Source organism: Polyodon spathula, chromosome 39 (genome assembly GCF_017654505.1).
Source record: "Polyodon spathula isolate WHYD16114869_AA chromosome 39, ASM1765450v1, whole genome shotgun sequence".
In the NCBI taxonomy this organism is placed as follows: Eukaryota; Metazoa; Chordata; class Actinopteri; order Acipenseriformes; family Polyodontidae; genus Polyodon; species Polyodon spathula.
In genome coordinates, this window is record NC_054572.1 from 548,980 (window position 1) to 609,927 (window position 60,948).

A 60,948-nucleotide genomic window follows, 5' to 3' on the forward strand; every position below is an offset into this window, starting at 1 on the left:
CCTTTAACCCAGTGGTAATCCACTTGCTTTTCTATACTGTAACAATGCATTCAGGGTTTAATAACATTTTAATATCTCTTGTGTGTTTAGCTGAGTATTGTAGTGAATGCACTATTTAGGCATGCATTATTTATAACCCCATAATACTCTTAGTGATTGGAGGTGTTGTGTGGGTGTTGTAACAATCTGCCAATAGCATTTCACATGCAACCCTTTTCCAACTGACATGAGTGCATGTGTAGGAGGACCAAGCTTTTGTGTTCATGCATAAGCAGGCTGCTATTGTATACTGTATACTGTGTAATAACCTATTAATCGCCAATGTCTATTGGGAAATCCATCGAAGAGTAGCCTGGCTGGGAGAGCTGGTAGATGTTCTGATTGAAAAGCTTTTCATGCTGGTTCAAGATAAACAAACACTCAACTTTACCATTAAAATTCAAAGTCAGGTGATCTATGCCTGCGCTCTTAAATAAAGACAATTAAACATGTGCTCGGGTTTTAACCCTCTCAGTCCCGTTGTCATGTATACTCACTAAAATCATTTTTTCATTATATAGCTGAATTTCGCATGCTTCATCTCGACAAAAATAATTCAGGACTGAAAGGGTTAAATAGCATCATAGTCTCAACTGCAAACCAGTAAATGTGCATTCCCATTATTGACTCCTGCAGGTTACCAGCTCACCAGCAGGGCTTTCCCATAATCGATTCCTGCAGGTGACCAGCGCACCAGCAGGGCTTGTCACTGTATCTCAGAAGTCCTCAAGAAAGTGCACAATAACCTTGGCTAAATTTACCTAGAAGAAAGCTGTTATTGTTTCACTACTAGAAGTTAGTTAAAGTGATTCTAGTTTACCTTCACGGAGGGACACAGCTCACACCCCCCTTCTGTGCTTCTGTTTTCTTTCTGCACAGTACAACCTTTTACCAAAATAAACAGTCCTGCATGAGCAGCCAAAATAGCTGTGTCCTTTCTTAGCTGTTGTGATATCTGACCTAACCCCGCCCCCTTCCAAAGGAATCCTATTGGCTGCTTGAAAAGCCGTTTCTAAGCCAGTGGCCAGTGTAATTGGAATTTCAATGGACACATCTTGTCCTTGATAACCATTCTGTTTATACCTGCAGAGGAGAGGAATGTTTAACTGAGTAGGGCAGTGCAACTCTCCTGAAGACATCCATTACAATAAAAAAAAAGCACACTAGCAACTTTGAGCAGCTGTAAATCAGGGCTGACTGGTGCAATGCTTTCTCATATAAGAATACAGAACATAAACATGCAGACATGTGATCCACAAAAACACATTGACACAGAACCACTGACAAGAGCCACCTGTTAGCAATATGTTCCAGCTCACTGCCACGTGGGGCTCATGTTCTCACCTTAACATGTTTTCAGGACTTTCTATTTCAGAATGCCAGTCAGTGGAAACGTGTGCGTTGGAGCCAAGCCCGGGCTGTGCCGTCTCAGTAAACTAACTGACTCTGAAACAGAACCCGAGCGGCACAAAGAGCTCTTCTTCATCTTCTTCAAAATACTAGCAGCCAGCCTGCGTGATTAAGGATTGCTTCCAAAGAAATTGCAAAAGCTTTCTGTTGGGAGCGATGGGCTGCACAGAAGCATCAGGGGCACACACCTTGCTGAAAAGATACATACCATTTAAAACTGGCAGATCAAGGCCAAATGTGAACGACTTCCATGTAGCCATTTTAAATACAAAAAGATAGATAAAAAAAGAAAACACGCCAGCGGCTATAATGAAAAGGTACATCATAAGATATTGCATATAGCAGTAATGCTGCTTTGCCCTCTGGAGCCCAGGGGTGTGTCACAGAACTACAGCAAAGCACAACTCTGAAAATGGGTTCAACATTCCTGCTTAAGCGATTTTTAAACATACTGCTCCCGTTATGGCAATGCGCACAGCCCCAGGCAATCTGCGTCCTTCTGGGAGTCACCTTGTTTCATCTCAGCGATTCACTGGAAATTATCTGCGTGTCTGAAGAGACTATGTCACTTGAGTCTGAGCATGTTCAGCACTGACAGACAGGGAAGAAAGAAAGAAAGAAAGAAAGAAAGAAAGAAAGAAAGAAAGAAAGAAAGAAAGAAAATTATAATTGATTCATAAAAAAAGATGTCTAACCACAAGACTGTGTACAAAATTCAGTGAGCCAGAAGTATATGAACTGGGATTTAAACCCTGGTTCTCCTAGTCATCTGCTCTAACCACTAAGCCACTCTGCCTCCAGGCTACAGTCTATGAGACAGAAAAGGATGAGCTGGGATTCAAAGCCTGCACCTCCTGCACACTGGACTTGAAATTTCAAAACAAAAGAAAACTACCAATATATATGCTGGCCTTGGGTTAGTGAAGGTCTCTTCAGCCAGTCAAGGTCTGGAAGTCAGTCCACAGGCTCTTTTAATAAACAGGACATCTTCACACCTGAATAAGTGGCGTTGTGACAGTTTGCAGTATTTATGGTCTTTGCTGATCGTGTTTCACTGGGCTGTCACGGGACCTTCACTGTGGTTTATCTTCCTTCAGATTCACCAGCAATGAGCTATCAATGAGACAGAATGAACCCCTTCACTTCCAACAGTTTTTTACAGCAAAAACCGGGTGCTCTTCTTTTAAACAGGGCACCTCTCGTCCCTTATATTTTAAATCCTGTTTTTAACACAACAAGCACAGCGCAGAACCTTTCTTTTTCTGTTCGCTGGAGGCTGGGGGCAAGCGAAGGAGACAAATCCGGACGTAATTCAACTGAATAAATCAAAACGTTATTGGTTTTGAAGGTTAAAAAAGCAAAAAAAAAGACTCAGAAAAGGTTTTCCAGGGTGATTTTTCTTCTCTAATGTGCCCATTAGTAATGGTTGACTAGGGTGGTTGAGCGAGAGGGGATGAGGAGAACTCCCGGCTCAAATGAAGTGACCTCCAGCTCCTTGTCTCATCAGAGGTGTAGATCACTGTCATAAACCAGGCAGATGGACAGTGCTGGATACCATTTCCCGGCTGGGTGCGCAAATAGCATTTTCCAAAATAGCTTTGTGTGCCAAGTGAAATATACTTCTAAACAAAACCCATACAGTGGGGTAACACTGTTTTAAAGTGACATTGGGAGGATTTTCACATGACTGGAATTATCCTTTCTGGGCTACACTGGAAGGCAATGGGTTGTAAATAGCACAGTGATTAGAGAAGGTGCTGGGCTGCTGTGTGAAGGGCTGTGGTTATAGAAAAAAAAGCAGGTAATTTGACACAGGCTTATGAATTTTTTTTTTCACATAAAAATACAATAAGTTATCATTTTTTGTCACTCAAAATGACGGCTGCATTTGTAGTTAAGTATATACAGGACAGCGTGCTTTAATAAGCAGGCTATAGATGCAATATCATGGGGTGAACAGAAAGCAATGCAGCAAAGGGAAGAGATGGCTCTCTGCCTAAGAAAGTCACTCATGAGAAACAAACGCAATCTCTTTACATTTATTATTACTGCCAGGAGTGGGTCTGATGACTCTGTTCGTGCCATTTTTCAGAAGGCCTGAATATTAATAAGAAAAGATAATAACGCAGTTGCAAGCTGAGAAAAGGCCAACCAGCCGATAAAAACCAGCATCTCGCTGGAGGAAATGACATGCGGAGAATATTGAAACCATAAAGCGCACGCACGCACGCACGCACGCACGCACGCACGCACGCACACACACACACACACACACACACACGCGGTTGCAGATGCTCATTAGACTACCTATCAAAGTCAGAGCACCGCAGTTAAACAGTTTTAGCCGTTCTTAAGCATGTGGGAGGTGTTAATTGTATGCACCTCTGTATTTGTAGTTGAAGTATTCCCTTCCCAGCAGGGGGTAGTAATTAGCAGTCTTGGGTAGAAGGTACAGTACTGTAAAAAAACACACACAAAAAAAAATTGTGCAGAACAAAAGAAGTAAAGCAGGCAGTTAGTTTTCTCTTTTGAATCTTGTTTTGCATCCTACTTTGCTGCTACTGATATCAGAAACTTCTGAATGTGTGGTACGGTGAATGCACTGGTACTCGCATTTAATTAGTTATATGCAATACAGTATTGACGGCTATTGGCGTCTGTATAGTTGATATGAATTTAACGAGGTGGCATTTGCAAACTGTACCTGGTTCTGATTTTTTAAAATTATTATTATTTTTTGACTGCCGGGTGTAATGGTGAAAAAAACTCTCTAGTAGGACAGAGAGCAAAAACTTAGAGGCCATCAATTCTGATTTACCTGCAGTACGACTGCAGGCCTGCTAGATGGCAGTCTTACCCAAGTCAGATTAACTCCAACAATCAGTCACGCGGCATTTTTCTGGGTTAGCATTTAAAACTGGTGTGTGCGTAGGTTTTACTCAAGATACTGTTTTCTTTTTGCTTACCCGGCAAATATCAATTTTTTATTTTTTATTTTTTTTAATTCCAGCGCTATCACTATGCCAGGTATAGTGGTGCTGGGCTACATTACCATTAGCAAGGCTGCGCCCAATAAAGTTACCTGGAAATTCTGCTAATAACAATTACAATAAATAAATAAATAAATAAATAAATCTGGGCCAGTATCTCTGTCGTAGGAAATGTTTTGTTCCAGCAGCGTCTCGTTGCTGAAGCAGTTCGTTCAAAGCTTTCTAGCAGCACTGCCTCCCTCTCATCCCAGCACTAACAGCGCAGCAGGAGTTGTTTAAAACGATCAGGTACGTTACCAAGTTGTTTTTTGTAGTATTTCTTTGCCAAGAGAATGTAAAATCAATGTGGTCAAGGACAGGAAAAAAAAAAAAAATCTGAGTGCTTAAAAAATAAATATAATCTGTTCCTGGGGTTTCTGTCTTCAAAGGGCTTTCCTTGTGTCGCCAGCACTGCTTTTCAAAACGAATTCAAGTGCAGGAGAGAAACAGCATTCCTCCTGTTCAGTGTTGCCATGGAAACCCCTCAGCAGAAATGCTCTACTGTCAGGTTTCAAACAATCCGGGTCCGCTACAGCGTGCTAAACACGGTGGTGTCTCTGAAACGATAACCGTTTCCCTTGCAAACACACGCATCCGATTTTAATAAGGAAGGCAACGCACCGCTTTGTGTGAGACCGTCTTTACCCGCTGAATTAATAGGGTCTTGCAATGGTGACCGCCAAAACGACTCTCAAAACAAGTATTATTGCACCATTCTGAATCACCCTTAGAGATATAGACCAGTATCTATGTTGTTCACAGTAACATCGGCAGCCCCCCCCCCCCCCCCCCCCCCCCCCCCCCCCCCCCCAAAAAAAAAGATACATTTAAACTGGATAGGAAATCGATGTTGAAAGGATGATTTTCAAACAACATACGCAAATGATCTTGAATCAATGTTTACACACTTCATTTTATTGAATTGGCTGTGAATGAGTATTCTTTAGTGGAGCAACACTTTGGCCCTATCCCCCAAGAGACAGGGCTCTTTCAACCTTTCTTAAGAACCATCGAGATTCGCTTTCCTCATTTATACCCCTCCCCCTCCAAAAAAAACCCAAAACACACAAAACACACACACACACACACACACACACACACACACACACACACACACATATATATATATATATATATATATATATATATATATATATATATATATATATATATATATATATATATTATGCATGCATAAAAGGGCCTTTGTAGAAAGTGACTATATTTGCAGAAAGCAAGTCCCTCGACGATTAAAGAAAGTTACAGTACATAAAGTGGAATAAATTTCCATTTCATCTTGGGATATATAGAGACATCTCTTAGTCAATTCCCTCTCCTCTGCTTCATAGCTTTTGGTATTGCGAGATACTAACCTGCATTGATTACTGTTGACATGCTGTGGATGAAAGCACAGTCCTGGGTTTCTGCAGGCTTTACAATGCAGCCCTCCATCACACTGTGTATATAATAAACCCAGAGCTATGACATTCAGAGAATGCAAATTCTGCTCAAACATCTTTTCATTGTTGGGCTCAATGCAGTTAGGCTTGTAACTCAGCCACTTTCAATATAATGACTGTCCTTTGATTGGGTTTGTAATCTGCACTAATTAATCACGGTTTTGCATGCAGCATGGCGTGTTTATTCAGTCTTTGTCATTCCTTTTGGAAATCCAACAGCAGCATTTTTCAAACTGAGTTTTGATTTAAAAAGTAACTCCCTTATGAATTCATTATTTATTTATTTGTTTATTTATTTATATATTTACACGCGGTTAAGCTTATTAAAATGAGTCGCCATGCTGTTAATCTTCCACACATACAGCGATCAATAAAGTGACACAGCGAGCAATGAAAAGCACAACAAAAGAAAAAGAAAACTGGAGCGATGACCTCCTGCGAAACAGAGCACAAACAAAATCAAAGTTTAACCGTCGTTATTCAGCTCCAGCGGCTACATAGCAAGCCAGCACACATGCACACACACACACACACACACACACACACACACACACACACACACACACACACACACACCACACACGCACACACGCACGCACGCACGCACATACACACGCACGCACTTACACACACCTGCACGCACACACGCACACACACACACACACACGCACGCACGCACGCACGCACGCACGCACGCACACACACACACAGTGAATACAGTTTAGTCCCAAGGTAGATGCTGTACAAACTTACATTCTACTGCTTTATTATTCTTAATGTGAAATAAAATCATCTAAAAAAGACCTTCTCCCCTGCAGTGATTTCAAGTCAATCAAAAATCGAATCAGTGAAGGCACCTGAAACCAGTTACCAGTATTAAAGTGTGAGCAGTACTTTACAAGCAACCGTTTCATCTGCCTACATTTGTACTAAAAAAAGCCTTTTTTGCCTGTTGATGTTTTCCACAGCTTCTGATTATTCTGTTTATGATTGTTTATTTATTTAGCAGATGCCTTTATCCAAGGCGACTTACAGAGACCAGGGTGTGTGAACTAGGCATCAGCTGCAGAATCACTTACAACACTGTCTCACCTGAAAGAGCACAGGGAGGTTAAGTGACTTGCTCAGGGTCACACAGTAAGTGAGCCAGGATTTGAAGTGGGGACGTCCTAGTTACAAGCCCTTTTCTTTAATCACTGGACCACACAGCCTAAATGGCTACTGTGAATTACCTGGTTCTCGGGATGTTGATTTGTATTACGTTTCTCTTTCCTCTGAACAGAATTGTCAAACCAAAAAAAAAACCCAAAACAACCCTGAAACATTAAAGAGTTTTTTTACCTGAGTTCTGATCCCCCTCCTCCCTCCTCTGTGCATCTCGCTCACTCTGCTGTTTGCTCTTCTTTGTATTCCTCCACGTCACTTCTCTCGTCTCCTGAAGCTTTGCAGAATGTCTTTGTTAAAAAAAAAAAATCAAACAACAAATAAAACAGCGACTTAATTGCAGCTGAATGTCAAAACATATCTTGTCAGCAGAGCTGTGCCGCTGGCCGTCACACCTTCTTCACAAAACACAAGCCTTGCCTGACAATCAAGAAAGGTGCTCTGTATCCAAATAAATACATCAATAAAACAAACGTGTCTTTATCCCAAGGCTGTTTGCAATCTGCAAAACCCAGCTTCTGACATTGCTTTGTCTTAGTGCTCAGCACCTGTAGAGAAAGTACTGTATTATGAAATTAATAATTCACAACTATGTCTTTATTAGCTTTGTATTGTTGCAACAACTAGCTACACAGTAAGACTCCCTGACTGCATTGCAATAGCACTGTAATAACACATTAATCACACTTATGGTAGTGTAGTAACAGCACATCATGTTAAATTATAGAAAAATGTTGGCTGTTGCTGATGTTTATTAGTAATTACACACATTGGTGTGCAGTTACAAAGTAATTACTATGCACCACCACATGTAATGACATTGTCACCAAGCTATTGCTAAATGGCCAGTGCCACTGGTGTACTACTGCTGATAAAGCCTTCTTCTTGTAGTGCCAGGCAGTGTTGTGTGATACAGTGTTGTGTCCTGCCCCCTCTCAGTGAGATGAGGTTAAAAGCTCTAAAACTACAAATGCAGAGGAAACCAGTTCAGACGCTCGCTTGCAGTGCACTGGGTGGTTGATTTGCGTTCAGCCTCTGCCCTGTTTCATTGGTGCCATGATCCAGATAGATTGGCTGCAGCTGGTTGCCAAAGTTAAATGGAGGAAGAATGTAATGGGCAGTGTTTTGCGATACTAGGTTTCAGTGAATGCAGAGGAGCCTAGCTCTTTAGCAAGGTGATTAAGACGCTCGCTTGCAGTAGTACATATTCAAAGACGACAAGACCATGATTGTCAATGCCTTTTGTGCTAAGTGCAGTGGCACTGGAACAGTTTTTAAAGTGGGGGTGCTGAAAACCATTGAACAAAACTGTAACCCTTGTATATGATGGAAGCCAGTTTTAGGATCCAATATATATATATACGATGAATAATGAATGGGCTCAGAGGATTGACAGTGGGGTATCCCAAGAAGCCCATCCTTAAGCACTCGCTGTGTATGTAAGGAGGAGATACGACATGTAGGGGCTGCCGTGTGACTATCCAGAGAGCCAGGCAAACAAAGAGCAAGTACGCTGGTTGTTACATTAGTATGCAGGGATCAAAACTGTCGCGGGAAAGTTTTACTTTTCCTTGAATAAATATATTATGTTCAGCTTCAGCCCTACAAAAAAGCACAAACAATGCAATATATTGGACGCTGAAGTACTGCGAAATACTCATCTCCATTATGCAGTTACTGTATCCAAAATACAAACGTTTATTTGAAATGAATCACAGTTTTGGTTTTGGTTGACATGCTTAATGTGCTCTGGACTTCATCCATTGCGGAGTTTGGCATCCCACTCAGATTGTGTTCGGTTCAGCGATCGGTACAAAACTGTGTCGGCACAGCACTATATATAGCGTGCATGTAGAAATGATCAGGTTGGTAGCCTGCAGTGAAACGCATTGTACTTTACTTGACCTCTGCTTCATACATTTGTGAATACGAATAGGGTCATTATTTTTAAATGGAAGTCAACACACAACACTGTTTGGCGCTGATATTTTTAGCGAAATTAATTTAACATTGTACAGCATACATGTGAATCAAATCTCAATGTGGTGGTTTTTTTTATTTTTTTTGTATGGATAATTTAGTATTTAATATGCAAGAAAAAAAAAAATTCACATTCCTACAATGCCTTTCAACACGAGGATCCCAAAGAGCTTCACACACATGCACACATGCACACATACACACACACACACACACACACACACACACACACACACACACACACACACACACACACACACACATAAACTAAAAAAGAGATAAACTAAACTAAGTTAGACTAAATAAACTAACTAAGATAAATACTAAATACAAAGAATAAATTAAAAAAAAAAACAGATTCATTGTAAAATTAGAAAGTCTAAAAATAAAATAATTTAAAACAGTCTATTAAAAAAAGTCAGTAAAATTGGAGAAAAAAAAAAACATTTACAAAAAAGTAAATGCAGTTTTCATTGTAAAATATGACAACTAAGATTTTTTTTAAAAAAGCTATGAAGTTATTTTGTAAAAATATGTTTTCAATCTTGATTTAAAAACAGCCACAGCTTCCCTCACAAAAGTAGAAATAAACAAATCCTCTGTCAAGTCTGGTGGGTTTAGTTGTCTCAGTCTATCACATAAGCACCAAACAGTTCCACAATGTTCTGTGCACTTGGCAGCTTGCTCGAGAAAGGCAAAGCTAAGGTCGGAAACGAGGAACTCAGTGCTGTTTCTGCTACATTTCATCAACACTGTCATCACAACAAATAAATACATACAAATCATAACACTAAAACAAGATTGCTTATAACCTTTTGTTTTTAATTTAAAGCCTTGTCGAAAAACAATCAATAAATGATTAGACCTCAGTGAAAAGACCTGGACTGTGGCACAGCTAGCGCGATTCCTCTCACCAATTCAAATGAAGTGCGCTCTTGAAAAAAAAAAATGTGGAAAGGTTTAATGTAAGAACAGAGAGACACTAAAACACAAAGGAAGTAGCACTTAACGCAAATAAATAATTGATTGTTAATATCTCATTTGCGAGACGCTTCCTGGTGAGAGAGAGAGCTAAAGGATGTATTTTTTCCCCCCTCTTCAAACAAACGACAATTAAAGGCATCGCTCGGAACCATATAAAAAAAAAAAAACCTGTTCAGAGTGAGGGGAGAAGCTGAAGCGGGAGAAGAAAAGTGACACGCAAGGCTGGGTGAGATCTGAGGGAGCGAGGCGTTGGGGAAATTGTGCTGCAGGGATGATGTTTGCATGTATTTTAAGTTTTTTGCAGCAGGGTCTCTATAAATAATATTAAGTATTAGATTGTATTTCTTTATGTAAAGCTGCTGTAGTGTGATAGAGTGTTATTGAAATTCTATAAAAAGGTTCCGGAAAGAGATCATTCCAGGTGTAACAGATTGCTGATTTTGGTGTCATGGTAAATCAGACCTAAATTACTCATTCTTTTCCAGCGAGAAGTGACGAGACATGCGGTTTGGGAGTAAGGCTGGTTTCAGAACAGATTGCAGGGAGGGTGTCTCGTTGTAGGAAGCGAGCGTGTGGGACTGCCCTGTACGGTTCAATAGGAATGAAAGCTGTGTCAATGGCATCCTTTGAGCCCTTCATCCTGACTCTCTGTAATCAGAGCTGGTTGGGAGCTCTGATAATTGCCTGCAAATAACAAACACTGCTATCTGTGGTGTGCTGCTCAGGTTCGACACACAGTAACCTAGCAACAATTAAGGGGGCTAGAGAGAGAGAGAGAGAGAAAGAGAGAAAGTGAGAGGTGCAGAGGAGGAGAATGAGAGAGAGAGAGAGAGAGAGAGAGAGAGAGAGAGAGAGAGAGAGAGAGAGAGAGAGAGAGAGAGACACTCCTTTCTCTAGGCAGAAGAAGAGACTGAACCCTGAACTTTAATTAAGTCTCTTTAAATGTACAGAAGATGTTATATAAGGGTTTTTAATGTGCTCATTACTTTGTGTAAGGCTCTGTGACTAGAAAGTTAAAATCCAAGGGATTTCAGATCACTTTGTTAATACCATTCTATCTGACTAGAACAGCTTCTCATTAGTTTAAGTATGCCATAGCCACAGGGTCCTGCTGTTGAGTATGGTATGGTACTGTTGTAGCCTTTAGTCATACCACGTTGGGTTATGGTCCTGTCAGTTTGTAATAGCAAGGCTAGGCTTGGTCACTACTTGGATGGGAAACCTTCAATGACAATCAGATGTTGCAGTGACATTGTGCCACTAATAGGGGGCGCTCACTTGTTCCTCAAGTCATCCAAAGCCTCAGCATGTGGCACTGTTGGACACACTTTCTTTCAGAAGAGATTTTTTTGTATGAAGTCTGCTTTATTAGTCATGGAAATACAAAATTCCACGGTACTAATGAAACTGTGAATTTCCACACACTTCCCGTCTGCCAATGGACTGAGTCCTGTCTGTCTCATGGGAGGTGAGAGGTTAGTTGTATCAAGCATTCCTAACCAAGCCTTGCAGTTTCCCAGACATCTGTAAGGTAGCCTTATTAGTGTCACTGTATCGCTGCATGTTTTTGTAATCTAGGCATCTGTCCAACTGCAGAATTTAGTTCACACAGGCCCCCCCAACAGACACCATTACAAAGAAAGGAGAAGATAGACTTTAACGTTTACCCTATCCCTAATTCCAACCATAACCTTGGCCCTAACCCCAACCATGTTTCTTATTAAGAGACAAACAAGTTGCACAGTCGGTTCACTTTCAGAGAAATGTGTTTCAATCCAGATTAGGTCAGAAGTGAAAAAAGGTTTACAGGTCTCAGCTTAGCCCCAAGCAGACACTAAACCACCTTGCAAAAGCTGCAACACAATTTGGTATTGGGAGTGGGGCAACTGTGCTAGCAAGAATGGCAGACTGTAAGATTGGACAGGCATGGTAACTGTGTCCTACACAGGCAGGCTTGCTTTGGGGTAGTGAGGGTTGCCAGGTGTCTGCCATGTCCTTTCCCTGCTTTGCGACTGTGGGAATGATTTTGTTCTCTAGGGCTGCCAGCCCAACACCTTTCACAAGCGCAAAGCACAAAGAAGCAAATAAATGGAAGGTGTGTGTGTGTGTGGGGGGGGGGGGGGGGGGGGGTTGCAGGTGTACATCAGCCTGGAGTTCATGTTTGTCTGGATTATTGGGAGGCAGTGTCGCGTGAGGCTCTATCGATTAGCCCCAGGAAAACAAGGAGAAAAACAAGATTCCTTCCATCCCCTGGCTGCTCCTGGCTGTGCCTGCACATCGTTGTGTCCTAATTGAAGTTGATATGCTTCGGCTTTATTTACACTGATAATATCAACCTCAAATTGCCCTCCTGAATAATGCAGACAGATTTGTCATCATTTACAGTAATGAGAGGGACACAGATAACTTGTGTAGCTAATAATCAACTGCAGAGGGAGTGGAGGAAGGAGACAGGAATCAGGAGACATGTCCTTGATAAAGACACCAATAATAATAGATTACCATAATACCTTTTGCATGAAAGGCAGTTGTTTGAGTGGCTTAGTGGTTATAAATAGTGCTGGGCTGGTTTGATTATAAAAAGTGGTGGGCTTCGGCGTGTAAGGTAATGGGTTAGAGTAATGGAGAATGTGCTGGGCTGCAGTACGAAAGGTAGTGGGTTTGAGTAGCTCAGTACACTGTATTGCTATAGCCTGTTAATATTAACAATAACTGTCTAATAACAGCGGTCTCCTCCCCTCCCATCCCCTCACTCTCTCCTCTGTGCATTATTCCTCAATTAGTATTCGGTCTTTCTCGGTTTGCTAGTATGTCTCCGGGCAGCCCCAGCTTACCTGGCATTATGGGAATAGATTCCTGATTCAGTAAAAACATTACTGAAGTGGGGGTGGGGTTAATGCCCTAGCCCAGGGGTGGCCAAAGCTGTCCCTTTCACTCCAGGTCTTTATTCCAACTCGATCAATTGAACCAACTAAACTTGCATCTAGATCCTGAGGTGGTTCATTATATAATTTCACCTGTTAAACGTGGAGTGGAATGGCCCTCCAGGACTGGGATTGGACAGCCCTGCCCTAGCCTTTTTGGGTGGAATGAGTCGAACTTCGTGTTCATTAGAGTCACACGTCGCACAGACCTGGTTATGTTTTGGTCACCCACTGTGCCATTTCATTTTGTGAATTAAATTACAGTAGTCCAATAATTCAGAAAACACTGTGTTCATTTCAGCAGTGAATTGGACTGGATTCAAACCCATGTCTTAGACCATTGTCCTGTGTACCCCATGCACCTGCACATCCTGTAATGTCTGGTAAGGCAGGCTGCCAAGATAGGCACAGCATTTGCAGCCAGTCTGGTTTCTTTAGCCTCTCGGTGGCAGTAACAAAATAATAATAATAAAGATGGATCTAATGGCAACCTTGTAAAACTGCAAAAGATGTAAGCTGTGAATGAAAAGCTCACTTATTCACGTCCATTGTTGCGCTACATAAACTTTTATAGGACCATAAACCGTGACTGGCTATATTTCACCGTCTATTATGTAGCCTGCCCAGGGGACAGTCTGGGCTTAAAGGGAATGTGGATTATCTTAAAGGGGTGGGCGCTATCGGATATTATCCCTATATTATCTTAATATATCCCCATATACTATATATATATATATATATAATATATATATATATATATATATATATATATATATATATATATATATATATATATATATATATATATACACACACACATATATATGACCACTACACACACACACACACACATATTACACTGTTCTCTTAACAAGAAAAATTCTATTTCAATTATTGTATGTTCTGCTTCAGTGGTTGGAGTGCTGGGCTGCAGTGTGGAAAACAGTGGATTTGAGGAGCGCAGTGTTTATGTGCCGGCTGCAGAGCAGAGGGTACAGTACTGTAGCAGCACAGGAGAGAAATTAGCTCCGCTGCTTATCTGTTTTAAGAAGATCTTCAGCAGATTTCCTGTTATCAGAATCTGACTTGTTTTTGGAAAGCAGCCCGGGATCAGACAGAGCCTTGCAACGCCGGAAGAATCTATATTAGCAAGTCACCAGTGGAGAATCATTTTACACTAGAAAGACAGCGAGTTTTACATGTCAAATGCAAGCCACTAAATGTGCCTTGATTTTGTGTTTTGTTCCTTTCTGGCAGATCATTATTCCGCTCAATTAATAATGAGGTGTACCTAACTGTGCCTTGAAAGGGAACTTTTGAAAGAAGCACTCCCCCTGCTCGGATTCAATGCAGGCTAGTGCTTTTTCACAGGGGTAAGAAGACGTGAATGGATTGAAAATAGTGCCAAGCTCTGCACCCAAACACTTTTTCCCTGTTCATTGAAAGAGAAAAAGGAACACAGTTTATCAGCAGGGGTGTGTATACCTCACACTGTCCAGTTTTGATTTTATGAACAGTGAGCAAATTGCTGGTCAGTCAGCCTAATACGTATCAAAGCTAGTACCCTCTAAAAATGTCATAGTGACAAAATAAATTATTAAACTCATTCTGTACATGTCCATCCCTAACACACAAGCAGTGTTGTCCTCCCATTTCACACACACCGAGCCCTGGGATCTATAAGGAGACACAGGTCTACCATCCGCTGTTTAATTCATCATCTTTTCCACAGACCGAATCCAAGCCCGTACTGTCCTAAAACTCACACATAGCCAGTCAGAGCTTTATTCTTCTGCGCCATCAATCTTTTACCTTTCGCCGTCTTTAAACCTTTTAACCACCTTTCCGCATTGTAAAGACTATGGGAAACATCCCTGATTCCAGGAGTCAGAATCTGTCTGGTTGAAGAGACATGTAAGATTTCTAACAGTGTGTACTGCGTTTGTTTCAGCTTGTTTAAACAGAAAAGCACTCCTTTCTGCAGTATGCTTTCCTCTTTCAGTAATGCAAAAGCGGGTATATTTTACCTAACCCAGCTAATTAAAAAATCAATGCAAGATATAAAGGACAGCTGAGTGCATGAAGAGAATCGTAACCAACCCCCCCCCCCCGTGCGAGACAGAATAGACACAGTAGATGAGAGCTGTGTGGAGAGCCAGTGTGGAACAGAGATTACAAGAGCTCAGTGGAGAAACTGCTCCATGCTGATAGCGCTGGGCTGCAGTGTGGAAGGCAGTGTGTTTGAGTAGCTCAGTGGTTAGAGCGCTGGGCTGCAGTGTGGAAGGCAGTGGGTTTGAGGAGCTCAGTGGTTAGAGTGCTGGGCTGCAGTGTGGAAGGCAGTGTGTTTGAGTAGCTCAGTGGTTAGAGTGCTGGGCTGCAGTGTGGAAGGCAGTGTGTTTGAGTAGCTCAGTGGTTAGAGTGCTGGGCTGCAGTGTGGAAGGCAGTGTGTTTGAGTAGCTCAGTGGTTAGAGTGCTGGGCTGCAGTGTGGAAGGCAGTGTGTTTGAGGAGCTCAGTGGTTAGAGTGCTGGGCTGCAGTGTGGAAGGCAGTGTGTTTGAGTAGCTCAGTGGTTAGAGTGCTGGGCTGCAGTGTGGAAGGCAGTGGGTTTGAGGAGCTCAGTGGTTAGAGTGCTGGGCTGCAGTGTGGAAGGCAGTGTGTTTGAGTAGCTCAGTGGTTAGAGTGCTGGGCTGCAGTGTGGAAGGCAGTGTGTTTGAGTAGCTCAGTGGTTAGAGTGCTGTGCTGCAGTGTGGAAGGCAGTGTGTTTGAGTAGCTCAGTGGTTAGAGTGCTGGGCTGCAGTGTGGAAGGCAGTGTGTTTGAGGAGCTCAGTGGTTAGAGTGCCGGGCTGCAGTGTGGAAGACAGTGGGTTTGAGTAGGTCAGTGGTTACAGTGCTGGGCTGCCGTGTGGAAGGTAGTGGGTTTGAGGAGCTCAGTGGTTAGAGTTCTGGATTGCAGTGTGGAAGATAGATGGTTTCAGTAACTGTATATCATGCAGTGTTCCAACATGCAAAATTCTGTCGAAAAAATACAAAACCAGTCTATATTTCCTAACTGCTGCAACAAAAAAAGGAAATAACTAACAGGGATTACCTTATGGAATTGTATCTTGCCTCTGCTTAATAACTACGGCTGTGGATCTCTTTAAGACCATGCTGATTTCGAACTTCCCTGGGAGCTTCGGAGACGGCAGCCAGCGTTTTCATTCTGACTCACGTCCCCTTTCTCTTTCCGACTTCGACAGACCTCCCCTGGGCTCCCCCACCCCTTGGCACACTCTGGGGACAGGCTTGCACTGCAGACAAAAGGGATGCAGGAAACGCTCTGCCAAACTTAGCGACCCTAAATGCCATTTAATTAGCGTTTTTTAAATGTTCTCCTCAATGCTGTTTAGAGCCGGGATAATGGCTTTGGTGTGATCCCAGTGTATTTATAGGAATAGTAATTAGAGGCCTCATCTCCCACCCTGATTGATGACTCTTTAATTATTTTGTTATGTAAAGTTCTATTGAAGTCGCTCTTCTGCTCTTTTGAAGAAGAGGAAGGAAGAAGGATTCCCTTTTTTAAACTAAGGTCACAGTCTTGCTTGATTTTGATGGTGAGTTTAGCACAGAGTGTTCTTGTGCTAAACTTGTCCCTTTATCTCTGTCACGAGGGATCTCTGGTTCTCGTTCTCTCACTCCCAGCATTTGGAGAGGAAGGTAGTAGAAAGTATGCCTGCCTGTTCCATATGTTGCATCTCATTTTAAAGGGAGATATCTGATTCATACACAAGGGCAAAAAATATCTTTGACTAAAAACTGGCTTTTTTAAAAAATCATTTATTTATACACAATCAACCACCGTACCACAAACCTCCTTCAACACCTCTTTTTCCACTAAATCATTTTGCCGAATCCCACTAGGATACACTACTTCTCTCCCAGTCCCTCATCTCTAACCTCGTAATTATATAGAAAGTATAAGATAATCACAGTACGATGCTTAACTGCATACATATGAAAGCACTGAAGAGTAAGGTTAGGACTGGGAATAGGAATGGGATATGGGCTGGATCTACAGGGGCATAGCTTATTACCATACTGTATTTTTGAAGACCATTTCCTAGTTGCATTACATTGCATTTATGTTTTTTGTGAGAGGCATGTGTGACATACCATTTGTACCGGTTGCATGCTCTATGTATGCATGGGTTATGTGTGCATATATGTGTAAACATGTATTGTTATTTGTCATGTTATTTTTATATAGATATGCAAGGCACACAAGGCCACAAATGCAAGATAAGCCATGATAACAGAATAGGTCAAGATTTCTGCCTTTCAGAAACCTTTGCTTAGCTTTCCTGTGCGGGGCTTGCCTCCCGCGAGCCTTGCATATTGTAAGTATAGGTCAATGAGGGCTGAATGGCTCAGAGCTCTCTCTCCCTCTCTCACAGCAGCAGCAGCATCAGAGAAAGCACTCCTACATGCTCTCCTCCTGATAGTAAAGAGGCTCCATAGCAACCCGTTGCCAATGGATACTGCTAGGCTGATCACCATGGCAGCGGTTCTTCACTCGCTGCATTTCATTTTTTCTTCTTCTGATCTGAAAAAGCTAAAGGAGAAACATAAAGTGGTATAAAGTGGTTTAAAGCTGGGTATAATTTCTAAAGCCACAGGATCTGGTTGTGAATGGCCTATACAATATGTATCGTACAGCAATGTTATCTTAAGACTGTCATGTTTTATGAATGGCAGCCTGAGGATAACTATACACAAACCCTAAGCGACAGAAGGAGGGAAAAGCCCAACACGTGACACTCTTAATTAACTTTTCCTTGCAATTGCTTTCAATGGCAATCCTACTCCTCCCCCTGTCTCTGTCCTTGCTGCAGCCCATTTGGTGGAACTATAAATATAGACAATACATGGAGAGGGAGGAGGAGGGAGACCTATGGATCAATTACTGTGCAATATTCCTTGGGTCAAGCAGGGTTGGTGCCACCGTTTCAGAGGTATAGAACAATTGTAAATGATTTACGTATTTATTTTTTGTTAATCGTTGACTCATGTGGAACCTTAAACCTCACGTCAATTCTTCATAGATAAGCAAGTGAAAGTGTTTCGTGAATTGATAGTTACAATGTTCTGTTCTTACACATACATAACGTGCAGTTCTGCAACTGGGAGGAGAACCAAATTGCAGAAATGTGTGTACAACCCATTTTACATGTCATACTTGTCAGAATACAGCATGCAGGTTTTGTGCTACATTGTGGGCAGTGATTGCCTCTATTAATATTTAGGTGTGCAGTATGCAAGATAACCCAACGTGTGCCATATTAAAATAATCAGATTATAACGTTTTCTCGTAATAAACATGAACCCAATTCAATAAACAGGTACAACCAACTTTGGCTTTTCTTTAGAGTTACTTGTGTTCATATGCCTGTGCTGGACCTCCTCTTTTCTCTCTCGTGCAAGTTGTCTGGGGGTGGTGTGAATTTTGTTATCTCAGTTCTGGGGGTACTTGAAGAGCTGATTGGCTCTGTTTCCCCGTCCCTGCAGTGAGACTCTGAGGCTGTGTGTCTCAGTCTCTGCCGTGTGTTGGTGGTATGCTACTGTTGTTTGCTCCAGTAATCCACCCACCTGCAGGCAACAGGCAGAGACAAGTGCGGTGAGCATTCTAATCAGCAAGCTGGCAGCTTTTTGCCTTCTCCCACTAACACTACCTACCTGCCAGCCTCTGAGATCCTGCCGATTCCCTCTCTGCTAACTCCCTTGCACTGAGTTCTGTGTCCTAGGGCCTTGCTACAGAATTCATACAATACAATACAATACAATACAACATGTAGTTATTTTTTATGATCCGAAAGCAGAAACAGTTTTTGAATCTCTATTATTTTGCCAGAGTGACATTTGTTGCATGTTAGTTTTGGTCACACAACAACTGGCTAGTAAAGTATTGTTACAATAAATTCACAATAAATTCTTTGGCTGCAAGGTAAAAGCTGTCAACAGTTCATGGTGTATTAAATATTAATCCCAAAGGGTTCTTCCTGCGCCCTTTCTAGGGAATGGGGAATCTTCTCAATCAGTTTGGTGATTACAGATGATGGGTGCTGGAGTGCTGAGAATGGAGTACTCAGGCTATAAATCGTTATTAATATGCAGGGGAATGACAGTGCTGGAGAGCAGAGAGTGGAGTGCTCAGACTGGTGTTCATTGTTAAGGAGCAGGGTGACAGTGCTGGAGAGCTGAGAGTGGAGTGCTCAGACTCGTGCTCATTATTAAAGCGCAGGGTGACAGTGCTGGAAAGCAGAGAGTGGAGTGCTCAGACTGGTGTTCATTATTAAAGAGCAGGGTGACAGTGCTGGAGAGCAGAGAGTGGAGTGCTCAGACTGGTGTTCATTATTAAAGAGCAGGGTGACAGTGCTGGAGAGCAGAGAGTGGAGTGCTCAGACTGGTGTTCATTATTAAAGAGCAGGGTGACAGTGCTGGAGAGCAGAGTGTTTTGACTGGTGTTCATTATTAAGAGGGTGACTGCTGGAGAGCAGGCGCAGGGTGACTGCTGAGAGCTGAGAGTGGAGTGCTTTTGACTGGTGTTCATTATTAAGGAGCAGGGTGACAGTGCTGGAGAGCTGAGAGTGGAGTGTTTTGACTGGTGTTCATTGTTAAGGAGCAGGGTGACAGTGCTGGAGAGCTGAGAGTGGAGTGTTTTGACTGGTGTTCATTATTAAGGAGCAGGGTGACAGTGCTGGAGAGCTGAGAGTGGAGTGCTCAGACTGGTGTTCATTATTAAGGCGCAGGGTGACAGTGCTGGAGAGCTGAGAGTGGAGTGCTCAGGCGCAGGGTGACAGTGCTGGAGAGCTGAGAGTGGAGTGCTCAGACTGGTGTTCATTATTAAGGCGCAGGGTGACAGTGCTGGAGAGCTGAGAGTGGAGTGTTTTGACTGGTGTTCATTGTTAAGGAGCAGGGTGACAGTGCTGGAGAGCTGAGAGTGGAGTGCTCAGACTGGTGTTCATTATTAAGGCGCAGGGTGACAGTGCTGGAGAGCTGAGAGTGGAGTGTTTTGACTGGTGTTCATTGTTAAGGAGCAGGGTGACAGTGCTGGAGAGCTGAGAGTGGAGTGTTTTGACTGGTGTTCATTATTAAGGCGCAGGGTGACAGTGCTGGAGAGCTGAGAGTGGAGTGTGACTGGTGTTCATTGTTAAGGAGCAGGGTGACAGTGCTGGAGAGCTGAGAGTGGAGTGCTCAGACTGGTGTTCATTATTAAGGCGCAGGGTGACAGTGCTGGAGAGCTGAGAGTGGAGTGTTTTGACTGGTGTTCATTGTTAAGGAGCAGGGTGACAGTGCTGGAGAGCTGAGAGTGGAGTGTTTTGACTGGTGTTCATTGTTAAGGAGCAGGGTGACAGTGCTGGAGAGCTGAGAGTGGAGTGCTCAGACTGGTGTTCATTATTAAGGAGCAGGGTGACTGTGCTGGAGAGCTGAGAGTGGAGTGCTCAGACTGGTGTTCATTATTAAGGTGCAGGGTGACAGTGCTGGAGAGCTGAGAGTGGAGTGTTTTGACTGGTGTTCATTATTAAGGTGCAGGGTGACAGTGCTGTAGAGCTGAGAGTGGAGTGTAGACTGGTGTTCATTATTAATTAAGGGTGACAGTGCTGGAGAGCTGAGAGTGGAGTGCTCAGACTGGTGTTCATTATTAAGGAGCAGGGTGACAGTGCTGGAGAGCTGAGAGTGGAGTGTTTTGACTGGTGTTCATTGTTAAGGAGCAGGGTGACAGTGCTGGAGAGCAGTGGAGTGCTCAGACTGGTGTTCATTATTAAGAAGGGTGACAGTGCTGGAGAGCAGAGAGTGGAGTGCTCAACTATTATTAAAGAGCAGGGTACAGTGCTGGAGAGCTGGAGTGCTCTGTTCATTATTAAGGTGCAGGGTGACAGTGCAGGGTGACAGTGCTGGAGAGCTGAGACAGACTGGTGTTCATTATTAAGGCGCAGGGTGACAGTGCTGGAGTGGAGTGCACAGACTGGTGTTCATTATTAAGGCAGGGTGACAGTGCTGGAGAGCTGAGGTGGAGTGCAGACTGGTGTTCATTATTAAGGCGCAGGGTGACAGTGCTGGAGCTGAGAGTGGAGTGTTTTGACTGGTGTTCATTATTAACAGCAGGGTGACAGTGCTGGAGAGCTGAGAGTGGAGTGTTTTGACTGGTGTTCATTATTAAGGAGCAGGGTGACAGTGCTGGAGAGCTGAGAGTGGAGTGCTCAGACTGGTGTTCATTATTAAGGCGCAGGGTGACAGTGCTGGAAGCAAGAGTGGAGTGTTTTGACTGGTGTTCATTGTTAAACCAGGGTGACCTGGAGAGTGAGGTGGAGTGCAGACTGGTGTCATTATTAAGGCGCAGGGTGACAGTGCTGGAGAGCATGAGTGGAGTGCTCAGACTGGTGTTCATTATTAAGGAGCAGGGTGACAGTGCTGGAGAGCTGAGAGTGGAGTGTTTTGACTGGTGTTCATTGTTAAGGAGCAGGGTGACAGTGCTGGAGAGCTGAGAGTGGAGTGCTCAGACTGGAGCTAGAGAGCTAGCACAGTGGTTGTATTTGTAGCGCAGTTCCTTCCTCATTAATAATGCTGTTTGGGTTCTTGGGTTCTTTCCATCTCTCAGTTCAGAGACAATAAGAACAGAATGTTCAATAATTTACAGCAAGCTTTCTGTTCCAGTTAAACTCCACAACCTTCTGAAAGTACCACAGAAAGAAACAAAGGCAAAACAAAACAAAAGGGGGGCAGTTTGCCTCCTCCCGTACTCTGGTCATGCATTGTTTGTCTCACCAACAGCCCTTAGGTACTCCACACTCTATAAAGCATGACACATGGAGGTTTAATAAACTATATTTGGCATAGATAAAAGTATAACATTTGTAAAACCGTACCTAGGTGAGGCAGTCACGTTCAAGTTACGCTAAACTAGGATCATGTGATGTCTGTTTGCAACATCGTTTTACAGTTAAATAATGTATGGATGTACAAACATGTTTATTCAATAGTAGGTAGTACTACATATTTACTGTGGCCAAAATACAGCTGCATTATACTATATATATATATATATATATATATATATAATATATATATATATATATATATATATAAATTATATATTAAAACGTTTATATATCCCTATATAAATGTAGTGGGTTAATTTACTTGATTAAAACGTCGAAGTATTTCAGTGAATCTCACTGACTACTTACTTTTGGCGACGATATTACAATATTGAATGACTTAACGTCGACCGACGAAACACACAAAAGGTGTGCCTGAGTTGTTAAAAACTGACAAAAATTGAAAAATGTGACATTTCGAAATCTAACACTAAATCAGTACCACTATTATGGCTTCCGGTAGGCTGTTGCGATGTCATGTGGAATGAATGCTGGTCTGCGAGAAATGCTCTCAAGCTGCCTCTGCCTTGTAGCACTCTGTCTTTGTACTTGAAACGTCATTAATGAGATGTGCTGTACAAAGTGTTCTTTCAGGAGTTCTAGTCATCTGCACGGAAAGGGTAAGAGTAACGTCTCTGTTTGATATTTAAAGAACACAGACAGGTAGTGAGGGGAAGGGCATTTCAACAAGGACATGACTAACATTACACTGACCTCTGGCCCCAGTCATATAATGTACTGTATCGGGGTTTACATGTCTTATTCACTGTTACACAGGTCCAGAAACGGTTTCTGTTGAAATGGAATACTATTGTGCTGATTGTACTGGGGGTCTGATTGCTGTTTGCCTTTTTTTAAATGTCTTGGAAATCACTAAAGAAGACACTGCAAATATAAAAGGTTTTACTGTAGATATGATTGCACAAGAAACCTGCAAAATGACTGCAGCCTCTCTTTAGAGAAGAGAATTATGCCAAACTTACATTTCATTATGTGTGAGCTGACTCGCGATTATATTGGAATTGGTACCTGTAATTAACTAGGCAGGGATGGGAGGTTTACTGTGGGTTTTTTTTTGCTTAGTAAATCAAAGCACAGCAGCTTAAAACCTTAAGCAAGCTCATGCAGCTTAGCATTGATAATAAGGTCTCATTATAATATAAAAGGTAATTTCAATACCACGTGATAGTGGATTGTGGTGAGGGAATGTTTCAGAAGCTGGCTGGTGTCATAATCAGACCCAGGCTATCAAGACACTTTGGTGCTGAAGCGCCCAGCTCCCAGCTTGCTGTCTGAGTGTGTTTCACAAAAGCACTCCACAAGTGACTGCCGTTGCTTTTCTCCTGCTACCTTTTCTTTACGTCACTCTCAACATTGGCTGGGCTGACAGTTTTTGACGTTGAGTCTGATTTTGTTAGAAGAAGTTCCATTTCAATCTCACTTGCGTTTTCTTTAGCTTATCGTACTAATCAGCTTCACAAAGCACGGTCAATGACAGCAGGAGCGGCGGCAACAGCAACCACATCGTCACTGCAGAGGAAATGCATTGCAGTCATTCTGGAATTAAACAGTACAGACAGGCCTTCTTCACACTGCATTGACAATGCTCCCAGGCCTGCCTGAGCTAAAGGAGTTACGCTGAGTCTATGTGTGTGTTGTGAAAGCCACCATGCTGGTTGTAACAATGAAACCCCCACTCTGTCTCAGAGTATACAGAAGGCTCTTCAGAGCTAGCAAGGCTCCGACTGATATGCTGGTGCTCTCTCTGTTTATTCCCAGACGGGACCGGGTCTCTGTTTATTAATCCATGACCAGCCCCCCCCACCACCACGGCACCTGTTCTGGATGGGCAACCTCCAAGGCAGACCAGCTGCTGTAGTGCAGGAAGTGGCTCAGTAGGGGTCGCTCTCTCTCCTTCTGGGCTGATATTAGATGCAGAATACTGCTATCTGGAATAACGTAGAATATTCCTGAACAAAGTCTTGGGCTTACACAACTGAAACCAGTATTAATAGTAGCCAGTAATCTTCACACAAATGTAGAGAATACAAATCCAGGGAATACAAAGAGCATGTTTGCTCAAAGCTTACCCTATGCAAATCCTGGCAGCTGTCCATCTTAATAACATTGCTATCAGCACCCTACATTCTTAATGGGGAGGAACTGTTTCATTAAAATGCTCCCTGAAAAGGAAAATCATTCTGGACGGCTTTGGCAGCAGCCAGGTAGACAGATAAGCCTGTTCACCTGGTATCTCGCTGATGACTTCCTATGTGTCGAAAATAAATGAACAAACACAGTTCTGTCAGAACACAATGGTGTCCTGTCACAGTGTGTCGAAGCAGTCAGGTGTAAATGACGTGGTTTCTATCTATCTATCTATCTATCTATCTAGCTATCTAGCTAGCTATTGTATCTATCTATCTAGCTAGCTAGCTATTGTATCTATGTATCAGAGTTGTACAACCGAAAACAACTGCAATATGTAGCACACTCTTTTAAACACCCTCGATACATATTGGTAATTATTACTTTTTTTTGTCTTTTCCCTTTTTCTGTTTATCTGTATACAGTACTTTGCTGCCAATTTCATGTTGGGTAACACGCTAGATTAAATGCCTCAAATTACTGTGTATTTACATAGTAGTTTGTAGTAAATACATGTGTACGTGCCCATAATTACAATGTTATTATGCATGTTTACAATGTATTTCATGTGCAAATATTTTTGCACAATATATGTAAGTGCACAATTGTATCAGAAAAGGGTTAGGGTTGGGGTTAGGGTTAGGGTTGGAAGGGCATAGGGTTAGGTTTAGAGTTAGGGTTCTGGTTAGTGTTTCATGCAAAAAAATTACATATGAAATACATTGTAACTATGCATAATAACATTGTAATGATGTGTAAGTACACATGTATTTACTAAGTAACTACTGTGCAAATACACAGTAACTAGAGACACTGAATGGAAAGTGTTACCCTTGATTGTCCATAACTTCTTACCAGATATTATATTACATTTTCAAACCTATTAAGTACACATTTTAATTGGTATATTTTTTCTGGCACAGACATCAATTACAATTCTAAAACTTTATAAAAAATGCAATTAAAAAAAAAGTCTTTAATTAGCACACAGTGTTGTTTTTTTATTGGTTAATAATGTTTCAACAAGACAAAGAATAATATACTGTAAGTTCACTGTTGTGATGTTACATGCTAGTTACAATGGCAGGGTTCAATTGTATCTTGCTTATGTATAGCTATTACACAAAGGTTGGAATATTAATAGGTGGGAGACATTTATATAAAGTGTCTGTAATCCCACAGAATCTCAGTACATGAGTGTTACTCAGAAAAAAGATAATTCAGCACAAAAAAAGTAAAATCATAATATTTTAAAACTCCCTTTCTTTGATGTGAAAGAATGCTCTCCTGGCGTTACCATAGTGATGCGTCCCTTACTCCGGCAGTCGGGCTGACTCGGCTGTCGCTAGGAGTGAGGCAGCCGATCTGCGTTAATTAGTCTAATGAAGGAAGGAATATTTAGAGGCTCCAAGTAAAGCAGCAATCGATTCTGAAATCCGACAGACCAGCGAACCAGCCAATTGCGATTAAGGGCAGCAGGGTTTGTAGTACAACCGGGAGAGAAGAAGAGAACACAGACTTTGTATACTCCACATGGTGGAAGAATACCCCCCCCTGCCCTGCGCACAGTTCCCTGGTGGATTTCACTCATGCAGTATGTTTATCATGAGAACAGAGCGCATTCCAACCCCAGGGATATACATCATGGCTGGCCACCCCTGGTCTTTATTTAACTGAAACAATTCAGCCTCTGTCCAGACCCTGAAGAATCTCATTATACCTGGAGTGGAATGACCCTCCAGGTCCAGGATTGGACACCCCTATTCAAGTTTTAAAGAGTTAATAGAGTTTTTGTGTGAGCCAGTTTGGATCAGTTGACAGCTTGCACGCTCAGACACACAACTGAAGAGAAAAAGGTGCCCAATGAAAAGAATTAGAATGCTCAAGGGGGATTTTCCCAACCTCTGTACCTTTACAGTACAGGTTTACCAAATAATGATGTCACAGTGGCCTATGCCAGCATTAGCCCCCCTATATGTATTACTGTAAAAAATCATAAGCTTAACAAAACTTGCAATAAGAAATGTGAAAGAGGCACATAGATCAATAGTAAGAAAATATAATACAAATATTACAAAGTGCATGTGGCATTATAGAAAGAGTATTGGGTAACACTTTCCATTCATTTTCTCTAATTACTGTGTAGTTACACAGTAGTTATTTAGTGACTCCATGTGTACTTACACATCATTACAATGTTATTATGCATAGTTACAGTGTGTTTAATATGTCTCCAACGATTTTCTTTTTGCCTGTCAATAACAGAATCTGCCAAAACAACACCATCAACATCTTTCACTCTTCAAAATAACACATGACAGGAATTGGTATTTGTGTCAGTGTCATAACTGTGCATACTGAGGAATGCACACACCCTCACACTTCAAATAATTATAGCTCTAAAACACACCGTCACACCTCTTTTACCCAGTTGCTAGTACAGATGTACAAGAGGTACTGTGGATAACATCAGTGAATGCTACACAGACAATGCCTGGATAGCGCTTTTATTTTTAATGGGAATGTCGGTGTACAGCTGTGGCCAAAAGTTTTGCATCACCAAGAATTTTAGGATTGAAACATTAAAAAAACCCAAACAAACAAAAAAAAAACTATATGGATATCCTTTTTTATTTAACATCATGCAATCAAAGAAACTTTTTGTTTTTGATTTGCTATGCGTGGTTTTATTGAATTTTAGCGCTTGTATGATTGCAAGTCAATAAAATATACAGTACATTAGTTTAGATGGCAAAAATGAAACGTATTTATACCTCAAACATTTTAAAAACTCCTTGACACAGCTAATAAACGAATTACCAAACGTATAGTTAAAAATAAACACCAGTCACAACTGTTTTGGAGGAAAAAAAAATATATATATAATGAGTAAAATAACACACAATACTTTTTTATTAGGTAATAAACAAGGACAGATTGGGGATCTGGTTATAATATTACGTAACACATATCTCTGTCCTGGGTTTCCTTGCTCTAGGATATTATTTTTAATAAGGAGGGCACATAGATATTTTATACAAACTACAGAAACCAGTTACAGTGTGGGTACAATCCCCACAGCACATACCACTGGTGAAGTTATTATAGAGAATCATTGATATTCTGGTGTTGCTTGGTTCTGGATAGACAACCGTATGTATATATATATATATATATATATATATATATATATATATATATATATATATATTGCATTTTCTAGGTTTGAACTTTGCAACATTTCTTTCCAAGTGATAGTTAAAAAAGAGAAGTTGAAATGTCGATGTGTTGTGGGGAATAACTCAATCTCACTTGTAAAGCTCTGTTCCTTGGAGATTGAATGACATCTTAAGCACCTTGGGGACAGACAGGAAAACAGCTCTGTATGCTCTTAAAATACTTCAAAGAAACCCTACTGAAGAAGCGAGAGACACACTAAGACAGCTTAATACACAGCTGAGGATAGATTCTGAAAGATTCGGCGAGGGTGCACGATAATGAGAAACAGAAAAAAAACTTTTTCAATCAAAAAGCAGCCTAATCAAAGAGCTGCAACTTTATATTTATTATTCAGTCTGCTTGGCTATCTATCTGTCTTAACTGGTCCCATTCTTGAGTTTTCCATGCTTTTCAAGTAGAGCTTATGATAAGCCAATCTACAGTCGCCTCTGCTCAAGGCTCTACATATTGGCTGTAAGGGGTTCACACAACATAGGACCACCCAATCAAAATGCAGTATTAGTTAGACCAGCGGACAGTCCTATTCATCCCAGTGAATCGGGAATAGTGATTGGCTTTCATAAAATGTCCTTTCAGTAATAAAAGCGTGGCTGGAGCAAACTGTGCTCGTCATTAACACACAATTGCGACCAGTTTATAATAAGCTGTTATGAATAAAAACAGGCAATGGTTTTTGACAAGCCTTTGTCTAATTTCCAAAGAGGAGTACAAAAAAAAGACTCATTTGTGAGTAGAGTGCAGATACTGAAACACTGACTAGATTTGACCTTGGGATGAAAAGCTTATTCCACTCTGTTTTTACATGCCTGTTAAGCACCGTCATATTTCCAATATCTGAATTTCTTGAAATAGAATCGCAGAATGAATAAGAAGAGTAAGCCATGCAACGAGGAGAAACTTGCTGGGTCAATAGTCAGGGCTCTGAACACTGGTATTAAGCTCAGCTATGAATGACTGGCAGTATGCTGATGAATGCTGAAGGAAACTAAATAAGTATCATGTGGGTAGATAGCAAGTGGTCCAGTGGTTAAAGAAACAGGCTTGTAACTAGAAGGTCCCCAGTTCAAATCTGAGCTCAGCTGCTGACTGAATGTTGTTAATGAAAATAATGAATGTGTAACTGGGTTCAGTGCTTGTAAAACCCGTCATTATGTTTTTGTGAACGACAGCCACCAAAACTGGTACATCATCTCTGCAAAAGCACAGGTGTGGCTCCCTTTCAACTGGTGGCACGAAAGGAACAGACAGGTATTTTATAGTAAAGTATGTAGAGACAGTTAATATGTTACAATGTTAAACAATATCCAAACTATATAGAGGATAAGTGAGACCTGCGTAGCATTTTGATCATTCAGATAGGACGCCCGGTTACTGGTGCCTCTGAAGAGCTGTGGAACTGAGATGAGCAGGGGAAACTGGGGTATATTGCCACTCCATCTTCTCCCTAGAGTTTGTTCTGTTTGCTGAAAACATTTTCCATTGTTGTAGTAGTAGTAATTATTTATCTCGGTTGCAGCACAGCTCCGCAATTACAAGTTGTAATGCAATCTAGTCATGCCCAATCAGAGAGGCATCCACATTAAAATGATCACATTTTCCTCTGTTAATATGAAACAGTAATCATTTTGATTGAGAGCCTTCCTTAGACTGCGCTTGAGAGACAATGCTCATCTCATTTGTCTGTCTGTCTGCTTAGAAGCGTAAGACCGTTCAACCCTTGTTAGCACACCATTCTCCCCTACTAGGGGGATCTCATTTAAAAGAGCTATCTAATTGAATTTTCTGCTTTTAAATCCCAGAAATCTAACGACCACACTGCTAACTTTAACCAATAGGTCACTCAACTTACCTCCAGTTCACTCAGCTCACAGTCTCTTTGCTCTGTAGACTAGGCTGAAGCTTCTCAGTCCTTCAGCTTTAGACACTCGGGTTATACTGCCTCCACCCCTAGTCCTTCAGCTCCAGGGAGCATTTTGTCAAAGCCATTCAGTTGCACATTACCCACTGATCCCCACTGCCTCCCTCTCAGCCCCTCAGCTCTAAACAGAAAGCCTCACTGCCTACCAATAAATTAAACCTTTGGTCACAGCTTGTAACATTTATCTCTTCTGAAACTTAAAGGAATTTACAACCCCTGAAGCGTAAAAGAAAAAAAAAAGAGAAGGAATCATTTGTCATTTAATGCGTATGAAATAGCTGAAAATAAAGACATATCCTGTGGACATAATTTAGAAAACTTCAAACAGCCAGACATTAATTTGAAAGTGTGATTTGTTTCTACATTTAGCCGGGAAGGCAGGAGGCAGGTGATGTGCAGGAGGCATTGGTGACGTCCATAATCTAAAAACATATACAACTGCCTTTGTTTTAATAACGTCATTAACAACTTAGTAGCGTACAAACAAACAACGTCAAATTAAAAGCTTTAACACACACTGAATGATTATCAAGCAGAAATCTACCTTGTTATATATTCAACAGACTAGTTATCCAGTATCTTTTAATGATCATGCTGTACCAGTTCAAATGGAATGCATGGTATTTAGTATAAGTGTTGAAGGTTGCCATGCTTATTGCATTCCATGCAAACTGTTAGGACAAGCTCCCAATACAGCCTCTATAATATCACACATACGCAAACATATACTTTATAGAAACGATCGCTGTGCTTATAATGATTAAACAGCTTGAGGTTATTTATCATCAGCACAGTACAAGAATGTGGTTCTTTCTGAGAGGGCACGCGCACACACACACACAGCGCAAATTTAAGCCGTCTCAACTAAAATCACACCCAATTAACCAGCACACTGCGTGGGGCCAGGGACTGGGAAATTACACTCATTACTCTTGAAAAAGGTCCAGGGAAGAGAGAGTGTAATTCAGTCTGTTAACATTATCCAGCAGGTTTCATTTGACTTTATGAAGCAAACCTTTTGGCCATAGCTGTATATGCTATTTAAAGACTGCTTTGTGCAAAGACTGGTTATGAGTTTGATGCTCATGAAACCTTTCCGAGCATTTGTTGAAAATGCCAGAAGCCTTGTAAAGCTTTTTAAAATGAGCATTTGGTTTGTTGACTTCAATGTAATTTTCAGCCTTTTATCATGCACCCTTTTATCCAACTGGAGAATCAATAGCAATTTTATAAAAAATAAATAAAAGATTTAAAGCAAATATGAAGCTCCTGTGTTGAAATACAAACCTGACCGGAGGTGTAAAACATCGGGCTAGATTGATTAAGGACCTGTAAATGAACATTGCTAGTAGTTGCTGTAATTCTACTGGGTTTCAAGTTCAGACGGGGCTACTGAAATACCATTTTGACCGGATCCGCTTGACGTCTCTTGAACCCGGCGATAGCGTGACATTTGAATGTGTGGCAGAGAGCATCCTGTCTCAAGCATCACTGTGTTCTTCTCCTCTGCTTTTCTTGGCTACATCCTGATAATAAACCACAGGGTAGCCGTGGGTCAGCACACCCAGTTTATCTAAATCTTCTTGCGACGCCAGGTCGAGGCAACAGGAGGATGCATTCCGGCCTAGTGCTCAGAACTGAGGGACTGAGAGGTAAGCAGTGTGGTGTAATGGTTAGAGCTCAGGGACTGAGAGGTAAGCAGTGTGGTGTAATGGTTAGAGCTCAGGGACTGAGAGGTAAGCAGTGTGGTGTAATGGTTAGAGCTGAGGGACTGAGAGGTAAGCAGTGTGGTGTAATGGTTAGAGCTGAGGGACTGAGAGGTAAGCAGTGTGGTGTAATGGTTAGAGCTGAAGGGACTTGTAGAAAGTACAATACAATGCAAATACATTTTTATATAGCGCCCCTCACACCATGGTATCCCAGAGTGCTGTGCAAAATTAAAAAAATATAAGAGAGCTCATATGTACCATACACTCCAGATATCATTAGTTATATAAAAACACATTTAAAAAAAACGGTTCCAGTGTTTCAACCTGCCAAATGTCAGCGGAGCTGCAAAAAGATTTAAGGTATTTTTTGGAACAACTAAAAGTTCTGCATTTTCTCATCCCCCCCCCCCCAAAATAAATAAATAAATCCTGTTGATATTCTCCTCAAGGGTTGATTATTGACCGTTCCTGAATTGAAATGAATAAAATAGACCCGCTGATCTGGAAACAAACCGCAACAAGCCTGGAGGATTCACATTTCAATGCTAAAATACTCCCCCCAGCAGCACGTCCAAAAAGGAAAAAGTTCAACAAAGCGATGCAGCTAAAGCCTTTCGATGGGCTCAGCTGCAGTTCCACCGTGTCTACGGGGGATGCGATGAGCGGTTTCTATAGAGAGGCACTGAAGCAGGAACAAAAGCAGAGCTTCTGTGGGTCCTTGGATATCTGACTGAGTCACATTACCTTGTGTGACATACCTTTGCTACAGATACAAGCCCCACGCACGCACACAGACACAGCACACACGTGTTTGTGCATCCGCACATGATTGTTTGACAGACATTTCTCAGGTGCTTCTATTAATAAGCAAGCCCCAGGCTCTCATTATAAGGTTTGTTTTTTTTTCAATATACTATTGTGTCCAATTCCTGTATTTAGAAAGAGATTTATAACCATAACCACTGTGTTAGTTTTAGTTGTAGATTACTGTGCTTGCTTTTTCTTAGCATCACCATGTGTGCGATAGACTAATCAGGCTCATTATTATGAACGAAAGCATCTTCAGTCACTGTATAGCCATCAACCACACCTGGTATGCGGATGTGAAGAAAACAGTAATGAGAGCACTCTGCTCCTGACATGGAGTTGAGGGAGAACGGTGGGCTTTTAACAAGTGACGACACTATTTAGGTAGCGTGAATTAATAATGAATCACGGTCTATTACTTTTTAATAAAACAATACTGCAACCTCTTTATTTCCATGTTTTTTATTAAAAAAAATGCCACAGATAAACACACAAAGGACATGTCATGGACACTTGAGCATGGTGCAGCTCGGTAACTTGTGAGTGTAACAGGGTGGATGCTGGGCAACTCAACACACCGCAATCAAGCATCCTAACTACAATGCAAAGGAGCCGGGCTCATCTGCATTTGTGCTTTTAGCGCTTTTAACCTCATCTTAACTCACTGACAGGACAGAATCTGTAATGGCAATGTATCACACAACACTGGCCATTAAACTAGGCAGGCATAGGGACGGGGTGCCGGAAATGTACTGCTCTGCACTTACCAATGGGCTACAATTACAACCATGGGGAGAGTGAGGACTGAGTGACAGTCAGATTGCAGGCTACACATAGCCTTCTAACAGAGTGAGGCGGAGAGTGTGGGGTGGGGGGGAGCGGGGAGGGAGGAGACTCAGGAGGAAAAAAAAATTGTCCACTGAATTCTTCTCCACTCTATCTCTCCTGCTCAACAACACTAGTCGAGAACAGCGGCAGAGAGAGAGAGAGAGAGAGAGAGAGAGAGAGAGAGAGAGAGAGAGAGAGTGAGGGACTGAGGCAACAAGATCTACCATCAATCGTTCGCCTACACAGCTTCTAGAAAAAAGGATTTTTTTTTTTTCTTGGTCTCTAGCAAACCTGGAAGATGTACTGATGCACTGGAGAGCAGAGCAGGAGAAGAACAAGAAAGAAGTGATAGATACAGAGAGAGGGAAAGAGGAACCCAAAGATGCTGTAGCACCCTGCCTCCTCACATAGTAAGTTCATTTATTAATTGGTATAAATGATGGTGTGGGGTCTCATAAGCTATATGTGTACAGAAGAGCTGCTGGCCAGTCAATATCCAACACAAAATTGATGAATAGATTTCAGACATGCCTCGGGATTGTCATCTCTGCCCAAGTCTTAGACAGATTTTGTTGTGACTGGCTAGAGAATAATGCTAATGCTTCATCTGAGAGGATAGTGCAGACAAGACCATGGCGTTTTGGGATATTGCAATATTGGTTTGGTCATGTAATTATGTAACGATTATTTTTCTTAAGTCTGTTGCCTTTGTAAGATTGGTGTCAGTATCAGCTGGACTGTGTGCAGTACATGTATGATGTTGTATTTTCCATATCCATACAGTAAATATGCATATATAAATATACAGAGAGCACAGAACAGTTCTCCTGTTGCTGGCTTTGGCTCAGGTTGCCAGCCTGCTTTCCTTAACTCAGTGATGGGAAGCACAGCGCATTAGGAAAGGGGCTGGATCTATTTATCTAAGGCTTATGAATGCACATACATAATACAGCACAGAGCCTGGTGCTCTATGCTTGTGCAAAAGTGTGTGGGTGTCCACGATCATGTGTGTTCTATGTGTGCGTGCATACTGCATGTGTGTAGGTGTTCTTTATGTGTGCATGCATCACGAGTGAACCGTGTGTGTGTGTGTGTGTGTGTGTGTGTGTGTGTGTGTGTGTGTGTGTGTTTTTATTTGTCTAATTGGTTCAACTGGCAAAAGCACATCAACTTGTTCTCACTCTCATTCCCCCTTACCATTTTTTGCACACACAAAATCGACGGTGGTCCCTGCCAGCACGGAGCAGTGAAACATTGAATCATACGTGGTAAAAAAAAAAAAAAAAAAACATTTGCGAGTGATACTATTAAACATGAGGAATCCCCAGTCAGCCAAATATTCCCAAACCCTTAAAGTATATATGTATGTGCAAGACTACAAAGCATGTATATATGTACTCTATCTGTGTATGGGTTGAACGCAAATGAGTGTGCGTAACTGTGTCGCATATCTGTGTGTGTGCAGATTGTGCTCAAACTGGCACATATAGAAAGCCTGACTCCTGAGATCCTCAAGATTGTTCCAAACTATGTGTAGTGGTTTTGTAAAACACAGACAGAATACTGTCCACCAATGGAAAACTCATACGAGCTGCAGAGCTGAAAAGCCAGTTCATTAACCTTGCATGCCACATTCAGTACCCCCCTCATGAAATACCATTAAAAAAAACATCCATACTGCATGAGCCTTCAAACACTGCACTGGATCGAAGAGGATTCCAGTGCAGCAGGAGATCAGTCAGGGCAATGATCAGATGAAGCCACTGTCAGCGATTCATGCATCTAGTCAGAGGATTAATCACCATTACTATTGCTCTCAGTGATGCAGGTCGTCAATTAGACTGATATACCTCCCTGTGCAAGGTTACAGGGTAATTGGACAGACCTCAAGTAAGCCAGAGTTCCGTGCTTGACTGTAATTTCTGTTATTTGTATTGGATTTACCGTACTGTTATTGGGTAGTAGATGTTTTACAAACACTTACTGTGACATTGCTGGCACCAGAAAAAGTATGTATCTATTGGGATCGTCACAAATCGTGGTTATTCAAATCAAAAACTTCTCCCAATGCGTGCCCAGCTCAAGTCATACTGTATGTGCTAATCCTGATGTTTGAAGATTTCAGAATTGATGTGCATGCCCAAGGTCTGGTGATTGAACTCAAGCCAAATGATTAAAATGACATAATATGTTTATTGTCCAGAAGGTGGATTCACAGACCCCGATCTGTGCTGACTACCGGAAGATAATTCAAGGTAGATTAGTGCTAATCTTGGCATTGTGAAACCTTCTGATCAGTGATTGGTATTCTATTGAGGTTTACTTACCAGGTACGGGCATATCAGACCAGAGGCAGAACATTCATTAAATTCTTTATTAAAATACCCATTCATGAAAAAAATCCATGAAGGCATTTCTTCAACAAGATTTTTATCAACATTAAAAGTGCCAAAACCTAACAGCCAGCGGCACTTTGAAATGTTGCTATTTCCTAAGTCAAGGCAGAGGGAAACGAAGCTGTGGAACTGCAAAAAACAAAACCGTGAAAGCAAATGATCAGAAAACAGCATTACAAGCATCACAAGTCCATCCCTTTTGCAATGAACACAATTTCAAAATTGCTCCACCACTGTACAAATTGGTATTGTTTTATTTTCACATTTGTTGGTGGTACCTGTCTTGTTATCGTCATGTAGTTGAGTTATGGGATGTTTTCCATTACTTGAAGAATTGGTTGCTCCTTTCAAAATCTGTTATATCTTCTCTCATTTCTATCAATTTTACTTACTAATTTACAGCTAACCACTGTAGTTCTTATATGCTGCATCTCTGTTGCATAATGTTGGATATCTTTGGAAATCTCCCTTTTAATGCAACAAGAATGATTGTAAATGAGGTTAGCATCCCTCAAAGTGACCTCCATTATATGCTGTACCACTAGGGAATCCATCTGCAGAGCTAAAATAAACCGTATACATATTTACATACTAAAATGGGTATCGTAGCCACTTTAGAATGAGTAAATCATGCAAGTGGAACGATGATTGGCAGGTCACAATGAAAACATGTTCAATATGATGGTCTTAAGCGATTGCCGTACGTTGACGTTTATAGCGTTTGATCAGAGCTGTATTCTCTACCCGCATTAAATCCTGTGTTTAGATCTCTCAATATTGCACTATGTTCTTATGTTTGAGGCAGATAAAGATTGAGGAGGCACTGTACAACTATGCCAAAAGCTTTGCATCACCCTATAGAATTAATACATTTTGCTTCATACAGTCGAATGAAACCTGCTGAATAATGTTACCATATTGAACTACATATTGCTCTGTAGTTAACGAAAAAATGATTTAAAAAAATTGTGACATTTCAAAATCTAACATGCAATACTGTACTAGTGTTATGGATTAAGGTTTTCACTACATCATTTAGTAGTCTCTTTGATTCCATGATGTTAAATAAATTAAGGTTTTCATTATGTTCATACAGTAGTCTCTTTGATTCCATGATGTTAAATAAATTATTACATTATGTTCATACAGATTTTTTTTGGTTTGTTTTTTTATTATTTCTCAATCCTAAAATTCTAGGTGATGCAAAACTTTTAGCCACAGCTGTATATTGTCTGATATATACTATATGTCAATTTGCAGACATCTGACCTGTAGAATAAATCTGCTTTGCCTGCAGAAGGGTCAGATAGCTATGAGACCCTCAATTACTAGAGCAAGCTGCTCTCTCCAGTTTGGGAGGTATTATATATCCGGGCATGCTAATGCTATCTAACTGTATTTCAGAGCAGGCTCCTGCTGGATAATTACTGGTTAGTATCCAGTAAAATCAGGTTAGTAGATTCAATCATCTGATTACTCTCCTTCTGAAGGCCAGCAGCCAAATATCAGGGCTGCATAAAGCAGGCATCTGATTTTTCCCTGTCCTCATCTCTCTCACTGCAAGCATACTCTCTCTCTCTCTCTCTCTCTCTCTCTCTCTCTCTCTCTCTCTCTCTCTCTCTCTCTCTCTCTCTCTCTCTCTCTCTCTCTCTATATATATATATATATATATATATATATATATATATATATATATATATATGTATTTATAGAATGTGTGAGTCTACATTGTTTCAGTTTACTGTGATGTCAGACACAGTTTTGAGACTGGGTATGTCAGGAACATCTTTTTGAATATTAATATTTGACTCAACCTTTATGTTTGTAATAGTAACCAAAGCAACAATGTAGGATTGATCTAAATACAGAATGGCTTTAGCTTTTTCCAAATCTGTTTTCAGAAATCCTAAGACTTTTACAAGCTAGCACTACCAAGCTAAACAACAGATACACACAGTGCAAAGAGCTGCAAGATTGTGTCAAAAGCTATTCAGAGCAGTTGTAAACATGACAGGTGCGTGGGCCCTGAGTTTGAGGTGCTGCTGCTCGCTCTGTAACGCTCACCTGGGTATCTCCGAGGGTCTGATTAGGAGATTGGCAGGCTGGCAGGCAGTGGGGGGCACTGTGCGACTGTGTTCCTGATTAGCTGCGATTGCAGGCTGTCAGCGAGCATCCTGCAGAGAAGTTCATTATTTCCCTTAAAGGGGCGCTGCTTTTAATTAGCATCGGAAATAATAAGTGACTGCCGTCACTGCAGACTTGGCTCCTGCCAGAGTGGAAGGAGAACACATGATGGAAGGGGGCAGGTTTGATCAAAAGAACTTCAAAACAAGTTGCCCCATGTTGGGGTATATAGTATGAATGACACAGCTCCCAGTGCAAACCAGTACGATAGAGGGAAAAAAATCCAAACTACATGGAGAAAGAGAAATGATCATAGTATCACACACACACACACACGCACACACTTTCTCAGTGGATTAATGATAATTATCATGCTCATTTTCTTTACACTTCTATGCAATTAACAGGAATGTGCAATCTTCAGATCAATCTTTCCACATTTATCAGGCTAGCAAAATGTTCACTCATGCAATTAGGTAGAATGCACTGAGTTTGTGTGTGTGTGTGTGTGTGTGTGTGTGTGTGTGTGTGTGTGTGTGTGTGTGTTTGTGTGTAAAATGGGGAACATTTAAAGCAACCCCAGAGTGCCATACCTCACATTCATGTCACCTTTAAGTCCGTTCAAATGCTTAATTCCAGCGTAATCCATGAATCCATGATGATTACGCACAGCACTTTGCTGTTGGCCAAGCTTTTTCTTTTTTTTTTTGCATTTACTAATGCAGGAGGCCTCATGACCTTCTCTTATTTAATGAATTTATCTGAAATGATTATCCCCCTCCCCCTTGAACTGCAGCATTCCATACTGAACAAATGCCAGGCTTGCTATTTTTTACTCTCAAGCAACATGCACACCACTATCAAGGCAGACCAAACTTGTATTCCTTTATTTGTTTGCTGTTATTGTTGTGTTATTATTTTTCAACCGTGGTTCTGGATTTGCAATTGAATTTAGAGAGGGTGTCCTATCTGAAATAAAAGAAAAAACTCTTAAGACGCACATTTGTCAAAATCTAATGCAATGGTGCAGTCTTCTAATGCAGCAGCAATCACTGTTTTGATACAAGTACAGATTGCCCGTCTGATCAGACTGTTTCTATAAACAGCCGGCAAATCCCAGAGGCCAGGTTTCCTGGCTTTGATTCATGGAAGGCATGTATAGTAATGTAGCAGTAATTTATACTTCTGCATTGCTTTCCTTTAAGACTGACACGACTAGAAGACAATGTAACGGGAAAGTCAGAACAGAACAGAGTGTGAATGCAGACGAGCCTGCCTCTTTTGCATAGCGGTTAAGACGCTTGCTTGCTGTGTGCGTAGTCGCCAGTTCACGCCCAGCCTCTGCCCTGCTGCACCATTCACAGAGACCCTTTTACCATGGCTTCATGTGCTCAATCAACCAACGCACTGATGACCTCAAAATCTTTGAAGGAAATGGCAATTGCCTATCCCAATCCAAAAATAAAACCTTATGGGTATCAGAGCTACTATAAACTGCAAACGACTTTCTCGATTCTACAGTGAAGTCAGTTTCAAGATTCCAAAGCTTAGATTAGTTTAGAGGGCGTCTCCTGCAGGATAAGAACTGCTTTACTTGATACCCAATTGGCTAAGACAGTCTGGGATGTCTATCACATCGGAGAGGGAGCTTGCAAAACAGAACTACAGCAATGAATCAAAAACAAAATGAAGTGTTTATTGCTAAACCAGCAGGGGTGTCAACCCTTAACAACACTTATTATTCATATAGGTGCCTATCATTTCTTACAGATAGCTCTATAGAACGAATTGGATAGATTTTTTTCTTTAAAGAGTGCTGACCGAATGGAAGGATTAGTGGAAATAAGAATTGACAGCAGTGCTGCTTCGCTGGCTACAGACCTCTAACAATGAATGATAAACGCAATGATTATAGAGACAAACTGGAAGACCAGGAGAAGGGAGTCTTCAGATTGATAGACTTAGAGACACAGCAGCAGACAGATCACTGTCAAATACAGCACACTGATAGACAGCAAGCCTGACAGAGAGGCGAGTATCTGATAGAACAGGGGTCAGGGATCGGTGGCTTGGGAGCCATGCTGTATCTGGATCCTTAATAGAGGAATAGCTTTCTTTGAATTACATTTATATTGACTGTAAAGTGCAGAGCAGCTCTAAGGAATGCTGCCCCAATATTGAGACTTCATCATGCCCAACCCTGCAAAACTGTCTTACAGGTACATTCTTTACTGAGGAATGCTAACTACCTGCCTGGTTCTTTTTTTTTTTGGTTTTCTTTTCCAAATTCCGCTGCGTGGTTAAGTGCTAAATTCATTTAAAAATACCAAAGTTAAAATTGTAATTTGCTGTCATGTTTGGCGCTAAGGCCACTTGCTCTTGAAACCACATCATGTTTTGTTCATTTGAACAAAAAGGTCCCCTGTGATAGCCAGATGGATAGACAGAGACAGAAGAGGGGGGGAGGGGTTGGCACTCTTTCAAAAACTGAAACCAGGACAGATGGAGAGTGGTTCAGGTTAAAACCAACTCTTTCGAGACAGTTTTGAGACACATTATAGAGACACATTATAGTCTTTGCCCAGTGGATTTCTTTAAACTGCTTTGACATGCATATCAATGTTAATGTAATGCAACAGATACAAATAGGAGCTAAGTGGCTTAGTCGGTTAGGGCACTAGCTTTTCACCTCTGGAGGCCCTGGGCTTGACTATGGGTTCAATCTTGTTTAGATGATAATCCCTCAATGGACAGTATCATAACAAGAGGCCAATGACTGAGCCGTGAACATATTCTCTCAACCCTTAACAGAAAGGGGGATATCTCCAGGATGAGTTTCAAACATAGGAGAGACTGTGCTAGTGTGGGGAAGCTTGCATTGCCACAGACCTACGTCCCCCCCCCCAAAAAACTTTATAAGATATATATGAAAGTATTAATCTACGTCCATTGTTGTAGTGGTTCCAGCTGCAGTCGAACTCAAGTGCCCTGAGTGGGCTGGGTGGAGGTGGAGGTTTAAGAAGCAGAGAGATCAGCCTCCCTGGTGCTAAATCACAAGCAGGAGATTGGTTTCACCCTGGCCAGACGTGGGAGTTTTGTCATCCCTCTAATAGTCTTGTACTCGGAGAGACAAATGACTGCAGCTGAGAAACGTAGTTTTACTGCAGCACATCTCGTTCCTTCAGCCACTCACTGTGCAGGGAATGACGGCACAGTGATAAATAAACTGCCAGCTTATTCACTCCTTTTCTGTTTGGGTCTTTGAATTGGGGTTCTGGCTGCATCCAGGTTAATTTACTGGAGGTGAGAACATCATTCTGGACGTCTGTATGCAAAATAACCCATCAAGGCGTAGCCTTCTATAGCCTCTATAAATGAGTGGGGGTGTGCTTTAGTTTTACAAGGAGCAGTCTGCTTTATAGGAAACACATGATCATTTAAACCTGCCCACTTGCATGCCCCTCAGGTTAAACCACAATATTGCAGTGCCTACCTCTTAGTCACTAGGCTCTAACCACTATACTGTAATGCTTGCCTCCCAGTTCCACAGCTCCAAACACTACGCCACACCGCTAACCCCCCAGTCCCTCTGCTGAAGATAAAACCAAGTGTCCTGTAGTTTAAGAGCTAGTCTTAAATAACTTTGAACCCTGTAGGGAGCTGTGATAAATTTCTCACTGCAACTCTCTGGAGTCTGACATAGAGGCAGGTAATTTGAGTGCAGAATGTCTCTCCCCTCCATGGTAACCTTCAGTCCCATGCTGCCAAACCGCAGGCCTCTCGTTAAAGTGTGACCCATAAATGTCAAGCAGAGTTAAATCTAAGAGGTGATGTCATTAAAGTTACAGCCAGTGTTTGTCTGGCGAGCAGCATATTGTACTGTACGAAATCACACAGCAAAACCAGTCACTCGTAGCACTGGAACAGTAGGAGTCTCGTATTAAAAGCATTACGAGTGTTCTTTAGGGGAAAAAAAGAACAAAAACTATCCCAAAAGTGCTTTTGTCACAGCTGGAGTAGGTTTCCATACATAGCATTTCATGTTACTACAGCACTGAGAGATTTTTTGAAATTTCATCTGACTAATCCCTTAAAGGAAAAACAAAAACAGAAATGAGTTATGTCAAGAACAGGGGCTGAATTATCTCAAGAACCCGACATTTCCAACCGTTATGTCGAGGTCACAAGGTTTTTTTTCTTTCCTCATGTCCTCAATGAGCTACTGTACCTAGACGTAGGTATAGCTATTAAAGCAAACACAAGGACATATTTGTACAGCTGCTAAATTTAAAAGTATCTGCTTAAAACAAAAAAACAAACATCAATTAATACAAAAATAAAGCCTTTTAGAGTTTGGATTTTTCTGCTTTATGAAGTCAAATGTTAATATAAATGTTATATTTATTTAAAAAGCCTGTGGCGTGTGTTGGACTACAAGACAACAACTCAATACAACAAAAGCAAAACAAAAAAAAAACTTCTTGGCATAAGTAACCAGTAACTTGAAATTATTGGAAATTATTGGCTGTTATTAAATGCTGTGGCACTGAACTCTCGAATTTACACAACACAGTGTCCATTGTTCAAACAGGGTAGCTTTTGAAAACATAAAGAAACGTTGCTTTTTATTCAGACCATGAAAATGAAAAATGGTCCCAGAATCCCAGCTATTCTTCATTAGGAACATGGTGAATGTGAACTCAGTACCTTCCAGTTATAAACCTCCACTGGCATTGCTAAGAAGCAGCCTGCTGCTGGAAGGAGGCTGTGTGCATTGTTAAAGGGTGGATAAACACTCATATATATTCTACATCCCATTGCATTTCAAACACAGGCAGTGGCACTTTTATATGGCAAGATTGATGGGGACGCCTTAATTATGCTACCATCAGCTGATTCTCATCATAAAAAATATTCTCTCGCCAAGTAAAGGGGATGAAAAGCTGCATCTAGTCTAACGGTGGCACTCTCACACACACTCAACCTTCATGGGAACTCGTAGATTAAAGACAGCCTAATACAACACTGCATTTTCTGTGCAGAGGAATTTATTGGCTCTCAGATCCCCAGTAGTTCCCCACTTCCCCCTGCTATACTGAATTTAATGTAATGGTTCAAGTACGGATTTACATTACTGCTCTAAATTTGCTGTACTGTTCTGTACTTTTATTTAACTTTCAGGATCCCATCAACTGCCCCACTCTCTCAAAATTAGCCCAGCTGGGGTGTCCCAGGACAAAATGTGGGGGCTGATACACGTTTGCCATCAGGATCTTGTGATGTTGCCCAAGCATGTGATGAAGTACAGCACCCCAGATGGCTTCAGGCTGCGTATCTGTTCAGCTCTGTATGGAGAGCATGTTCTGCACTAATCTCTGGCTAGCTATCCTGGCTTTGTCTCCAAAGGCCCAGCCCTTGACAATAGCAGGACAATTACTGCATTAAACTACCAATTTGAGCTGTCAAATACTGTCCTGCTCCGTACTCCCTGCTCTGGTAACCAGGGTGTGATTAATAGCACAGCTCAACATCCAGAAATTCTCCCTTCTCTTTTTTAAGTCAAGATTAGGCCATACATTATTTGTGAGCAGCAGTCACTGGGTTTTGTAAATGCTTACTGCACTAACAGCAACAACACCACTTTTTGTGGAGGTTTGGGACTGGGAAGCAGGAGACTATGTGCTTTGTGCTGAGAAACTTGCAGGGACCAAGCATGACCTGGTGGTTAGAGCTGAGGAACTGGGAGGCAATGTGATCTTGTAGTTCGAGCTTAAGGACTGGGAGGCACTGTGATCTTGTAGTTAGAGCTGAGGGACTGGGAGGCAGTGTGATCTTGTAGTTAGAGCTTAAGGACTGGGAAGCAGTGTGATCTTGTAGTTAGAGCTTAAGGACTGGGAAGCACTGTGATCTTGTAGTTAGAGCTGAGGGACTGGGAAGCACTGTGATCTTGTAGTTAGAGCTGAGGGACTGGGAGGCAGTGTGATCTTGTAGTTAGAGCTGAGTGACTGGGAGGCACTGTGATCTTGTAGTTAGAGCTGAGGGACTGGGAAGCACTGTGATCTTGTAGTTAGAGCTGAGGGACTGGGAGGCAGTGTGATCTTGTAGTTAGAGCTGAGGGACTGGGAGGCAGTGTGATCTTGTAGTTAGAGCTGAGGGACTGGGAGGCAGTGTGATCTTGTAGTTAGAGCTGAGGGACTGGGAGGCAGTGTGATCTTGTAGTTAGAGCTGAGGGACTGGGAGGCAGTGTGATCTTGTAGTTAGAGCTGAGGGACTGGGAGGCAGTGTGATCTTGTAGTTAGAGCTGAGGGACTGGGAGGCAGTGTGATCTAGTGGTTAGAGCTGAGGGACTGGGAGGCAGTGTGATCTTGTAGTTAGAGCTGAGGGACTGGGAGGCAGTGTGATCTTGTAGTTAGAGCTGAGGGACTGGGAGGCAGTGTGATCTTGTAGTTAGAGCTGAGGGACTGGGAGGCAGTGTGATCTTGTAGTTAGAGCTGAGGGACTGGGAGGCAGTGTGATCTTGTAGTTAGAGCTGAGGGACTGGGAGGCACTGTGATCTTGTAGTTAGAGCTGAGGGACTGGGAGGCAGCGTGATCTTGTAGTTAGAGCTTAAGGACTGGGAAGCACTGTGATCTTGTAGTTAGAGCTGAGGGACTGGGAGGCAGTGTGATCTTGTAGTTAGAGCTGAGGGACTGGGAGTGCCCTCATTGGCTGCTGGAGTATTGACATTGGTTGGCTTCTATGTTTTTAGGGTCTCAATGGATATTTAAAGTGCTTCCTCACTGATTTATTTGATACCCTGGAGACCCATGTTGGTGAGATTGATTTTCCTTGAAAGAAACTGTAGTGTTCAGGAGTGCTATATCCTGGGGACCAAGTCAAGGCTGTTTTTTTACCACAGTATCAAAGCAATGGGTCGATTGCATTGAACCATAGAAGGGCTATTAGAGAAACAATTTGTTTATCCCATCTCTTCAGTTTCTATGCCAGGCTTCTTTTTGTCATCCCTTGTATTAGAGTTTGAATTGAAGAACAGCATATATCAGCAGGTAACACATTCATTTTGCTATGTGCCATTCACTTTGCATTATCATCGTGGTTTACCATGCTTCTCTGTGACTGAATTGTTTACACCTTACTGCACTTTGCTGTGCTTTACTGTGGTGTGCTGCTGCATTTATAAGAGGTCTGTAAAACGCTGGCCTCTTGCAGCGTTCAGTATACCCTGGTCCTGGGGATGAAGGGTCAGCATGCCACACATGCTGTTTAATTAATGCAGGCTGCTGCCTCTGCTTCCTCAGTGATCCGTCAGGAGGCAGATCGAAGCGATGTACGGTACGCTGAGGTTATTTACCGGGCTGCTGAAGTAACGTTACTAATTTATCTTCAACACTTCCTGTGCAAGAACAATCAGAAGATTATATTGAATTAACCCTTCTGTCTCTAGCCCTGTACAATGCAGTCTATTCTCAAGTCATTACAGCAATCAGTCATCACCCTGCACTTTAATATTGTGAAACTCTCCATGCCTGGCTTCCCAGCACTTAAATAATGAGCACCAGTCTAAACACTCCAGTCTCAGCTCTCCTTCACCGTGGATTGTAATACTGTATAACGGGAAATCTTGGTAGATTTTGACGTTTTTTTAATTGAATTGTTTATTTAATTCTACTTTTAATATCAAAAACATTCAAATACATGTTTACTTAATAAAATCAGTCTTCTAAAACAGTATCTCATACAGTAACTTGTTATAGAATCTACAATGTCACTGCAGCAGCAACTCGGAGAACAACAAAGAAGTTATAAGTATGATACTTATGAGTATCATAATAAGCGCTTAAACACTCCAATTATTAGCATGTTGTTAATGCATAATTGAGTCTGATTTCTCCACCCTTTGTTATTAAACTGGAGGTGAGAAAATCATCTGCAGTGATGTATTATAACCTTTCATGAATCCTAATACTGACAGCATTAAAATAATACTGGAGTCCCCTTCCCCCTAACGACGGCTGTGCAGAAATCAGGAGAGAAAGAGAGAGAGAGAGAGAGAGAGATCGATCAGCAGGTGGCTGAAGGGAATGGACAGAACAGGACAGTACAGGACTTCTCAACAAGTGAGTGAGAGACACACTGACTGGACCTTTTAATTAGAGACAAAGCTTTTAAGAAGCAGTACGTCATGTGGTAACGTCTTATGCACTTTGTTAATGCCGAATGTTGTAATCGGTTTCTTGGCTCTAGGGAGTCATAACTTTCGCTCCCCATTCCTGTTTGACTGATGTCTTTGTTTCACTTATTGTATGCAATAGAAATAAACAGTCTCAGTGATCTATGCATGACAAGGCAAGGGAACAGCAGTTACAGTGGGAGCTTCTTTTCTTACATCACAATATCTATATGTGTAAACTGGTCAGTTATTGTCCGACTACACCACTCTCGAATTTAATTGGAGATATGTTTTAGAATAACGGATTATGATCCATTTGTTTAGATTGAAGGAGGACCCAAGACCACTGTCACCATGTACCACACACATTAAATCTTCTTGTTTCTCTCTCATGTGTGTCTGGTCTGGTCTGGGGGGAGTCGGGGGCGGGGTGGCCTATTAATCCAAATAAAGTAACTTGTGTTGGCACACCCTTTGGCGTTATTGTTCATCATTTTTGAGGATTCTCTTGCCTCTAATTAAAATTAGCGTAGTTAGATGACAAATACTTATTGGACTGCCCACACTTGTCTAAGGAGGTGTTACATATGAAAATATGTTCCCATCTCCTGTTGAGGAAGGCATGGATGTAAGCAATTGCTTGTGATTTCACGGTTTCAATTAGTTCATCACCTGCCATTTTTCCAAGCAGTGTACTCAAGGATGTACTGAAGGATGCCATAATTACTTCATCTGGATAAACCACTATGCATCAAGTCAAGGACCCTTGCAAAACTTGCCAGTCAGTCAGTCAGTCACTAGTCCTCAATCCAGAACTAACTTACAGCCTACCAGAATACAAGTCTTAATTTCAGAATTTCATAGAACAAATGTTGTCATTTGTTTAGTGTCCAAGAGCAGTTTATGCAATACTGTTCTCAAAATTGGCAGCAACCCCTTGACTGTTTTGTAACATTGGGAGTTAAAAATAGTCAGAAGCAGCATCTTATTTATTGATTTATTAATTTAGCTCAGCGAGTGGGAGGGTGTAAAAGAGAGGCTGAGAAAAAGACCCATCGTGTCAGTTCCTGCCTTCAGGAGGAGAGAGGGAGAAAGAAAAAAGAGAACTTTCGAGGGAGTGGGAGATACCCCACACCCAACTGCAGTACCATAATTGTTTGGCTGTAGGGATGATGAGGATTGCTTTAATTAAAAGATAATTAGCACCAATGGGTGCTAAGTTGGTTTAGTGCCACCATGCCATGTCTTATTATCTAGCTCTGTTAAATACCCTATCAAGAGTAGCCACCATTGTCTGCAGGATGTCTAGGGGCTCTGTTAGGCAGGGGGTTCTCATAAGAAAGCCTCAGATCTGTGAAGCCTCAGCAAACACATATAACACAAACCCACCAAGACATCAGCCAGATGTATTCATATCTCTGCAAGGGCTTCTCCGGCTTCTTGACAGACCTGTGTTTTTCACTACCTCCCCACTTTACTCTTGCTGCTCCCTTCTTCCTCATCCATGTGGAAAACCAATATATGTGGAATATAAGCATCTAGGCATCAGCTGTATAGCTTTATACTAAGTCATTAGCAAAGCTTCCCGTGCAAAACAATACATGCCATGCTCTCGAATTCCACGTGGGCAGCTCAAGTCAAAGGCATGGGAATGAGGAGTAATACAGGTTTTGACAAATTTTGTAAAATGCCTTTTCTAATCTCTGCAGGAGGATGGGGAGGAGACAGTGAGGTGTAATGGTTAGATGCGAGAGGTGAGAGACTGGGAGGAGGCAGGATGGATTTGTACTTTGAGCTGAAAGACTATGCTGAGACAGAGCTTGCTCGTGGCTAGAGCTGAAAGATTGGTAGGAGGCAGTAAATGGTTTGTTGCAGGGAAATTCTCGATCGGATTGCAATCTGCTATAGCCAACAGGCGGTATTATTTAATCAGAGTTAAACTCCATCGCCAGAGCCTTACGTTTCCTGGTTCAGATTGAGCGCAAGAAGCAGGTTTAGTGTCAGCATATTGGAGGGGCCTGGTGATCCATCAAGTTCACACAGATCAATACTCTGTCCCCCTAATAAAAGAAGCAGGTGGCTGGCGTTTCAATGACCGCTGAATGTTATAAAAAGAACCATCCTATTTTGTTAAAAAGAAAAAGGCATTGCAGGGTCACTTGCTATTTAGCGTCTGTGTGTGATTTTACGTTGAGATCCTGACTGGATCTCAGGAACAGTTGGTAAGAATTAAAAAAAAACTACAGAAATGTGCCAAGCCATTTTCTAGAAGCATTATTGTTCAGAATAGGAATGACCTGGGCTTGCTCCAGCCTTATGGTGTCTCTGCGGTATTATTAGAGGAAGCACAGGTACGTAGCTCATTTACTTTTAATAGTAATAAAATAAATAAAAAAAACATGTGGTTCTGTAAGGCTTGAAGGCTGGATTTGGGAGAGAGAGGCATTGCTGCTGGTGGGCGTTAACTAATTCTGTTTACTGAAATATAAAATCTGGCCTCACACACACCTCACATCCTCCGTCTCTCTGCATCTCTTGGAATGAGTGGCAGAGAACGTCTGCTTTTAATAAATACATTAGAAGGCATGCCATTGCTGCCACGTTCACATTGTATCCAGTAGGTTGTGCTATAATCGGTCATCCTCCTGTGCCGAGTGAGTTTCAATGCCCTAAACTTCTTGGGAGCCAGAATGCAGTTAATCAGTGGCCTCAACTCCTATTTTTAATTTGAACTCATGGGCACTAAAGAGGCATCAACAACTGAGTTACAAATGTTATTTGTATCTGTTCAGAACTGTGCAATGGAGCAGGCTTGGCACCAAGTGTGGTTTAAATGAATGTAAAGTGCTACTGCCTGAATCTGTTCAGATGGTAACTGGTCTGAAACAGGTGGTCTCTATCCCAGCTTTACTTGTCTCTGCAGAAGATGTCTATGCTGGAGACTGTCTGTTTAATGAGATCGAAAGCAGCTGGTGCCGGGGAAAAGCGAGTGTTTACTGCAGAGGGCACCGGCAGAGCCTGCAGTCATCCATCAGCCTCCGCGCTCAGGAGCTTAAAGAGCACAAGCATACACACTGAGAGCAGGGCTGCACCCACCCACACACTGAGAGCAGGGCAAGAGGAGAGAGGGCTGCACCCACCCACACACTGAGAGCAGGGCAAGAGGAAAGAGGGCTGCACCCACCCACACACACTGAGAGCAGGGCGAGAGGAGAGATGGCTGCACCCACCCACACACTGAGAGCAGGGCGAGAGGAGAGAGGGCTGCACCCACCCACACACACTGAGAGCAGGGCGAGAGGACAGAGGGATGCATACACACACACTGAGCAGGGCGAGAGGAGAGAGGGCTGCACCCACCCACACACACTGAGAGCAGGGTGAGAGGAGAGAGGGATGCACCCACCCACACACACTGAGAGCAGGGCGAGAGGAGAGAGGGCTGCACCCACCCACACACACTGAGAGCAGGGCGAGAGGAGAGAGGGATGCATACACACACACTGAGCAGGGCGAGAGGAGAGAGGGATGCACCCACCCACACTTCTATTGACAGCAATGGTGATTACAAAGGAGGAGAGGAGAGCTGCACACACACAAACATGCGTTAACTCTTAATAAGGTCACTGCATCGACAGCTGTTATAGTATAACTAATGCCTCTTAACCTCTATAAAATACACAAAAGGTACTTAGTTAATGCATATATTTTTTGGAAAGAGAAAAGAAAAGAGTTTCTGTCCTCACTTTGTTGGTGAAAAAAATGTCCTCACTGATATAACAGAGGTACACAAATATCGCAAGTGTCGATATTGGAAACGCTTCATCTAATAACTAACCTGTGACGTACACGGTACAAACAGGTGTTTTCATTGAATATGCAATCGGAGCGTCTCAAGTTCTTATCAAGAAACATTAAATAATAACGATTTACTATCTTCAGCGCCTTGCAAAAACAAAGACGTGCGTTCCTCAAGCTTGCTCGAATCACTTTGTGGGCGTGCTCATTCCCTTCTATCCTCCCAGCATGGGCGGTAAACAATAACACACACAATTACACACACGCAAAAACGTGGGCTGAATCAAACAGTACTGCAGATGTATCCCACGCACGATTAAACAGGGAGAAAGAGAAGGAAGAAGGTGAGTTTTAGACAGATTGAGGTGATCAAACGCAAATCTCCATGAGGGTTTAAATGAACATCACATGTCTTGTATCCCAAATTCATCCCGAAACTCTTTTTTTGTGCAGATAATCAGGTTTGCTTTTTCATTCCCTTTAATCCTAGTAAGCCCTGTAATCAGCTTAGCTATGATGGGCTGATAATGGAAACTGCCCCTTCACCCCACCAGCAGTGGTTCTGGAATCGCGGCATCCTGTCTCAGACACCAGCTCACTTGAAATCACTCACGATGTCAAAGCAGTGAAAAACCCTCCCTTTCCCCAGAAGTCTTTGTTCGATCCAAACACAGACCAGAGGGCACATTACCGAAGCATTATCCTGAATAGAATTTCAGTTTCTATGCCATTAGAAGCCATTCTACCTTTTATTGCAAGGACATTCGAAAAAAGAAAGTGCACAAAAATAAGTTCATGCATCAGTGCAAAGCTTGACCCCATTAAAAAAAAAAGAAGAAAAAACAAAAACTGCTATAGTACTGGCAAGAGAGACCTAAATGAAGATTAGGGCAACACTATAGCCATTATAAAGAATAGCATCTGGCAGAGTTTAATTCAGGCCAGAGCTTATTTAAATGCTACTGAATTTTTCTCTTGCTGGTAAACCACTTTGCAGTTCTGTTTCCACCAATTTACTCCACCGTTTGTGATATGGGTTGAAAGGGTTAACAGCGCCTAGCCTGCAGTCACTATAGTGGTAACAATGAATCCGTGTGAGGATGATGATTTGAGGCGATCATTTCAGCAGCCTCGCTCATCTTGAATACAAACTGCTCCCGATTTAGCAAATCATTAGCGTTGACAAAAACAAGAGCCAGTCTGAACATACTTTCCCTGGGGGACTGTCTAAACCTGGTGTTACGATCTAGGATCCCTGTGGAATCCTTGTGTTGTCACATGTTGTCACTGTTCCTGCTTATTGACTGCTCAAGGGACCATCTGAAAATGCTCTTACAGACTTTGCTCTATGAAATCCAATACAACAAAATTCTGCACCATGCTGATTTATGCAGAAGTCACTTCATGTCAGATTAACTAATGCCCCCGGCATGACTATCTCAGATTTATACCACATTTTAAATTCTATGTATATAAATTTTAAATGCACTAAATTCTAACTTAATATGTACAAGAGGAATCATTTCTCCAAACTCACATCAAGAAACCTCAGTTCATGCTACATATTAACTAGACTAAGTTCAACTGCCATTTGCTCTTCTGTGGTGTTTTGAAAATCTTAAAGCAAGGTCGCATGCTACCTTGGTCTTCCTCATGTAAAAATCAGGACCTCTGTAGTGATTTTCCCTGGATTCTAATGTGCTGCACCCTGTTTGGAAGGCCCTGCTTGTCTTGCTGTATTTTAATATTGCTAAGCACCAGCTCGCCACAAAGCATCAGCAGAGGAATGAGAAATGACTGCTATACTGTAGCATGCAATTAGTAGTTTGTTAATATAACCTGGAACTACTGGGGATTTCAAATCACATATTAATTGAGTTACTCTAGAGGTCTCTACATTACTTATATTAAGTTGCTCAGTAATATAAATCATTTCTTATAATTTGCTTGTCCTCTACATGCATCATGCTATTTATCAGATTTCATTAGTTACAGCACCAACATAAGATCACACAAACGCAGAATAAATGAGAAGATACAGACAGAGCATAGCAGAGTCTAATTCAGATATACTATATATATATATATTAGCATAGTTAATAGTACATAGCGCAATAATAACACACATTTTTTTGTGAATGATTAATAATGTTAATTTCTAAATCATGCATAAAAGATCATTGAATAAAAACAAAAAAGAAAACCCACAGCAGCACTATTATTTTCTGTTGCTTAATAAGCTTATCAGAGGGCTGCTACTGAGTGTATTGAGAGTGTGTGTTTGGGGCTGGTCATAAAAGGGGCTCCCTATTGAAATTCAGGAACTATTAAACCTGTTGTGAAATTGCAGCCCAGCCCTTCATTATTTCTACACGTCTTCAGTCAATTAGCAGTTAAATGGCAGCTGCAGTCTGTCTACCAACAAATTAGCTTAGCGTTAATAGACACGTATACCGATACAATAAATAGCATCTAGCTAGCAACCTCTTTAAATCATGCTCATAACTAAACTTAAAGCACTGGATTTCACAATAGAGACAGTAGACAGTAGTGTAAAAGCCCCCTGAGATGCCATTGCACCATATACTGGTCAATGGCATGATGCAGAACTAGCTCTTCACATATCTTGTTCATTACAAGCTGCCCTGCATCGCTTAAGCCTATAAGTGGAGTAACACCCTTTAGCCACGGTCTGCAGCGAATTAAGTTTGATTTAATAGAAGTTGTATGCTGGCTTTGCTAAGTGTGGTATAAGCAAAATTAAAACCACACAAGTAGCATGTCACACTGCAGAGCAGGAAGGAGCGTGTAATAAGTGTGTAATTACCACATGCTCTCTTGCTTTCACACTGCAACTGCTGTCTAATTGCATGGGAATTTACTTGTGACAGCATCACACAGATCACTTCCACATAATTGCACACTTATTCCATCAGTACCTTATAAGAACAAGGACCATTGGTACTCAGCTAGTTATTACCATGTTTTTACATTGTTATGTATAATAAAGCATAGTGAAATAGCAGAAGCTTCAGAAACTGCACAATCACTCTTCAGACTTAGCACTGGGATAGAGCTTTCCCTTATTTCAACAGTATGCATGCCATACAGCACCTGTTTATTATTGTTTCAACTGTTCTTTATGGGTTTTTAATGTGTCCGTACCAGTCTTTGCAACTCTACTATTGTGAGAAGGGGGCATCCCAATGCTTCTTGAAAGATAATTAGCATTGTTGAGAGCGCACAGCTAATGCACACTGTATTTATATCTGTGAATGGCGTACCTTGTCAATACTCTGTGTCAAAGTCGTAATCATTACTATAGATTTTAAACGAAAGGTTCCTTTTCCACCTCGGCCAATTAAAAGAAGGAATTTTCCTTTCCTTGAACGGATGCCGATCAATCGCTAATTTGTCTCATCTGGTTTCATGAATGTAGATCTGAACAGACACTGTGACATATTGACCAGAGAAAGGTGGATCGTTGTTTGTTTCTCTTACTGTATTTAAGTCTGTCACCCCTTCATGTAATTTCTTGAACAAAGTGACTGTGATTCAACCGTTAGTGTTGTTGGTTGGTTCTAGATAGACAGTATTCGGCCACACCAATGAATGCGTTTCAGGAATGTACTAAGAACCCTTCTAACCTCTCTGCAACTGCGGGTAGCTCGGTAAAAACTTGCTAAGGTTATGAAATGCCAAGTTTCTAAAATGCTTTTCTAATTCCAGGTGATTTGCATGCACATGGGTCTTATTCCCTCGTTACTATTGTTTTTGCAATGTGTTTGTGGAAGATGCAGGATTCAGACTGTAATTTAAGATATAGGATTCAATCCCGCCACAAAACACGACGCAAATCACATTTGGCAACGCTTTACATTAAGTGGCTTAATTATTGTGTATTTACACAGTATTTAATAAATACATCTGTGATTACACATTATTATGCAATTACAACCTACTTTTGTAAACATTTTTGCATAATATAACCCCAATCCTTTCCTGATACAATTGTGTACTTACATATATTGTGCAAAAAGATTTACACATTACATTGTAAATATGCATGATAACATTATGTTTAAGCACACATGTATTTACTATGTAAATACACAGTAATTAGAGGCACTTCATGTAAAGTGTTAGCGTTTGTAAATACATTACTATAAAAAAAAAAACCTTAATAAAAAGTTGTGACCATATTTGGGTAGCAGGGTCAGTAATTCAAATACAGCTGGGTCAAAACCAGCACAGTTCCTATTGAATTCATATAATGCAAGCATCATTTCAAGAAACCGTCACTACTTATATTGGTGATATTGTTAAAGTGTGCTTATTCATCATGAATTTTAGATATAGGGCTTGTCAATCCATCCAACTGTGTCACACTTAATTACTACTTCATTTAAATGGGATAGCAAAACCTATGCCCTTTTATATGCAAGTACATTTGAATTATAGACACACCATAAGTGTTAAGTAAGAAAGCTAGCAGTTAGTAGTTAGTCACCTGTTCACACACACATACAGAGGCTCAACATAGCCTCAGCTTCAGCTTCTAGACATGAAGATGCTGGCTGACCAAGAACGAAGCACAGCTCGGGGGTGCAAGGGTGAAGGGGTTTACTACAGCAATTACTGGACTCTCATCTGAAAGCTCAGGGGGTGGTGAATGCGGTTCAACGCTGGCCATGGTAATTGAAGTATTTCGCAGCACTTCACCCACAGGACCTCAAAACCCCATGCATTTCATAACCTGCTGTGACATGGCTCATAAAATATAAATAGCAAGTCGATTCCCAACTCCCATGAAACATTTATCACGGCATATTTTTAACCTAAAAGCCTGCATAATGATGTGTTTATTACTTCGTTCAATAATAACTGTATAACTGATTAATGGAATAAAGCCGGATGAAATAATTAACAATAACAGACAAGCAAGCATTGGTTGTTTTGTATAAACAAGACTATAGGCAGTAACAGTGCACACAGCTGGCCCTTTCCCCTTTCTTTTTCTTTCCTAAATGCCCTGATGACCCAAGAGACATTTAAAACTATCCATTTTATCTGTGTGTTTTATGTAATCTGCAAGTAAAGAGCTATAACGAACACATTTCATTAGGGACAGAGGCATGGGGAGGAATTCTAAATGGGATCCGGTGACCTCAGTGGGAGGAGAGAAAAAAAAAAGAGAGAGAGAGAATCCATCACCATTCAAGTGAAGATGCCTCGCTCGGCTTCTCAGCTCTAATTGGGCTTTAATTGAACGTCTAGCTGCTCCACAATTGACAAATTAATTAAGCAATGTTTGTTAAAAACATAACACGCAGAAGTATTCAGACATTGGCAGGCAGGTGTCTTTACATCACTGCAGGGGTAGGTGGGTTTGTGTCTGCAAGCCACAGCAGTGTACTGTGTTCTTCTGTCTGCCACTTTAATAATGTGCACTGGTCTGGACTCTCCTTTCTCAGCTCTCCAGTACTGTTCAACGTGCATTTGCAACCGAGTGAGAAATAATGCATGGGACAAAAATTCTTTAACAGAACAGTGAGAACCCGTTCTTGAAGAGCACTTCCCTGTCTATCCAGCCATAAAGAACAGCAGGAGACCGAGATCTGTGGGCACTGGGTGGGAAATATATTATTTAACACGCCAAGCACAGCTCCTGGCGATACATTTCTAGCCACTTTGCGTTTAAAGCTGCTCATAACACCTCCGCGTCTCATCCTAACAGCTCGTGAAATGATTCCAGGGAACCTCTTATAGGCTGGTGGGGTTATTACAATAGAATCGTGTAGGCTGACTGGGAACTGTTTGATGGATGTCAGAAATCAGGTGGAAATATGACACTTTGTAAATGAGGCTGGAAGCAGAGTTTTCACCTCCGACGGCAAGGGAAACAATTTCAAGCATATTCAGCCTGTCAATATTTAAAATCGGTTGTCATTTGTGATAAGAGTCTACGAGGTGAGAACTGAACATCCATTATACTCACAGCAGGTAGGTTTTGCTATACAAAATGCAAAGGGGTTCAACGAATAGGAAAACACATTATATTTCTATCTATCTATATATTCCATCTCTGCATGTTGAATTATACATTGAAATTTGGCAACTCTATATATAAATGTGTAGATTTAACATCTAGTGTGCTTCTCAACCTGTCTGTTTATTTATATATATATACACATCTAGATTTTATACATGCAGACAGTTTGCATTTTACCCTACATTTAAAAGGTGCATTCAATCACTTAACCCTAGCTTATTGACAATATTATGTCCACATGCAACAGCAAGTAAAACTGTTCAGTAAGTCTGCTCAGTGTATCTATTCGTGTAACAAATGAACAACAACAGATAAGCTCCACTTGTAAATTATTAGACATGCTCTTGTGAAGGTCTTAAATAGGAAAGGGGGGTCATGATGATTAATGATTGTTATTACTAACGGGATAATTATGTTTCACTCAACTTCACAGATTCCATCCAAACTACATATTCTTGGCATCAATTCAAATTCAAATTCGAATTTCTAATCTTATTTAAAAAAAAAAAAAAAAAAAAAAAAAAAAAAAAAATTGTCATATTTTTGTCTGCAGTCATGGGAGAGTTTCTTGGTTGATCATGCGTTATCTGGTCTGGTAATCATTTGCAGAGCTGTCTTTATTGCATGGAATTAGTTCCACAACACTACAGCTACTTTTCTCAAATCATTTGCTACAGCTTGGACAAACTTGTGGAGGCTTAACTTTGATGTCCTTGAATATATTTCTAACAAAACAAAAACATGAAACACGGTTTTCCAGGAATGGGTTACCTAGTCATGTTGTTGATGCTAAATCACTGGGATCCTGCTAAAGCCAAACTTGACAAAGTTTTGAGATCAATCAGCTACTAGGAATCGGACGAGCACAGATGGGCTGAACGTCCTCCCCTTGTTTGTAAATGTTCTGTTGTTATGTTCTTACAGTTATATCCAACTGGGTTTGGTACTGTAATGTAGACTAACTACTGTCCAGAAAGGCTCAAATTGAGACTTGGCGACCTAAACCAGATTCCAAATCAGGACTTCTGAATTAAAAGGCTTTGTTATAAAGCTACTGAGTCACCTAGCCCTTCAGCAACCAGTGGAAGTGTAGCGATTTAAAGTACGGACGAAGACGACAAATGTTGTCATCTTGTTTGGTTTCACTTTTGTTAATTCTTTCAATCACATCCTGGTGACTTTTTAATGCTCCCCTGTGACCTACATGAAATATAGCTTTCTGAATCATGTCTAGATTTAGTACACCGGAGTGTGGTCAGCTACAGTTAAGATGTAACATAGGATGTTAAGATCAATAAGGAATCTTCTTTATTTCTCAGGGATCAGCATGGTGCAATGGGAGAGGTTAATAGGGTTATGCTCCAATGTACCAAAAGACACAGTTGTGTTTATTCAACATTTCATGAGCTCTAAAATATTGTTTCAAGTACTGTTTCATTTTAAGTACTGGCGCTGTCAACGGTTTGCATTCAGTTTTGTCACCACATGCCTCAAATGCTTAGAAAATCCTTACTTGCCAAATTTTAACCAAATCTTTTCTGTCTCTTCCTTTTAAGATGTGCTGTGAGTGAAGGTCGCCTCGTCTTCTGTCTTGCCGACTCCAGGATGTAAAAACGGAGAGAGAGCGCGCAAGCTGCAGGAAGGCGTGTGCGTGACACACTGGGTTACTCTGTTGGATTTCCATAGAAATAGGAACAGTCTGGAAACTTTTTACAAACCTCGTCACATCACAAAAGAAGACCACTAGAATCATTGAGACAAGACCACGGAAGGTTCCCCTATATGTTACTCGTATCATTTATGTTAATGAATGTCAAGGGGATAAAAAAAAAAACAATAGAAAACAGAAAGTGAACAAAGAACCATCAGAACTGCAACAAAGAAAAGCAAAATATATATTATAGCAACATCCTAAACCATACTACAAATACCTAGAAGGTAGTGTTTTTTTTTTGTTTAAAGGTAGTGGCTTCTGATAGGGCAAGAAAAATTAAACAATAAAAAAAAAATACCATTAAAAATGAAATATATTGCAATGAGACTTCTGCAAGTCCACCTGCTCCTAGGAGTCATCAGCGCTCTGGTCATCCAGTCTGTGCCCTGGAAGGTCCCTTGTCCTCGGCAATGTGTGTGCCAGATCAAGCCATGGTATTCTCCTCGCTCGGTTTATAAAGAAGCCCCCACCGTGGACTGCAATGACCTCCTGCTCTCTCGCTTGCCCGATTCCCTGCCCACCGAGACCCAAACTCTTCGGCTGCAGAGCAATCTGATCAGCTCCCTCGACCAAACAGAGCTCCAGGGGCTAGCAAACTTGACCGAACTCGATCTTTCTCAGAACAGCTTCACCAGCGCACGAGACCTACGCATTGCTGGAATGGCTGGACTCCTCAGTCTGCATCTGGAAGAGAACCAGTTCCGGCACCTCCCAGAGGCTGCCTTCTCAGGTTTCCCAGGCTTGCAGGAGCTGTATCTCAATCACAACCAGCTGAGGAACATCTCCCCTGGGGCTTTCACCGGCTTGGACAACCTTCTTCGACTTCATCTTAACTCCAACCGCCTTCGCGCTGTCGACTGCCGCTGGTTCCATGCCTTACCTCATCTGGAGGTCCTGATGATCGGAGGCAACCCTGTGGAAGTCATCCAAGACCAAAATTTCAAGCCACTGGGGTCCTTACGCAGCCTGGTCCTGGCTGGCATGGGCCTGAGAGAGCTCTCGGAGTGGGCATTAGAAGGATTAACCAGTTTAGAGAGTGTTTCATTCTATGATAACCGTCTAACCAAAGTACCCAAAGAGGCCCTGCAGAAGGTACCTGGGTTGAAGTTCCTGGACCTGAACAAGAACCCAATCCAGCTGGTTCTGCCTGGAGACTTCAGGGATATGCTTCATCTGAAGGAGCTAGGACTGAACAACATGGAGGAGTTAGTTTCCATAGAGCAGTCAGCCCTAGAGAATCTGCCTGAGCTAACCAAACTGGAGATCACCAACAATCCACGACTATCTTACGTCCACCCACAGGCTTTCCAGCGCCTATCCAGCATGGAGAGTCTGATGCTTAATAACAATGCCTTGAGCGCTCTACACAGACAGACCATACGTTCCTTACCTGGTCTCCAAGAGATCAGTCTGCACACCAACCCGATCCGTTGCGACTGTCTGATCCGTTGGGTGGGTGCTGAAGATGATAGGTCTGTCCGCTTCATTGAGCCTCAATCCACGTTCTGCTCGGAACCGCCAGAGCTCAAGACAAGAAGGGTGAAGGAAGTCTCTTTTAGAGAGATGGCCAACAGCTGCTTGCCTTTAATTGCCCCAGGAACTTTTCCTTCTCATGCACGGGTCAGGCTTGGAGAGAACCTGTCTCTACACTGTCGGGCCTTAGCAGAACCAGAACCCAGCATCTACTGGGTCTCTCCCACAGGCCAAAGACTTTCCCCATCTGAAAGTTATGGACAGTACAAGGTTGGATCGGAGGGTACTCTGGAGGTCTTTGGAGTTACCCTAGAAGAGGCAGGTCTTTACACTTGTGTGGCACAGAATTTGGTTGGGGCCGACACCCGCAGTGTTGCTGTGAAAGTTATTGGGGTCGGGAAGTCTTTTATAAGTAGTAAAGAGAGAGGCGGTAATAGCATAATTCTGCAGGCACGGGAAGTCTCAACACGATATGCTCTGGTTAGCTGGCCATCTAGGCAAAACGTCCCATCAGCATGGCTCTCCTGGTTGGATAACAGAAGTGCTGAAGACCAACACAGTGCTCGACTGCTAGCGGGAACTCGAGGCTTTAACCTGACACACCTGAAACCCAACACCCAGTACAGAGTGTGCCTGCACCTTGGTCCAGACGATACCTCCTGTCTTCATCTCAGGACTAAAGAAGCCACAGCAACTGCTGTATCTCCAGACCTGACCCCTGCAGCTCTACTTGCGACCTCTGCTTTGCTCCTGCTGCTGGCAGTCAAAGCTTGCCAAGGAGGGCCCTCTTCCAGTCTGAAAGAAGAGGACTGCCCAGGGCAGGAACAATCAGAGAAGCCAAGCGTCTGCCCCCCAGTGCCCACAGCAGGAGAGTGCCATCTGGACATGCAGCAGTCTCAGACGCAGAGCTCGGATAAAGACTGCGGCAGTGTTGACAATGTTCAGAACATTCAGCCACAGTCGTGCTGAGTTGGACAGACCGCAGCTGTGATGCTACACCAACAATGGTCTATACGAGACGGCTGTAGCTTTGCATTAGAAACAGCAAAAGGAACATTTTACCAGTACAGTGTTTTAAAAGGAAGACAATATGTTGTTTAGTTTTTAAATGAGATGTTGGGGGGGGGGGGGGGGGGGGGGGGGGGGGGGGGGGATATATTACTCAAGACATTTTTTTTAATATATAGAATTAAGTAAGTATGTAGGCTAAAAGGAGACATGTTTCAAGTTGTGTTAGTGCTGCAGCAATTGGATTCTCTTAGCACTATGCCCACACTTGCCAAGTATCATCAGTGCTGTGATGTAGTTTGAGTGGATCCTCTCAATCCTATGCCTCACCTGGATTGGGTACTGTCAGGGCAGTGACTAGAGTATAAAGATAATCAGATTCCTTACAGCATACTGCTTAGTGAAGATATTCAACACACACACACCCACAGCGGCTGGAGATTTCCCAGTCAATGATGCAGACAATTGCCACACAGTGAGTTCCCAGAAGTCCCATCTATGCTCCATTTACTATACATTGCCACTTAAAATGACATTTGAAAAGTTCATAATACTGAGTGTAACTCCTCATGCTAAGAGACTAAATTATCTTCAGTTCGTCTATTACCAACCATGACTATAAAAACCGTGATGATAACAGAGCATTCCCCAATATATACTGCACAACGTAATACAGTAGCCAAAAACATTTCCCACCATACTGGTTTCTTGTATTGTACATCACATTGGGTCTAAATGTCTTTCTATTGAAGAACATTGACTGGTTACAGATAGTGATCTCTTGTGATGTGATCTGGAGTTTATTTACAGGGATAAGGGATAAGATTAAATGTCAACACTAGATAATATTATTGTTATGTTGTTTTCCCCAATTCACTCTACTCTTCAGATATTGTGCTTGTTCTGTAAATAACACCCTTGGGCGTGGAGGTAGTCTACCATTGCCAAAAAACAGAGGGAAGGATGGAACCAGATCCAAGAAGCAGCCCCAAAAAGGTTTCTCCAACCAATCAGAGAGCTACTGCTGGGAGGACTGCTGCATCACAACCAATCACAAACATACAAAGAGATCCAATAGCCAATCAAGAGTTAGTGCTCGGTTAAACCAGAGATGAACAGACGATCAACCTGGATCCGCACTTTTCTTTGAAGTGATGCTTGTTGAGGTTCCCATGGACAAGATGTCTCTGCTTTGTTTGATTTCTGTAAATTAAGTAGTCAGCGTGTCTCCTAGACTCAGAAACCCTCTCCCTCTTCCTTTCAGTTTTTTTCTACCTGTGACTGTAAATAAAACGTTCTGGATTTCCTAAGCGGTGTGCTGCTCTTATTTTGATGAGAATGTAGATGATGATTGTGTGTTAAATTCTATTTTGAACAATTATTAAAACGTTTTGGAATTTAAATGTGTTGAGAATAGTTTTCTTGTGATCACGTCTTGTATGAAACTCCACAGCCAGGCTGCTACCCCAAAAATAGGCAAGTGTCAGAAACCAGAACCAGGGTCAGCTAACTGTTCTGCTGGAGTTATTTTTTCCTAAACCTCAATACAGGTCTGCAGTGTTAAAAAGGAGAGTAAAAAGCAGAGTTGCAGATTGGTTTGGACACTACAGACAGAACCGGCTACAGTCCCACTACGAAAAAGGAACAAGATGCGACCTG

At 41.8% G+C, this 60,948-nt stretch overlaps 1 protein-coding gene across 1 annotated transcript; it reads left to right on the plus strand.

The window, feature by feature from the left end:
* Positions 1-32,700: 32,700 nt before the first annotated feature.
* Positions 32,701-59,408, plus strand: LOC121304782 (leucine-rich repeat neuronal protein 2-like). Its single transcript, XM_041236177.1, has 2 exons — positions 32,701-32,964; positions 56,651-59,408. The coding sequence occupies exon 2, from the start codon at positions 57,115-57,117 to the stop codon at positions 59,248-59,250; it is 2,136 nt and encodes a 711-aa protein (XP_041092111.1). The 5' UTR covers positions 32,701-32,964; positions 56,651-57,114; the 3' UTR covers positions 59,251-59,408.
* Positions 59,409-60,948: the final 1,540 nt, after the last annotated feature.

Coding starts and splice junctions, on each gene's coding strand:
- LOC121304782 (XM_041236177.1), top strand. CDS start 57,115: ATGAAATATATTGCAATGAGACTTCTGCAAGTCCACCTGCTCCTAGGA.